The 60,147-nt window shown below is 30.4% G+C and overlaps 4 protein-coding genes across 4 annotated transcripts; 2 read left to right on the top strand and 2 right to left on the bottom strand.

The window, feature by feature from the left end:
• Positions 1-30,409: 30,409 nt before the first annotated feature.
• Positions 30,410-31,505, top strand: LOC113399156 (uncharacterized). Its single transcript, XM_026638230.2, has 3 exons — positions 30,410-30,716; positions 30,847-31,039; positions 31,137-31,505. The coding sequence occupies exons 1-3, from the start codon at positions 30,459-30,461 to the stop codon at positions 31,442-31,444; spliced, it is 759 nt and encodes a 252-aa protein (XP_026494015.2). The 5' UTR covers positions 30,410-30,458; the 3' UTR covers positions 31,445-31,505.
• A 4,417-nt stretch (positions 31,506-35,922) lies between these two features.
• On the top strand, positions 35,923-37,142 carry LOC113398895 (uncharacterized). Its single transcript, XM_026637836.2, has 3 exons — positions 35,923-36,225; positions 36,364-36,556; positions 36,654-37,142. Exons 1-3 carry the CDS (start codon positions 35,968-35,970, stop codon positions 36,959-36,961), a joined length of 759 nt encoding a protein of 252 aa, XP_026493621.2. The 5' UTR covers positions 35,923-35,967; the 3' UTR covers positions 36,962-37,142.
• A 1,423-nt stretch (positions 37,143-38,565) lies between these two features.
• On the bottom strand, positions 38,566-44,336 carry LOC113399157 (uncharacterized). The gene is made up of 3 exons (XM_026638231.2): positions 44,017-44,336; positions 40,028-40,220; positions 38,566-38,882 (listed from the first exon to the last, which is right to left on the bottom strand). The coding sequence occupies exons 1-3, from the start codon at positions 44,251-44,253 to the stop codon at positions 38,566-38,568; spliced, it is 747 nt and encodes a 248-aa protein (XP_026494016.1). The 5' UTR covers positions 44,254-44,336.
• Positions 44,337-49,820: 5,484 nt separating this feature from the next.
• Positions 49,821-50,650, bottom strand: LOC113399158 (uncharacterized). Its single transcript, XM_064217201.1, has 3 exons — positions 50,399-50,650; positions 50,018-50,155; positions 49,821-49,859 (listed from the first exon to the last, which is right to left on the bottom strand). The coding sequence occupies exons 1-3, from the start codon at positions 50,648-50,650 to the stop codon at positions 49,821-49,823; spliced, it is 429 nt and encodes a 142-aa protein (XP_064073271.1).
• Between the last annotated feature and the right edge of the window lie 9,497 nt (positions 50,651-60,147).

Genomic DNA, 60,147 nt, shown 5'->3' with positions numbered 1-60,147 from the left:
AGTCAGATCAAAGAGCATTGAGCGTGGCCGTCAGAAACCCTCATTGTTAACTCCCCTTGAAGATCATAGATATACCAAATAGTTGTATTTCGGACCTTAATTTCTCCTCTCAAATATGAAGTCATTTCCCCATTGTATATAACTATGAGATTAATTTTCAGTACAATAACAATAATCAAAAGGGCACGTACAAGTCAGGCGATACACTTAATCGTATTTATTATTGTTAACGGTATTTTGACATGAGAAATTTATTTGCTATTTAATCTAGTTATATTGGTAATCAAAAAGTATTTATTAAAATATACATAATATTTAAAAAGTGAGAAATATCTTCTTTTTTTTTAAACACAGGTTTAAATAGCAAAATGGCTTCTCTAAAATCATGACCGTGGGGTGTCAATGTTTCACCATTTCATTGCAAACCGATTATCTGGGCAAAAAATACATCTTCGCACTAGTGGAGGCAATAAAGTTTTCTGCGCTAAGTCTTAAAATTATTTGTAATTTTTGTTAAATAATGATTTAAATTAAAAAAATATAACAAATCTTTACAACTGTCTGGGCAGATCGCTGTAATATTTTAGCTGACTCATGCTCAATTCAAACCTTTTATCAATTAGATTAACAAACTTAAAAGGAAATAATGAAATATCGATTCATTTTATTTATACAAATTTAATTTTACAAAATAAATAACTACACTCGGTACATATGAATAAACATCAAGAATACAAATTAATATTCGATGAACGCGTAATTTGTGAAACATGGAATAATTTCCAACTGAGATAATTTCGAGGCTTTTGTTTACAAGCGTTGTTTCGTACCAAGGATGCCAGGTGGCGACAATTCCGAAGTTGTCTATGAAGGCCATTTCCTAATTAATTCCTGCTTGTAATTCACGGGTACTCCTCGTTTTGAGTATTTCTGGCTGACTTTGGTTGAGCTAATTAAAAAATTTGCAAATACGAATTTTCCGCTCCCGAACGGGCTTATTGCCTTTCCTAGCTTACTTTAAGAGCGAAATGAGAGGAAAAACAAAAGGGTGTGTTATATATATGTATGTATGTATGTATGTATGGTAACGTTACTTAATACTACTGGTGGCTTTCCACTTGTATATATTGATTTATATGTGTAGTTATTTGATTTTATTATTGAAAACTATAGACATAGTCTTTATCAAATGACATCATAATAATATTTAAAAAGATACATTTCATTTGTAGTATACATTAATTCATTATCAACACGTGTGAAAACTACTAATCCGATTGATATGAAACTGACTTATTTTGATAGTTTATAGTTTCAATTAAACTAGCATGTAAATGAATTCAATAAAGGCAATTCAATGATATACGACTCGCAATTTTGTGAGAGCTAAAAGCCAATTCGAATCATCTAATTTTACTGAATGTAACAGCTAAGCCTGTCAATACACACTTTGTATTCGAGTTACATTTCCGCAATAGCTTGCACGGGGGTCAGCCAATCAAACACAAGCGCCTGCAGGTGATGTAATAACACCTATTACTGCCCACCCGCAGCTGGGAACTATGAGTAATCGCGCCTCTCTAACATCTGTAGTGATAACCAAAAATGTATACTTTATCTCTTTCAGTAACTATTATCTAAATTTAATATGTAATATAAATCATATGGAAGAAAACAATATTTAATTTTTTAACCAATCAAATACAGTATTTATATACGATGTACTATATAACAAACCTTTTTGACTTTGCATTCATAACAAGGCATGTATTTATTATAAAGGACTCTCTTTTTAACGAAACGCCGCATCGAAGCGACAAGTAAGGTTGTCTGGAATAATGCTATTATAATTTGTGTGCGAGGTGTGTCAATGATTTTAATTAACGTTGACTTAACCGTTATTAAAATACTATGATTATAAATACACACATTATGTTATATTCAAATATACTCAATACTTACCTTCACTTAAGAGTCTTACAGCACCAATAACTGATTTTCCTATTTATTACGTTTCGTTTAATCATCATCAGTCATTGTGGAATGATATCAAATTAAGGCAGAACCCACTCATTGGTACATCGCAAACCTTCAATATTTTTCTACTATGGTATTCCAGATTAAAGAATGATAGATAATGCCAAATTTTAGTTCTAATTGAAACCACTTATTTCGAGCCTATTTTTAATGTTTTCTCTTATTTTATAATTGGTCTTCCTAAAAACTATAAGCATTAAATAATAATTCAAAGAATAGTTTAAAATAAGAATAATTTTATACAGTTCCAAAAAAATAATCGAAAATAAACGAATCTTATACCTTTATAATAGTCTTGTACGTCACAACAATAATAAATATACCCTCAACCCATTTAATACAATTTTACGTATAATAATTGCGAAAGGTATTTGACCTATTCCCCTGGGATCTTGTTATGATTTGTTTGTTGGTTCATGTCCAATTTAACTGTTTGTCATCCACAAGATTATGTCAATAACTTGATTTAATACATTTGAAAAATTGTGCGTCCTTCGACCTGAGTAAAGTTCAGTCCAATTAAAATTCAGACGTTAAAATTATTTTATTTACTATTAAATTAAATTGAATCATTTAGAAAAATAAAAATTACACTGCTGATATATTTACACAACAAAATTTAAAATGATATTTACATTTTGTTTTTAATCCTACAATATGATGATATTTTAAGGTTTAATTTAACTGTAAGCAAAAATTGTTTTTTTTTAAGTATCAATTTTGACTTTATAAGGCTAAGTTGTTTGAGTTTATTTTTGTTTTATAAAAAAAAAAACAATATATAATAATAATAATACTATAAATTCAATGCCATCTTCTTTTAATTTGAGATATTTAAAAGTTGAAATACTTTAAGAAAAAAAGTCATATGTCTCATGAAAATAATATACAATCAGAACATTATAATACCGAAATATTAAAACTGGTTTTCTCGACTCCATAAGGCTATCCATTGAATCCGTTCATTAAAGTCGGGATCTTTATCAAGTGACGATTAGCCTATCATCAATCTTTGGACAACAATGATCCCCTAACTAAGAGCCGACGACATAGAATCAGTCAGTCAGACAGCCAGCATATATCAAGGGTCAAGCCTTTTTGGGATGCTGTGATTATCCCAACAGCGGGTTTGAATTACGAGAAATATGTAATGATCTTGTATTTATTTACATCAGACAAAATCTTTTATAAATAACAAAAAAATTTTTTTTTTGTATTGCACTAATCTTAACGTGCAATGGTGCTGTATTTTGATTCCAAAATGATATTCCAATTTTTAACAAAAAAAAAACTAGGTATCTTACGTAGCTCTTTACTCGTGATTGTAAATATTTATATCTAACAGTTATTTATGTACTACTCTGTTGTGTTATAATGAGTGTATGTTGTTACATATTTCATACTTACTCATCATTACTTTATCCCACACAAAGAAAGACTTTTCCTACCTCTACTTTCATTGGCTGTCGAGTCATCAAGTGTGACATGACCTTTAATCGTAAATTAAGTCTTTGCACAAAAACTCAATACGGACCGCCGGTTTGTGTGAAAGCCGTAGGATCGATCCTAATCTTGCCTCTATTGCCGGCCCTACTACTAACAAGCCTGAAGCTTAATTATACTGGAAAATAGAGACTTTACAAATTCCTTGAAATCAAGAATTGTTATTATATTAAGAACTGCACAAATCAATTTAATCAAACTTAGAGCAATGTTCTTAATTTAAATTGAAAAGTTTTTAATACGTATGTATGGGATATACATCGATTCGAACAATATTTATTAAACATTTTTTCACGATTATTTAAATAATTTATTTGCCTAAAAACTATTTAGAAAAAGGCCTTAGTTATATAAAAGTATAAATTAAAAGTAGTTATTTATGGATAATATTAATTAAAAAATAATTGGAATTTATAGAAATATAGAAACCTACGATCTAAGTTTATTGTATCTAAATTATTTATTCTGTACTAATAACTGAAGCTACTATACTTTAGGCAAAATTAATTTTATTTTATTATTATTTTTTGTTATACTTATTTAAGTTTATTTGACTTTAATTAAATGCAAATGAAATTTATCAAAGCAATATTTACTCGTTATGAACTCAAATAACTCCCCAATAACGGACAATCATCAATGAATTGATAAACTAATGATATCCGGACACACTCAATGAATTTCATATTATATAACATGTATTAACAGTATCGTGAAAATTCAATACGTCACGATTACAGTTTTATTATTCTATAGGTTTTTATTAAAATATTCCAAAGAGGAATAAATACTTCGCTCAAGTTATTTATATTTTTATATTCTACTAGCCACCCCGACCCGGCATCGCACGGACGCATTAAATGTCTACATTAAATATTTATATTTAATGATAAACATACAAAGACAAATATATTTTGATTTTTTGGGCGAGCAACTTTCGCGGATACACTCAAAAAAATTTACCAAATTTGATTGCAGAAAGGATCAACATACAATCTAATTTTTAATTTAAAATAACGTCGTATTGTGTAACTTCTATTATTACGCACAAAACAAAAGGCCCAGTACGTAGAACACGTGTATCATGACTGAAAATCGTAAGTTCAAATCTGGCTAAACACTGACATACATCTAGCTATTCATCGCTTAATTTATGATGATATTCTTTCAATTACCTATATGGCGATGATAATAATGATAATGCTGTCGTTCTGACCGATTTTGGCCACGGCAATCTCAAAGGAGACCAGCCAGCAACGCAGGACATATTTGCGTACATAAGTATGCACTCAAATTTATTTGATGATATGGCTTTGTGCAAGCCCGCCTGAGTAGGTACCACCCACTCATCAGATATTCTACCGCTAAACAGCAGTACTTAGTATTGTTGTGTTCCGGTTTGAAGGGTGTGTGAGCCAGTGTAACTACAGGCATAGGGGACGTAATATCTTAGTTCCCAAGGTTGGTGGCGCATTGGTGATGTAAGGAATGGTTAATATTTCTTACAACGCCATTGTCAATGGGCGGTGGTGACCACTTACCATCAGGTGGCACATTTGCTCGTCCGCCTACCGATATCATATAAAAAAAAATCTGCCCAAACACAGGTGCACTGTCTATTCCCTTACACTTATAATCTGATGGAACGGCAAATCCGACACGACGGGAAGATTGAAGAGTTCGGACGCAGGACCAACGGCTTAACGTGCCTCGAAAAGCACGGAACACCACTTCCAACTTTCAAACTCCGGGCTGTTACGGAGAATTTTTCGACAGGAAAACCGAACACACTTAAGTAAGTGTGTTAGGTTTTCCTGTAGGAACATACGTTTTTTCATCTTTATATACAAAATGGATGTTGTTATACCTATCTGTTTAAGCGTACTTTGAAATAGGTTGACCGAATACCACTAAAGTATCGACTATGTTGTTACTCACCGGTAAATATCAACTTCTATACAATTTCCGATCGACATGTTAAATAATAGACGCACACATGATAACGTCTGTTGAATTTTTATAATAGATTCGATACATATATGTCGAAATAATTATTACAATATTTTCTTCTAATTCACTTACTAAGTTTGATTATCATATACAGATAATTCAGCTATCTATATTTAAAATGGGTTAACCTTTGCGTATCAACGAAAGAAAAATAATAGATAATTTCAGTATATTGATAATATCTCAAATATTATCATACGAGAAATCTATATAACATTTCGATCGTGAATGTAATCGTTCACTGCATGAATATTTATTGTTAATTTGTGAACTCGATTGGCCCATAGTCCCAAGGCGTGCTGAAAACCATATTTTATACGATGTTATTATATCAGTGGCCGGAGCTCTAGAGACCAAGCTCATTTGATAGGAAAATCATGACATTCGTTAACATAGAATAAAATATTTCCTTATCACACATTTTTAAACAGACATTTCACTATAGTTTGGTATAGACCAAATTATTCTCTAAAAATGTTTGAATAGTAAGTATTATTACTATGTTCATTTATGCATTAATTAAATTATATATGTAAAAAAAAATTTAATACTCATCGTTAATATACAGATTAGACACTGATATAGCTCCGTGGCAACTTATTTTGGAAAACACATAATTATAAACAAAAACAAACTACTTGAATGGACTTGGTGATTGTTGAGTTCTTCTAGCAACTGTGCCAAATAGCTGGATCCGTTCACCCTAAAAAATATAAACCATGTTATATTTTTTAGGGTGTATGAATATAAACAATGATATCTAATGAATCTAATATTTTATATTCCTTCGAACTGAAAAAGTATTCATGAATTACGATAGAATATTTATTGTTGCGATATGAATGTTATATATATCCAGACATACTTAATACCCAACCATCAATATGATAATGAACACATCATAACAAAATCTTGGAACACGAATAAGATGTATTTACAATGCCGAACCAACGACTTATTTTACCGCGATCAAAATCAATACTAAATTAATAATATTATATTTGATGTGGGATTCAATAATACTAAAATTATTATATATTATAATAACAAAGGAGAGCGAGCGAATAATTTATTCATATTTAAATCAATTGCATCAAATATACAAAAAGTTAAATTGTGAGCGATTCAAAAGAGAACCTTAAAAGCATATGTTAATAGAATATCGCACTAAATGCGTAGGCAGAATCGTTTTCGAATCGAGTCGATGAATCGATGGTTGAACATCGATACATCGATACCAATTGATTAAGGCCGAGATCAAAGATGTGCTTCCGCATGACAGCGGGCAATCGTATCCCTACTGATAGATTAACGAGATGCTACCTACACGAATGTGAGGATACAACAAACCAAGTTCTTTAAACTAGTTAAAGCGCGCATCCGAAAATGTGCCTTATCTTCGTGGAATAAACGTCAAGTTAGTGTTCAGCTTTTCCATTTTATTTTATTTGTAATCTTTATGATAGATCTGTGCTAGTGTTTTCTCGCATCAATAAGTATTTATAAAAAGGAAATTCTATCCAATCGCTTTTGTACAATGTAATGTTTTTATCGGCTCTTTATTTGGATTTTTTTTTAAATGTTGTCCAGTTAGTATGCATTATGAGCAACAATATACGAATAGATTGGTTGCTTCGCAAAATTCAAATCGCATTTCAATCGCAATCCAATTCGTTCTTTCCATAAATAAAAATCTTACATATTTTATAATCACTTAACTTCAACTTCAATCACATAAATTATACTTTGCATCAACTACATCAAAATCAATTTACATTATAAAGATTATTACAAATTAATATAATATTATAATTCTCAGTAGTTAGTGCTTATAAAACCGCATGTATTTATTTTAATTATTAAAAAATAATTTGTCCGTTACATCATAATATTGGTACAATTTGTTAGAATTGCGTAAACTTGACCAGTAACAAAATGTAATCCCAGTAGTAAATCAGCATAGCTAATTACTTTGGATTACAAAGTCACCATTACAGGGGCACTACGATATATCAGGAGTCCAATGAATCGTTCTGTATTCACCGTCCTGTAATTTACGATTCGAAAATTAGAGATCTAGGCGCGGATATACTGCAATGACTGCATTGAAATTTTTAATTAGTTAATTTTACTAGAGTGGCTGTTGTTTATATATTTTAGTGAATCGACCAAGTAGAGTGCTCAGTGTGGCGAAAAATCCAACTAAACCTAGATACCGGTTACAAATTGTAATTTGTACTTATGTATCGAGATACAGTTAATAACCAAGACCGAGGCTTACTATTATTTTCCACGAAGCGAAATTTTCAACTGCGTTACTCATTACGAGTTTGAAATGCAAGTACACATTTAATATTTATCACGGCAAACTTATCATGATTGTAATACACTATATTAATTATATTTGAGAATAATTATGAAAATACGTCACGATTCAAATTGGTTTGAAGATTTCTATATGAATTAAAAGATTGCAATTACTGAGAAAAATCCTTAAAGTCTAGTTAGTAAATTAAAGTTCTTAAAGTATACTGCCCGATTGGTCCTGTTTAAATTTGAAGAACCAATTGAGTCGTATTTTTTCGTAAAATTTTATATTATATATTACATTTTATTTATATCTTAATACATTCCAATTGACAAAACATAGACACATGATATCATTAAATAATAAATTATTTTAAATAGTAAGTACTTTTTCGATACACATACTCGGCACGTATCTTTTTTTTATCCAAATACTAGTATGACAAACTGACGATTAAAGGTCAGTTCCAATATTAAACGAATCGTTATGATATACCAGTAGCCGATCGCTTTTGATTTACGAGTAACAGAATATTTTTTATAGAGATGTCTCGTAGATCATTCTACCAACTGTAAGCAAAACTAATTGTTCCCTGAATATAGTAACCGATCATAAGTGCGAGTATCGGGTAGCGAATTAGTTCTCACCCTCGTATTTTACAAACGATGAATTCTCCACTGAAGTATTCATGGTTCTGTTGATAGAGGATATTTAGGTATTTGTAAAAGCTACGCTGTCAAATCATTCAAAGCGGTTTACATGAAATGTTTACCGACAATTTAACAATAATACCTAACAGTGATTGTGCTACAGTATAAAAAAATATAGTATTTCCATTGCAAAACGTTCAAACATAAAACAGAAAAAATTAAAAAAAAATGGACTCCACCTGACATCTCACCTTGGTAATAATATTATATCCTGTCAGAAAATGGGCTTGACATCTGACGGGCAACACTGGCACCAACTAACTTACACCACCCGTACCCGTTATAAGAAAGCGAAAATAAAGGTGTCACACATCAAATATATTCTATGCCAAACGATTCTGATACTTTTTACATCATTATGATATCACCAAAATATTTCCAAGGAAGTGTTGCTGTAAGGTGGGCTTCAAATAAAATGAGCATTAGTAGGCAGGTGACAGAGCTTAGAAGATTGCTAAATCATTCACGACAAGAACAAATTAAAAAAAAAACAAATTAACGCAATATATAAAGATTATATTTAAATTAACGATGTCAAAAGTTGCAGGATCGATCCTGACCCCTCTGGCTATTGTCGTCTCCACTTCTAGCACAAGCTTTAAGCTTAAATAGAGGGGTATATAGGAAGCTTAGTAACTAGTAGTATTCTAGTCAACATAGGTATGAAAACAAGAAAATGTATGATATGATATTGTTTTACGTAGGTGGTTTTTTTATTAAATCTGATATAAAACGTCGGCAATAGAATGTACAATATAAAATACAAACTTTGTATCTGGAGCAACGTGATAAATAAAAAAGTTTTTATACAATGAAAACAACTGCCGTAACTTTTAAGTTAAGTAATTCCAAAAGTTATTTACAAACTTTTGTTCAATCGGAAATATGCGCGAATTTTCCATAATATTTCGCTACAAAATAATGATAAAATAACCCAAACATATTTACTTTGAGATATTTATATTTATTCCTCCCTCTCGATGCTTATATTACAGATTACATAATGAAGACAAATTAAAAAGAATAAAAATAATCAAATAGTATAAGCAAAATTATTGTTAAAGCTAATGTTTTACTGAACTACTACTATTTTACAAACATAATGTTTCGCATGAGTAATGATATCGATTTAAAATAACCAATGAAATATAGGAGAAAGTACAATATGATATTATGCGTGTAAAGAGATATGTTATAGGTAGTTTAATCCACGATGATGCGTCCCACTCTTTTCCAATTCCTACAGTGCATGTGTGCAATGTAAGCTGTAGTGTACGTTTCAACGAATTCATAGTCAACTGGAAATATGCTCTACCATGAGATAGAGCATTCCTGATTTGAAATAACGGTGACTTCTGTTCAATATGCAATATTATTTATTATTCTTTTGTAATAATATTTATTTTTCGATAAAAATATGATAATGCCAATTCTGATATGCTAGATTTGGAAGTCGAATTAAAGTGTTTTTCCGAACTAGGGTTATGGTGAGCTGTCTCATCCAAGACTGCTACTGCATCTTTTGAAATTTGGCTATTAATAAATAACTAGCCTAACTTTCCCTATGACTCAATATCCACGTAAATTGAACTAGCCGTGAACACCGAACCGTGGGCGACTCGAACCTAACCCTTGTGTTAAGCTTCTCAAACCTCTCGATTTTCCCTCGTGGACAAAATTAAAATATTCTTAATTCAAGTTGGCTCATAAAAGCACTTTTGAATCTTCAGGTTGACGACGTGTATACGCGCCGCTTTCTTTCTTTCTGTCATCAATAACTTGTCAAACGAAATAACAAGACTTAGTCAATCCCTATTACATATATATAATAATTATATATTAATAAATAAATGAGCGCATATCTTTACTCATTTAAAACTACTGGAATATAGCGTATAGTTCAAAAGTCTTCGACCAGCGATCTTTTATCAAACATTATATCTATGTAATATGAACAAAACAATTTAGTACATTTAAAAAAATATATCACGACCTTCATCTATGACCCAATAGTTATAATGAAAGTCATCCCGTTCCCACTGAATCGATTTAATTCTCGATATGATCAAGTCGTTAGTTATCGCAGTGTTTAGTTACCGGTAGTCGGATACGAAACTTGTTTGGATCGATTGTAAAAAATCGACGATTGAATCCATACATCAATGACATGGCTGAATTGAAACCGTTAAGTGGGTATTGTTTGCTGACCTTATATTTAACTTAATATATTTCTCTGTAATATATTTGTAAGAACAAAGGTAATAAAAAGTTTTAGTGTGCTATACATATTTATCTATAGATTAACTATTCAATTTGAATTTCATATAATAATAATTAAATAAATTGTTCGATTTTGTTTTATGATAGTAGTAAATGGCATTACTGGTCAATTAGTCGAGACAATGCTTGCGTAAATCCAAATCTACGTAGTAACACTGACAGACACATAACTAATAGCAAAAGCGGTTCTAGAATCATACAACTGTAAGAAGTTCCTTGTTTTATAAGGAGTACTAACAAAGAACTTTTGTACGTAAAAGTGTATTGAGTACCCTTACTCAGATGGATGTGCACAAAACGTCACCACAATTTATTTATTACCATCAACCTATAAATAAATAAAGTGATATCAGTGCCAAGCAAGTATAAGTTTAGTTACATATTTTATTAACTGATTATTAAAAGGTAAATAATAATAATAATACTAATTCGTCGAAATATTAAATATATGTTGCAACATTGATTGTTATTAAAATGGACTGAGGAAAATTTCGGTGAAATTTTCATTTAGGTATGTTTCCATAGTCGGAAATCACCATCTGCGCTTACAATAACTGTTCAAAATTTTATTGTCACATTTGAGAGTGAGATTAAAATACAGTTTTTTTATGATTGGAATACAAAAAATCATGGACTATTAGTAAATAGAGAATAGTAAAAATCATATGGTAGAAATAATCAATTTCTTCAAAACAAAAAACATAAACTTTTGAAAAAAAAAAATTCAAAACGAGAAATTTGATCGTTCCAAAATTGTTAAAAAACTATTTAATAGAAGGACTGGTAACAATTGTCTACTCATAATGCTTATTTAATAATAATTATTCATTCAATTAATAAATGTTGACTGAAGGTCACAAAGCAGGATATGTTATAAATTGTATTCAACTGACATAACTTTATCTTTCAAATATTAGCAAAAAGTTTCTTGCCGGTTCTTCTCCGTCCTTTCGGTAGAATCTGTATTCCGATCTGGTTGTAGTTTTACGTTTATTCAATTTCGTAAAATGACGATTCAAAAGTGCTTTGAAAAATCAAATCAATGAATAAAGTATATTTTGATTTGATTTGTAATTAAAATTGTTAATATAAATCTATAAGAAGGGTATAGCAAAAGTAACAGATGGGATACAATGAAGTCCCCCCTCCCGCGGGATACAGCACTAACTCAGTTTGACGACAGTGGAAAACATTTTTCGATCAAACTTCGAAATTAATTTTGAAGTTGCCGTCTGGACAACGCGCAGTTGAAGCTAGCGGTAACCTGTCTCAAAGTTAAAATTTCATAACGAAGTTCAAATTAATTCAAAAATACATTTGTAGTTATACTTACCACATGTGAAAGTTTGAACACAATATTGATGAATTGACGAAATCGTTGCAAAAAAGACTCGGTCTGTATAAGCAGTGATATATTTTCAAATCGTAGATGCGTTTAGGAATTAAAACCTCATTGCGTGTGCTACTCAATATCGTAAGCAAACGATATCTGATTAAATAAATGCAGTGCTTTCCCAATTACTTCAATACTAACCTTTCAAATATTTTTACTACCCATATTATTTATTTATACGACTCTGTTCATGAGAGCGAACAAACAAACGATCATATTTATAACAAACTAGCCACGCTAACTTTGCAAAGGTAAAGTGTAACTTCTTACCCGTTATATTTTTTTAAATCATAAATATTAAAGGCATTGTCACACACCTAGTTTATATCATGCGTTTATTCAAATATCTTGTAATATCAAACTAACATCGTTATCTAGTAAAAGAATAAGATAATCATTTAAGAATTAAATGTAAAATATGTATTAACTAGCGGACCTCCCCGGCTTCGTGCAATGCTGATACAAAATATACTCAGAATATCTTTATATACAACGTTCACAGCTTTTTTGTCATTAGACAATACAAACCGCTATGCCCCTGCATTTAAAATCTGTTATATCTTCGAAAATATTCATTTAAATTACATGTTGTAAAGTGCCATGTTGATCTATATTAAATGCACAATATATGTATTTCTCGTAAAAAGTAAAGGATAAACAATGGCTATTGTAGATTATCCTTAAGAGATAGACATATACCGTTGTGGACTTTTTTGTAGACGTTTTCAAGTTGTACAATACTCTAGTACATTCTTTTGATCTATCTCGTATGGTTCAGCCAGCGTTTACAATGTAAGCGCAAAAAAATATTATATTTATAAATATTTACGACATCACAATCCTCTAAAATTATTAGTGTTTTTCTACTACATTACACATATAAACCTTTCTCTTCATTACTCTATCTAATTAAAAAAAACCGCATCAAAATCTGTTGCATAGTTTTAAAGATCTAAGCGTAGATAGGGACAGACAGACAGCGGGAATTTAATTTGTTTTATACTATGTAGTGATATTAATAAAATTCCTAGCTTTATTTCTATGGTATTAACTAGTTATCATGACGTAAATGTGTTATAAATATTACATATCAATATAACACGTAAAATTGATTAAGATAACAGATAAAATATGTCTTTGGACATTTTCAAATACATATTTAAATTTAATTGATAGTAAAAAAAGATATTTGATAAAAGTATAACTTGTCATCAAACTGGGTTTAAAAAATTCTTATTTGCTATTAAATTTTTAGCCTCACTATTGATCCTACGTTTGCATGTATTAAAATATACTAATTTTCTGTCCCTACTTCGTACGGGTAAAAGTCATTCAAATTTCCAAAAATACTTTAACTGTGAGCATCAACGTCAGTAAATAGTAGAATTTTGCATCTTTATTGCTAAATTCTACTATAATTATGCTAAATTTCCAGTCAATCGGATCTATCGTTTCGGAGATCTCGTGATGAGTCAGTCAGTAATATTTCTCATATATATATATATATATATATGTAAAAAATATTTAATATTACTATTAGATTCTCATATGTGAACATTATTTAATATTACTATTAGAGTAAGTGAGTATGAAATTATCAATGAACGTGACATCACGCTAAAAATGAAACCAATTCGTTTTAATCGAGGCCAAGATGTATGACAAAATAATATTTCTAAAGTATAAAAAGATAGAGGTCTCCTCGAATATCGAATTTAATCTAGAGAAAATTTATAAAGCGTATTTCAACAAAATGTATAAATGTTGGCACGTATTTCTGTCTGCAATGGACGGACCGGAAATATTTTTCGGACGTCCGACGGTATTGCGCATCTCGCTTTTAGTATTGATAGCATTCTTTCATATTTATCATTTTGGATATAAAATTATAATCTAACTATCGATGTACTAAATATAATCTACTGACAAAGGTGTGACTAACTCCTTATTCATAACTAAAATATGTTTGAATCAGTTCAATTGTTATATATAATATGATATAGTCATGATCTACAAAATTAGTCAAAATATATTATGACCGAGAAATAATTCTGATTAATACACATTACAAAAGGTAAAAAGTAAAAGAACAATTTAAAAGAAGTCGTTTATTACGGTCTAGACTTGTAACGAGGATTCGCGTAAACTCGGTATGGATATTAGCAAATGAAGAACATACTGGAGCTAATACTAATATAATAAAAACTCAGTAACTCTGTCTGTCCGTCTGTTTTTTTTCTGTCCGTCTGTTGCTCTTTCACGGCCAAACTACTGATCTGAATTCAATGAAATTTGGTATAAAGCAAGTTTGAACTCCAAGAAGAACATATGTCTTTTATGCCTAACACATAACGACTAATTCAAAAAACGAGACCGATACTGCATCGACCCAAAGAAAACTGGGAAAAGATTAAGAAACATATTACCAGGGGAGATTACTTAGAACAAGGTGGTAAATGTAAATAGTATAGAGCACGGCCCCAGCAAACATGGGGCATACATTACACTCAAGTATAATTACTGATTTATATGATTGTAAGCAATTTAACAAAACAATTTTTGTTTTGTTAACAATAAAAAAATATTTTCTTTTTACGTCACGACATAAATATCAAATAAGTGATACTAAATATCATATTTATTTATCATTAATTAGATTAATTAAATAATGATGATCGATCAAAAAGTCAGACTTCTAAATCGTAAGTCGCAAATTGGATTCCTTCTAGAATCTTTATCATACTTACATAGGAGAAAATATTTATGAAATATTATATTTAAATTAAAATCTACATAAATAGAAATAGCAAAATTTCTTCATTTGTATAGACACTACAACATTTAATTGACTTTAGATATTTCTGCTTTTATTACATTTACAAAAAACGAGATGAGCCGAGATAGTCCTGTGGTTAGTACGCGTGCATTGATTTCGCATTCAAACCCAGACAAGCATCACTCAGTTCTCATGTGCTTTATCCGTGTTTATAATTCATCTTTGCCTCGGCGGTGTAAAAAAGCATCACGTGGAAAATTTCAATGAAATTCTACATATGTATCAACCAACCATCAATCAACATCACCAAACATCATGGTGGAATAAGTCCAATCATTCTCTTCAAAGGTAGAGTAAAGCTTAGACCAACAATCGCTTATTTACAGACTGTTAATTTTTTAGTTCTACTACAATATTACGAACATTTGCATGCGTAAAAATGATAACTTGATTTTATTTTTCGTATTCAATCCGTTCACGTCACTGAGTTGAAATTTTGTATTTTTGTGGTTGGCACTTGGGTGAAAATTTCTAGTAAAGTAAGACAATCAGCGGCGTCACGGTCGTATAAGATAATTGTATCAAAAAGATTAAAGTGGCTGCGAATGGAACCGTTTTATTAAATACTAGTTCATTAAAAATGATCTAAGTAAATTATACTACATAATTGGCTCATTTTAAAAAAAAAAAAATTTTTTTTTGTTATTATAGTGGCTGCCAGACATAAAGACCACCTAACGCTAAGTGGTCACTACCGCCCATAAACTTTGACGCTCAAAGAAATATTAAACAGTCCTCACATCGCTAATGCGTAACCAACCTTGAGAACTAAGATGTTATGTCCCCTGTACCTGTAGTTACACTGGCACCCTTCAAACCTTTGCTGTTTTCCAGCAATACTACATATTACTGTTTGTGCGGAAGCATATCTGATGAGTTGGTGACTGTGGGACTCCGTCTGGGTACTGTAAGCTACATAGATGGAGTTGCACAAAGCCTAATCACCAAATAGGAGGTATATCAAATAATAAGAGCTATTTTCATCAACATAATGAAAACTGATGAAACATCATAATAATCAGCTGGAAGATGTCCACCGCTGAACAAAGGCCTGCCCCAAAGATCTCCACAACAGCAGGTCATGCGCTATCCACATCCAGTGGCTTCCCGCGACCCTCACCAGATCGTCGGTCCACCTTGTACCCGCCTACGCTGCGTTTTTCGTTTCGTGAATGTATTACCCATCTGATTTGAATTATTACTACACCTAATACAAATGTGGCAAAGAGATACAGAAGGCATGAAAAATTAAAAAAAAACATTGAATACAAAATTCAATATACAGCTAGAGAAAACAGTGTCATGTCAGTATCTTATGTTATAAAATAAATTTATAAGTATACTTGCAAGAATACATTTGTCATCTCCTTTCATACAATACTAGAGCTCACAACAAAGGAAAGTTCTTAAGTGCTCCAATCTCAGATCCAACTGCAGTCTAGGGCATGTATAAGTGAAATAAATGCCTTGCTTTAGCTGAAAAGCTACAAAGTAGTAGTAAACACCCGTTTTATTTCCACTGGTAATAAATTACCTTCATACAGCCACACTCGAGTAGTTTCTGTAAAGGATTCGCGGCCGCTTTTCGACCCGTTCACACTGCATTACTTATAAGAATATGGTGTATCAATCAAACGAAAATAATCATTTAAAGCCTTAATATGATCACAAGATTTTGAATAATTGAGATGGACAGAGAAAATTGCATAATATGTATATAAAATAAATTCAGTTCGGACGACGAATTGCTGTTCCGATCCTTGCTCAAAAATTGTATAAATCAAAGTTGTGTGGTGTTTACTTGGTTTCTCTGTGTGTTTCCGGATTCATGACATAGGTTTTCCTAGTAGAATTGTTAAAGATAAAGCGTTTAAAAAAATTATAATCGTAGTTTAAAAAATAATAACAATCAATGTATTACTATTTTCAGAATGTAAAAGTACTATTATCGTGATATCTATAAATAACATTATAACGGCAAAATGTAAACGGCCTGTTACATATTTCACTTCATAATTAACTGCTTAATCATAAACGTACATCAGACGAAAGTAGACGCACTATTAAACCTCTTGTACGAGGAAAATTAAACAGGGATTCGATTACACAACGAATACGCGCACAGTTAATTGGTAAATAATTCCTTGGCTTCACAAATTACTCAACCGTTATTTCGTTAAATATTAATTAAAAATAATTGATTTAAAAGTAAAACTTCAATAACGGTCCATAAATGTTCCACTACTGCACAAATGGCACATCAAAGCTTGGAACCTATTTCACCAAACTGATTCAGGCCGAATTGTATGCGAAACATGCACGCCAAAATCGAATTCAGCACATGAAAACTTTATATTACACATGGCCGGATTTAAACACGTAAGTTTTAACTAATAATTTGTCAAGTAAAATAATAATGTAGTTCTTCGAATTATTGTGATAAAATTTCTTCCACGTCGGATTTTTCCATGAACCTAATAAATAATAATTTTAATTCACAATAATTTATTATAACGATATTATACAAAAACCGCTAAAATTTAAGAATAAATCATTGGAATATCTTTGATAAAGAGTATGTAGTAGATATCTTCTTAAATTTATGGGAACAGTATTTCAGTCCAAATTCATAATGCGGTTTGGTGATTTACACCGAGATTCCTATCTAATAAGTGTCGCTGTCATAATGTATTTGATGGTATCATATTTTACACACACGAATAATTATTCTAAATAATAATTCTTACGTACAATGAACGTAAAATGACTTCACTTTTACCTAGTTATAGAGCTTTGTGCAATCTTTGTGCAATTTTGTTTAGGTATAATCACTTGAGCCTGAGAAGATATATTCGCACAGACATACAACAATATTGTTTTTCAACCAAACTCATTTGAACCAAAAATGTACGAATCCCGATGTCCTTTGTCTAACTATTAAAACATTGGACCAGTTAAACAGTTTTGAGTAATATGTAAATAGATATAGAATGATGAATTTTTCCATCAGCTCGCTCAAATAGGTATTGCCATTTAATATGCGTATGACAAATATTGATTTAAAATTTAATTTAAAATAATAGTTCGAATACGATTTAGCGTCGAACCTACAATATTTAATTTCCATTCGACGCCAAATATTGATCAACTTCTATGGAGATAAATTAAAATGATTACAAAAAAACTACAGAATTTTATGTTTATTTATGAAAAACATACAAAGAGTCGAAGCTATTGTCGCTAGCCCAGCGTTTGGTTACAATAATAGAGTTGAATCAATGGTTCTCATTCCAGTTGAAGCGCACAACTAACAGGCGGCCTAATGTAAGCAAAGCGCTCCTCCTACCTTATACCCACAGAAGATGAGTGCCATCATATGTAAAGTTTGGAATTCTCTGGAATAATATTTCCCTAAAAAGTAGTCACATGTAGTATGTTGCACTTTGCGGTAATTGGTAAATTAATCGTAATTTATAGGTAGGTAAAGGATATATCGATATCTTAATCTAGTAATCCTACCTAAGTTAGGTAAATATTTTGTTATTGAAGTGCATTCCAAAATAAGTTTATGAATGATATTACTTCATATTATAAATAATATAATTCATATAATGCTCTCAAATATTTGACTTTTCGTTTTTTCTTTACTATATTTTTTGTCCTTTTTATTTTTAGATATATGAAATGCTATTTTATCAGCATTCGGTTCACATTTTATCAATGTCGCAATTTATAATTTATAAAATCATAAGTCAATTTAAAAAATATGACCTGACATGACATGTTCGTATTTTAGTCATATCTATTTTTCTAATAACTTTTCGTACTTTCACTTATTATGATACATTACAAAGCACTCAACGAAGGACAACACCAAATATTTGTGTGATAACTTTTTGTGACAAGTTGTGTGATTTGTGTAATAATTGAGAAATTCTCCACAATAATATCGATAGTGTAATTAATAAGTTAATAAAATTTAGTTGTATAAAATCTGATCTGAGTATTTGTAAAGAATTTAAATATAGATCTAACATGGAACTAGGTTTTGAATACCCAAAAGGAACCATGTGGTCTATCAACTAGACTACAACGATTCACAGCACGGTATGAAATTGTATTTTATTTTAGCACCGTCGTAAATCTCCACGCGCAGGCCATAAAACGAAAAGAAGCCTTCATTCACGAGTAGGTGTGCGAAGATAAATATGACACATAAATTTCACATTTTCAACAATATCAGGTTATACACATCTATTACACCTTTATGTACGTTCGATGATAGTAAAAATTGTCAATAAAATGATACAGTATATTTAAAATATAATTTAAAATATTGTTATAAATTTTATTTTTTATAAGTAATTTTTTATAAGTATTGTGACGGTGGAAATAATAATTTTTATGTTCCATAAACGTGTCAAACATGATATATGTTATATACAATTTATTATATAGGATATATTTGCTTAATTATATACAAACGCCCGAGGTAATATAATAACGATATTACACAATTTTAGTGTACAAATTTACGATTAATTTTTCAAGTTAAAAAAATATCCAGATTATCCTACAAAATTTGTATAATACAGTTATTATACGGAAATTGCTGGGAATATGGTAGGCGTAACAAAATGTTACTGCGGTTTACGAGTTTTTTATTATATCTCGAACGAAATGTAGCAGTGAAATGTAACATATTACCGGCTTACTTTCAACAGTGTATATAATACATCTTTTTTATATGGTTAGTTATTTAATGTCATTTCGTAAAAGTATTTTGGTTTTACTTCTTTTTGTTTATATTATCAGTGCTTAGTGCTAATTGGTTTGCCCAAGCAAAACACTTCCTAATTAATATTTTATATGGTTTTTTAAATTAAATTACTGTTGCATCGAATAATATTAAACTAACTATTAAAATATGGATGAAATTGTATTAGAGTTGATGTAATTATTCATTATAAAATTATGCGAGGCATTACTAACATTAGCAACGAAAATACGTACATAAATATGCAAATACACCGACATCCTTAAATACAACAGAATCGACTTTGGCCACAGAACAACGTCAAAAACAAATCCATTATATTATTATTAAAAATATACCATTGCAAAGATTGTTATGATTTTATCAATTACATATTTTTATAAGAATGATTAATAAAGGATGTTCAATAGGGTTCAATTCAAAGGTAAGAAATAATATACACGAAGCTTATGTCGTTTCTAGTCGAAATTACCAAGCGAGTAAATGCTCCCTTTAAATTAAAGACATATCCAAAGCTCACGCACTAAGGTGGATTGAAAATAATCCAAGTAGAAAATTAATCCTTGATTACGTCCCACTCCCACTGTGATTTGGGAATGACGTAGATGTCGAAATTACGACTATATGGAAAGGCCTTTACAAGGATTAAGTTTAGGTCACATTATCTTTGTGATGTATTAAAGCGTCGAGTGTGTTTTGTGTAATGTTTATTTTATATAATAATCTTTGGCGATTTTATATTACTTTTTAGTATTAACTTATTTTTTTTATTTAGAAACGTTAATTATAACTTCACTTGTGATTACAGACATCTAATCATAATATTTAATAATAAAATATTAATGTTATTGATAAATATAATTGCATTTTAGATGTGATTTCAGATATAAAATTGAAAGTTAAACAATAAACGCACCGTACAGCCTGGTATACTATTCGATTAGTGTATCATGGCTTCTTCCTCATTTAGAGCAACACAGAGATAATATTATATATTCCTAAGAAAGAGCAGCTTGTAGTACTTATAGTAAATCACTTATGTACCGAGTAGAAGCGAAATGTTGAAAATAAATACAAAAATGTCAACCATATAGTTGTAAAAAAATAATAATAATAATGAGAAATTAAATAAATGACGTAGATGTAATTTATACTTTATAACATTGCGTTTTATTTCCTAAATGTCTCTTCCGTGTACTTTATTTCACCATAATATCTGCGCGTATGAAAACGAAACATTTTACTCCCTGCGAAACATCCCCTTCTGTTAGTCAAGTTTGATACCATCGGATAAACAAATTCCTTAACGGAGGTAAAGTTTCTTCAAAAATAAAGTCGAGTAACAGTTTAAAAGCAATGCTTTAACGAGATAATGTAATTAATTTAGATATTGCGTAAAAGGCCATCTTCGGTTCAGCTAATTTAAAACAAATATTCCAGTTCAATCTCTGTTTTGCAATTCAATCTATACTTAACGAAAAATAATTATTCTCTGGACTTTGAATTGTTTTTATTTTTTTATTACTTATTATATATTTCCACAATGTATGAATTTTATTATAAGAAATCAATGCATCCTATGAAATAATAATTTTATGTGTGGAAATGCTAAAAAAAAATCTTTTACGTGACATCATATACTTAATCAATTTTATTTTCTTAATCAAATCTTAAAATACAATGATACGTTATTTATATCCGTAAAATAAAATTCGGTAAATATAATTTGGACTCTTGAAAAAATACACATTTTTAAAAAATCTTATTTTTTTAAAAGCTATAACACGCCTGGTTTGATATTTTCAAATATAAAACCTACGCAGTTTGAAATAACTTTGTATGGGTTGCCCGAACGAGACACTTCAATTTATGATATACCGTTTAACACGCCTTCAGTGAAGACAAATATAGTAGGCGCTAACGGAATTCTTTAATAAAATTCCACTAACATTGAAATATATTCCATTTAAATAAGAAAATACTAACACATTGGTTTCAAATAACTTTCAATGTTATCGATTGGTTACAAATCTATCAAAAAATACACGCAGAATGGGTATTCGTAGTGCTCGTATAAGTCTACTTGATTTAAACATTTTCTTTTTTCAATTTAAACAACAATAGATGCAATGAAATTGATATCAATAAATTTCTTAGCAGTGTAACTGGACAAGTATGTCGAGAAATCTATTGTATCACGTGGCAATTTATATTTTCATTGAGGGTCCCTCTCTAAAAGATCAATTTCGCGCTTGGACAAGTTTAATGTAAACTTAAGTGCCTAGGGGAGACACCAAATGAAAGCCGGCCCCGATGCCTTAACAAATGTCTCTCTTATTCAATTTTTCGTGGTTGTTCTTAGAAATTTGTAAAACAGTCATACTAAACAAAGTCTTTGTTAGAAAAAACTTTTGTTTATTAAATTAAAAGTATTGTTGTAGTCATTGTTACGTTTCTTGTTGCTTTTTAAAACATTGAAATTGTGAATATAATAGAAAAAATCTGTTGCCATGCAATATTTGTTTTGAAATAAGACCATTCACATAAATTGATTGCTTCTGTACAATTAAAAATATATTATCAAATTGAATCTGTTAGGAATTATAGTATCTTGGAGAATATTTTCAGACAAAAATTTCATAATATTGGTATCAGAATTCGTATCATTTCCAAATGCTTGCTTCGAAAGTGTTAAAAAAAATTATAGATAAAATATTAGTACACCTCAAGTACTAATTTTTTACGTATAGAGTTTCGTTGATATAGTTTCATACGTGGAACGCTAAAAGTGAAAATGACGTAAAGACTGCACAGATAACAGGGAACACGCTTGTGTGCAAAAACACAGTTATACTCTTTGTTCACTCACTGTCTTAGCCTCACGGGTTGATAATCCGGAGACAATAATTTCACGCTGACGTAGTACACTGCCAATTACCTAAGTATTATTTTGTTTGTTGACAGCATAAAATTTATTTGTATTCCCTGGAAAATTAACTATATAATCATCGAGATCTGCAATCGTCGGATAGCGACTCACCCGAAGAGGCAGCAGCAATAGTAATTTACAATATGAATAAAAATAATTCAGTAATAAATGAAATTATTTTATTAACTTTTGTATTATACTTTTATATTAACTAATTAATTCGTTTTTATATAGAAATTATTAGAAAAATAGTTTTTATTGTCAATTTATTTGTATAATATCACATGAAAATCAAAACATCATACTAAAACTTTCGAAACTTTTATTTTGAGGAAAACATCTGAAAAGTCGTGAAATAAATACGTTATATGTAACGAACATATACCAAGCCGGAGTCATAGAACTGCGTAATAGATACGGTTACAAATTTTTCCTTTGGAGATACTATTTTTTTTTTTATGTTGAAACCGTTTGTGAGAAAAGGGTTAAACAATTTTAAGCAAAAATTGTTATTATTACGACACCAAAATTTAAACTTCGAAGTTTCAAACAATCTTTTACGGTATAAATATACAAGCCTTGTGTACAACGTATGAAATTTTAACATGCCTATATGATATCAAATTTCTATACCTCGTTGAACATCGGAAGAGAAAACTTTGATGGAAAACCACATGTAGGAAGAAACGCTGTTACTTGAGAAAATTTTCACGAAGGGAAGTTTCATGAATTTTATCGCATATGCTGCAACAAGCACACTCGGAGCCAAACAAGTTCGGAATACTTCGTATGTTTGAATTGAGATCCTAGCGGGATCCAGTCTGATTGATTTTATCTGGCAGACTGTTTGCGTTTGCAAAAAGTTACAAATGCAAAAGAAACTATATTTCATACTAATAAAAAGCTGATATTATGTTAATAATTTTACTTCAAATGAGATTTTTAGTTATAAAGTTAACAATTAAAAAAAAAGGAAAAGTAATTCTTAAAGACTTTTCATCTTAAAAAGTACAATAGGTGAATATTATTGGAAAAAATGCAGATTCACAATTTTGATATTTACATAAAACTCAGCAGTACTGACCCGGATTCGAACCCATTATCTAAGTCAACCATAGATGATGGGATCAGTGGATATAACACGTCAGGCTTGATAGTTCAATGACTATCTTGTTTTGGGGTCCACCCAAATATATTATGTTTTATAATATATATTAATAAAATAAAATAAAAACAAGAAACAATCTCTTTTTTCCAAATATTACAATTATGTAATATTCGTAATAGGAAGATTTATCTGCTAATAAATTTCCATTTTATATAACTGTGGGGACAAATATTTTATCTCCAAAGGCAGTTACAAATTTATTTTCGACCAAATAATCTAAACAGGTGCAAGCCATTCCAGAACGCCATTTGTTTGCCGTCAGTAAACTTCACCTCGTAACCCTAAAATCTAATTGGATTTAATTCCATTAGCAGAGGTCCAAATGGGACCCTTTAATTGTGCTGACCAACACCGGTTCATTATACGGTTCCCGGAGGTTCGATGTTTGCGCGGCGTATGATAGTGCAAAATATTCATAACTGACGGTAAAACTGTTTCAAATGTAAGCAATACCCTCATAACTTTGAGTAACTTTAGACCCGAAACCCACCTTGTTGTTTGTTGCTTTTATATATTGAATATAATATAATTTAGAATATACTATATGTACTATAAATCTTAATAAAAATCAAAATTCGAATAAACAGACTGTTGTTATAGACACTGTTTTGACCGGATATTTACCGTACCTTACAATATTTCACATATAATAAACAGACATACCTTACAATATTTCACATATAATTATATAACTGTACAAGCGTGTGTATAGAATATATTTTATAGAAACGGGATTAAAATTAAAGAGAGAGTTAGTTTATTTCGTTACAATAAAACTCTAATTGGACGGTAATTTCAACATCGCCTGCTCTTACAACTTGTACCTAACACGACCCTAAATCATTCATTACATTCTTAATTATATTAGTAAAAACCAAAATGGTTCCCATAAACATGTAAATTTCACTCGACCTTCATTTCAATCCGTTCTGCTAGTACTGACCTAAATACAAATTAATTGAAATCAACTTAAATATCCACCTTCAAGTTTACAATACGAGCGAATTGATCTGATTGATCCAAATACTAAAATATATTTGCTAAAACCAGAAAAAAATTACTGAAATATTTTTTTATTCAAAATAAGTATCAACTATCGGCGGAGTCAGTTGAGGTCACGTGGGGCAGGACTAGGTCGAGCACATACATTTCTACCTTCTCGATGCTTGGTGCTAATTTCGCCTATCATAACTCTCCACTAGACGCATTTGTAAGAATAAACACGAAACTCTTCTAATTGAACACGATTGAATGTAACATAAAGAGGTTACACGACATAATTAAGAGTGATGAAACATAGTATATATCTGAGTGCTAATAATAAACTACTGAACGGGTTTTCATACGATTTTTACCAACTGACAAAATGTTTCACGAGGAAGATTTTAATTATGATTCATAAGTGTTTTGGGCAATTTTTCTGAAATGTGACATTTGTTGAAGATGCCGGAAAAAACATATCAACTAGAAGCTTTACTGGTGTGCGTCACTTAAACCTTGTGATTCTTGATATGTATTACGATATAAATGTTTATGTTGATCCATAATTTACATGTGAATTACGTTTTCTACAGCCGTAGGTCTTAAAAATAGAGATATTTGTTAATTACTTTAATTAAACTAAACTTACACTAATTTGAGACAATACTGAACAATGTTAAGTTCAGATATTGAATGATTAATATTAATTTATAATAATTTACGAAAACTATATTCTGCTGATGAGGACTCTTTGATCTGTGTCGCACGTGGATCTGGTGGCTCGTCATCAGCGATTCGTCTGTGAAGCTGGAACGGGTATCAAAATAAATAATACCGCACCACACCGTTAGTTGATTTTCAATATTACTTTAGTGAGATATAAAATAAATCCCTGTAAAAAAGGTATTATTTTGATTTTCTTCTAATTAAACAATTATTTAGTTATAAAACCAAAACTAACAATTTAATAATAACGAAATCGTATCAAATTTTTAACAAAATATACATGAAACTAGAAATTTTAATTGGTTAGATAGTAATATAATATAATGACTAGCACAAAATAAAGATAAACTTATATATTTCAATTCTTTGAATGTACTATGACGTGTATATACATTTTTAAATAATAAATTCCAATCTACGATAAGCTTATCAATATAACGCAAAACTTAATTTTGAAAATTAAATTTCAATGATAATTTATTTCTATATATTGCTAATCTTATACTTAAAATATTTTGATATACTATCGTAGCGAGTAAAATTATCATTAAAATAATGATTAGTAAATAATAATCTTGCTTATAAATATGAATGTCTGTTGTATTTATAATCGTTGTGTTCGTGTATCATTCTTCTTTCATCTTTTTTTATACACAGGAATTAATTTTACGATTAAATATCTCTTAGTTGCAATATAAAAAAAAATACACAAATTGTTTTTGTATTTTTTTTTTATAGTCAGTGGAATGTAAGCGATTATCTTAAGCATAATAGCAAACTTTAAATGCCGTTGCTGAGCTTTACTATAAGGAAGAATGTTAGTTAGTTACCTTGTTTGCGCTCCACTGCCTGGTTGGTTCAAGGTGAAGAATTTAAGCCGAAATAAGCTGTTTTCCTTCAGAGCTATCCTCAATGGGAAAGAGACTCATATTGCCCTGTACTTCTCACTGTTAGGTTCGCTGGAACTGCGGTTCTCCTCAGAGCAGTCTAATTCGTCTATACGCGTTAGACTCCATTTCAAAACACTGTTCTCGGACGTTATTTGAAGTTACCTTTCAACAATAATTCAGTTTAGTTTTAGTAGTTGTTGTGGGTTCAAACCCCAGGTCGAGTCGATAATAATTGATTGGGTTTTTCTGTTAAAAAAGGTCTCAGTAACAGCACGGAGTCTGGAAGTTGGAAGTGTGTAGTGTACTTCCAGAATTCGAGATTTTTTTTAAAAAGAAAAGAGTAATACCTCACATCGCGTAAAGAACGAAAAGCCTTTAGTCCTGCACCAAAACTGTTTCCGATCAGAGTGAGAGAATAAGAGTGCACCCGTGTTTGCGCACATACTTGTGCCCTATAAAATATTCTGCGTAGTTTGTTGATCTCCGTCAAGTTAGGCCGCCGTTACTGAAATTGGGTAGGACTACATCATCACGATCATATCTGCTTAAATAATGAATTTAAATGAAAGCAGCAATTGTTGATACTTTGCGGCCCACAAGCATTTCCACGACAACGTGAGCGACTCGTTGAAAGATAACCAGTCTCAAACTGTATATATAGCTATCATATATCTCTACTGTGTTAATAGTAAGACCTTCTTCATTTTTCATCTTCTTCAAAAGTTCTTGGCGAGTGGAACATTTACAGTTACATAAATAAGAGAACTCTTTTAAAACGTTTCAATTTAAAAACTTTTTTTTTTTTATTTCAAAGCGTTATAGAATTATTTTAAATAAAATATTTTTATAGACCATGGATTCAAAAAACGAATGTGAGTTTGCTAAAAAACTAACATTATAATGGATTTTTCAAACCCTGACTCTAAATACACATTTTCGCCGATCGCGAGCGTTAAACGCCATCTAAAATGGCGTTATTGCAAATGTCTCATGAACGGTTCCATGTACGATAAAAATAATCAGAATATTCTACAAAAAAGAATTTGTATTTTCTACCCATATTGAAAGTGTGTGAATAGTTAACGAGATCGCGAGAATCGCGCGATGAAAGAAAAAATAATGCGCTCTGAATTCTAAGCCAGTAAAGACTTGAAAATCGAGTATGTATATACTCGTATATACATACTCGATTTATATATGTTGCATTAGCATTAGCATTAGCAGCCTGTAAATTTCCCACTGCTGGGCTAAAGGCCTCCTCTCCCTTTGAGGAGAAGGTTTGGAGCATATTCCACCACGTTGCTCCAATGCGGGTTGGCGGAATACACATGTGGCTGAATTTCGTTGAAATTAGACACATGCAGGTTTCCTCACGATGTTTTCCTTCACCGCCGAGCACGAGATGAATTATAAACACAAATTAAGCACATGAAAATTCAGTGGTGCCTGCCTGGGTTTGAACTCGAAATCATCGGTTAAGATGCACGCGTTCTAACCACTGGGCCATCTCGGCTTATATGTTGAGTATGTATATACTTTATTATTCAAACATGTCTTCTAATAATACAATAAGCGTATTATTTTTTTGTAATATGATCATGGATAAAGATTGAGAGAGATGGATAAAGACTTAAAATTATAAATTTCTAAAAAAAAAATCCGCCTCTACGCCTACACTGTTCGTTGGCACTTGGTGGTAGGGCTTTCTGCAAGCCCGTCTGGTCAGGTACCACTCATCATATATTCCATCACGAAGCAGTAATGCTTAGTATTGTTGAGCTCCGATGCGAAAAGTGAGTAAGCCAGTGTAACTACAGACACAAGGGACAGAACATCACAGTTCCGAAGGTCACCAACCTTGGGAACTAAGATGTTTTGGTGTACTAGTTATGGGAAAAATAAATTAAATTTCGTTCGGCGCAAATGTCTATGAGTAATCGTAATCTCATACCATCAGTTGGTTCTATTGCGCGTCAGCCTACCGATACTAAAAACTACATATATATATATATATATATATATATATGTATATATATATATATATAGCATTTATATATCTCCAAAATGTCAACAGACACAACACTCCGCGTCAGAGTATTAATAACCGTGTATTACAAGTTTTAGAGATGATACAGGATATTTGAATAAACGTACAAAAAATTGCCTGAAGCGTGAAGTAAGATGTAATCATCGCAAAATGAGCAAATGATCCCTTGGCTCGAAACTAATTGTGGAAATATACATTTCATTAATTCATAACATATTATTGTTAAAATCCTAAACCTAACCGTGCAGAGTTGCGCCGGGTAAGTATCTAATTATCATTTATTTATTATATTTTGATGTAATAAATCTTAATCGATTTAGTACTTTTATAATATACAATATGATACACTTATTATGGTCATAAATTTTAGAAAAATATATTTTTAGAATATATTTACTGATATTCCAAAAATACCACCACGTCACAGAAATAACAATTATCATTTATGACGATGATGAGTAAGACTCGACGACGAATATTATCTTAAACGGCCATTTCGACGTTTATTAAACATCGGCGCTATCGTAGATGGTATTTTTGATAAATTATTATTACTCAGTAAAGTATAAATTATGTCCGATTCGATACCTTAAATGCATTACGTGGAAAACTATCAAAATTAAAATTCTGACTTTTCAGTATACTAAGAACTCAATTTTACTAGACACAAATAAGTGGCTGCTTTATTCTCATAACAATTTATATAATCATTATTTACAATTAAATATATGTATATTTTACCTATACCGCCTCTAGACTATTTCCTTTGCCACCCGTTTAGCTGGAAGAGATCGCTTTAAAGCGATAAGAGCGCCTTTTGTAACATCTATATTTTCTTTTATTTTTTTTTTTACTAAAACTGTTTAGTCTTGGTACGCAATAAAATTTTATTATTAATTTTATTGTACTCTATATGAAAATTAATTCAAGAACAATCAGAGCTGCATACCAGCCTTTATGTATTTTGCATGATATTCAACATTTACACATACAAAGTTTTAGATTCATATTTTATAACATTTTCAATGGTTTTCATATGGAAGTCGAATCTGGTAATGTATATTATTATGAATAGCCGATATGAAGAAAAAATATGCGTCCACATTAGTTTGAGTGATGTTAATTTTTTCTGAAGTTTATATTTTAAAGATCAATAAATAACATTTTGGAGGTTTACATAATCCGTTGCTAAAAAAAATCATTTAATATTTCTCATGAACAAAACCGAAATGGAATATAATATTGACTTAAATAACATAAAACGAAAAAACCGACTTCAAATTGGAACGGGAACAAACGGGAAGTATCCTATCGAACACAAAAAGATTTTTCCAAATCAGTTCAGTGAAGTCAATAAATAAATGTTCAAAACGGTTCATAAATAACGGAGTTCCTGTAAAATACATAAAATAATATTACAACCGAATTGATGACCTTCTTATATTGAAGGGTAACCCCCTTATTAAACATACATATTATCTATAAAGAGTTCGAACACGCACTAGATTCGCGCTTGCAATGCATGGTTGCAAACGCGAATTTAGTGCGTGCCAAGTAATCTTGAACAAAATAATGTAAGTATTATATAAATTTATTTAAATTTAGCACATATTTATAGATTTAAATGAAGCTCAAATTAAATAATATACTGAATATTTCCATTAAAAAATTCGGTTACGCTTGAAAAGTTACATATAATTTGGGTTTTACAGACAAATAAATATCTGTAACGTCTACAATCTTCGGTCGATAATGATAAGCTTGCCAGTGATTATCTACTCTTACATATACTATAAATAAACTGAAACAATATCTAATACACAATTCTCACCGAGCAGGAGATACGTTAACACGAACTTAAAAATGCCTCCGAACGCAACGGATTCAACCTTTAACTCGGATCCCGAGGGCAATGTAAATAATTTAAAAAGTGTTGATGAAGTTCCACAGGCAGCAGTGGCTAATACAGAAAGTTATTCGTTGAAGATATTTCAATCTTCACTAAATCTACTGGCTCACATATTAATTGGAGCTACAGTGTGGATATCAATTCTTTATTCGTTTAGAAATGGATTGCCGTTGGGAGCGACTCCGCTACATATTGTTTTGTGTGTGATTGGTGTGAGTATATCCAGATTTTTTACTCGCTTTAGACTTAACCACTTTTATAGATATTTTAATATTACCTCGTATGTTTATTTCTTATTACTATGACTTGGAAACATTTTCATAAATTTTATATTCATTTTAGTATCAGCTACTAATGGGCGAAGCGATTCTTAGTTTATGCCCTCATAATGGATGGTCTGCTAGTCTTCGGTTAGTGGACAAGCGTAGGGCACACACTGTCTTGCAAATTTTAGGCTCAGGACTTGCTATCGCTGGAAGTATAATCAAAGCATTAGACAAATCAGTGAACTGGAACACGTTACATGGTCAATTTGGTGAGTCCACAATTTGATCCACTAAAATTGAAAGAAATAGTAACAGTTATTATTTCGTATAATGTTTTTACATAAATTTGAAAATATTTTATTACAGGTCTGGTTGCTATGGTGTTTACTTCCGTGTGTCTCGTTAACGGATTGTCGTCGCTCTACGCCTTCGAATTACGCAAATGCCTTCCTGGAAATTTGTCTAAAATCACTCACATCTGCTTCGGTATCGTAGCCTTTGGTGCATCGTGTATCTGCCTCTGTTACGGTTTTGATAAGAATGGTTTCAAAAATTGGTCAACACCTGCCCTTGCATACACCTCTATGGGTTTCACTGCCTGTTTCACGGCTATTATTATCATCAACCCAACGATTACATTCTTCAACAAAACTTTACGTGTCTTCAAAAAATAAGGTGACAGTATTATTTAAATGTATCGGTATAATATAAAAACTTTTTGTATTCGAATCTCAGAATCCTTGTAATAAATAGGTTCATAACAGTTCTTTAATAAGATTTACTCCAAATAATTTATGAATGAAAGTTTGCTGTACATTGATGAATATTGAAATTTATTTTAACAATATTTGTAAAAAGTAAATACAATAACAAAATTGCTTACACATATGTACCTATAATAAATCTTATTAAATTATATTTATGTTTTTTATTGTTACTTATTTATTATTTGTGTATAAACGGTTGTATATGTCGTAAAGTATTCTTCTTTTAATATAAAAATTTAAATATAGTTTTACTATTATTTATGACATCACTACATATTTTATATTGTCTACAAAATATGTGTATATTGTTTTTATGTACATATATATTTATAAAATGTTTTAACGTATCATTAATAATAATATAACATTATACAACAAAGTATATCACTATCAAAATTATAGATGCAAATATGGAAATATTTATCCTAAACTACCGATTATAAATATATGAATATATCATATATTTATAATACAAACAATAACGTAAGTCTACTAGAGTGTTATTACTATCATGGATAAAGATTGAGAGAGGGTGCCCTCGAAATGATAAATTCATATAATCATTTCTTATTCCACATCAATAAGTACACTGTTTATTGTCACTTGGTGTTAGGGCTTTCTGCGAGCCCGTCTAGGTAGATACCGCTTATTATATATTCTACCGCCAAGCAGTAATACTTAGTATTATTGAGTTCCTATGTGAAAAGTGAGTAAGCCAGTGTAAATACATGCACACGGGACATAAAATCTCCAAAATGTCTACAGAAAACTCCGCGACAGCGTGTCTTTTATTAATAAGTCACAGTAACCAAGCCACATGGATGACAAATTTTATAAACGTGACAAGATATTTGAATAAACATACAAAAAATGGATGAGACGTGCAGTGAGATGTAACGATCGCAAAATGGGCGAATGATCGTGACACTCGAAGTTAGGAAAGCAAATTATTTTATTCGTAGATGCACCATCAACAAAAATTTGGCTGTGATCAACTTGGGCATAGTAAATATTATTTTCATCAAATTCCACTGAATTCAGCTGACTCAGCCAAAACAGCCTTTAACATTCCTCAAGGATACTACCAGTTTAACCGTATGCCATTTGGACTAAAGCACGCACCAGCCACATTTCAGCTTCTAATGAATACCGCTCTTTCTGGACTTCAAGGAATTAGTTATTTTATAGTATATTTATATGAAAGTGTTACTTATTCCTGTGATTTACAATTTCAAATAGAAAAATTTAGAATATTATTTCTACAATTTAACTTCAAACTCCAACCGGATAAATGTGAATTTTTAAGAAAGGAAGTAGGATATCTAGGTCACGGACATGATAAGTGAAGAAGGAGTTAAACCTAACCCAGAGAAAATTAAGGTGGTGACTCATTTCCCAATACCAAAATTTCCTAAAGATTTTACATAATTATTTTTAAGTCTCGTCTCATATCATAGCTGATTCATTTCTAACTTTTCCAAAATTGCTAAGCCATTAAATTTGAAAAGCCTTCTATTTCAACCAAGAAAAACATACCGAATCTTGCTTCTTCACTTGACAATTTAGAAATCCTACAATTCCCATTAACGATTATACAAATTTTATTAAAGAATTTACTTAGAAAACAAATCAGTAGAATACAAAAATAATAAAACACAATCAAAGCTTATTGAATACTTATTGTAAAATAATTATTTTACCGACGTCGATAGATTTAGAGTATTAAAGCTTTATATTTATGTTCAAGATATTGTAGGTAATCGAAAGGACATCATATATAGTGAAACACAAATTCGAAGAAATAAAATTAAAATAAAAGTATATTTACCTTATTTAAAAGAAGGTCCATTATTTTGACGATTGCATTTATCCAAAGATATTTCAAACAAAATCGAATATTTATAAAATAGCAATTTCAGATTTTAAAAAACATTTATTCAATTACATGAGAGTAATATATCGAAATAATTTACTATACCCGACCCCTAGCGAAATAAAAATAAATATTATGAAAATCATGACTTACCTGTCGCCGGCCATCTAGGTTCTATTAGAATACTGGTAAGGGTTATTATTATTACTTAATTATATTATGTCTACTTTATTCTATTACAATTACATCATTGAAAACAGTTTCGAAGTCTCCGCAACTCAAAATTCCAGCCTAGTTCAATCAATCTCGTCAAGCTCTCGAATCTATTTTGATTTAATGGGCTAATTAAAAATTATTAACGGGCATTTTAACGTTCTAATGCCAAAAATATTGCTTATGAAATCCCATATCAAAAATATTAATTCAGCTTTAGGTACCGTCAGATACTTTTGTAAGCAAACAGATGACAGATTTCACAATATCAAGATCTTGACGAACAATATTCATCTATTTATTTGCTTGATAATCGAAATAGGCGAGGAGTATGGATTGGCGGTGTTGGCACGCTAATCAAGCAAATTTTTGGTACTGTAGATGAGGATGATGCAATTAAATATGAAAATGCTTTTGATACTGTACTAAATAATTATAAAAAATAAGCTTGATTAATTAAAGAAAACATATTATTTACAACATCAACCATTTCTTATTATAATAATACCCTTCATAAATTATAATTTAAAGAAGTTTAGTTGAAGCTTTCGAGAAGCGTTATCTATAAATGAGAAATGTCTATGTTACTTCCAATACATTAGTATTAATTTCTCAAATAAATTAAATCTTAAATATTTTAGAAATTTCATTGCTCAATTAATCTTTTCTAATGGAAGAAATTAGTAATTCTATTCTCTTTAGCAATACAAATATACTTCATCCTTCTATAATAACACTAAAATAATTTTATTAAAAGCTTATTGATTGCTACAGATACTTGCCGAATGGGCATACAGTTCAATCTAGACATAAGTTCTGCACTATTTTAAATATATCTCAGTTAGTTAGTTATTATTTAAACCATAAAATATTTTTTGTTCTACAAACAACACTCGTTTTGTTCTCAAGAATTTTATTTGTATCATAATATATCTTTACCGATACCTCATAATTTGAAAAAGCCAGATTCATTCGGCATGATAATACCGGTTAACAAGTACACCGCGGTTATTAAGAACAAATTATATTAAAGCAGTTTCTACTCTCCGGAAATTTGTAAAACTGTCAGTGTTCAGAATTATAGATGCAGCAATATGAACGTTTTTTCATAAAGTGCCATAAATCCTGTAAAAGTAAACTATTAGCCAAAGTGTTAACGCAACTTAATAAAGAGTGTAAAACGCAATTTCTATATGGCAATCTCAACATTTGGAAAACTCTAAATAACAATAGATGGATTTTTGTACAATCTGTATCAACTAAATTATCAATGGACTGCGCTTAATCTGAATTATTGGAAATAAAAATAATTCGTACTGGAATAGTGAATCTTCCTAGTCATTGTGAAGCCAATAGACTTTTTTTTTAATAAAAAACATACAAATCTTTATACCAATAATAAGGTATTTCATATAATTTACCTTTATCTAGATTTTCTGATTTTATTCTTATTGATGATTTAAGAGGTTTTATAATAAAACTTATAAATCTAGCGGCAGTCCAATTCGCTCTGATACTGCTTCTATAGAAATTCAATGTTCTGAAGAATGTCAACAGACATACACAGAAATTGATGAAATTCCTCCTGCTGAATAGTGTCGTAACGTCTAACATCTGTCACTAATTTCAAACTTAAATCTTTATTACAATTCTCTTTTTCTACATCTTAGTTTCCCTTAAACTTCGATAGACAACCTCAATCTTTAAGAGGGGAGATATTACACCCCTACTTAAAAATCAATTACACTGAGTGACTGGCTTACAGTTGCAATTTTAGAAGAAATAGGGAATAAGTGGGTCTTGGCAGGATTCAGTTCTCTTCCAAACTACATTTGTGACTGCTGCCTAAAGATTATCCTATATCTTATTTTAATTCAATATCTTATTATAAATCTATATTCACTGAATTTTAAATGAATGTTTAATTCCATTTAATTTATTTATTTTTTTAAAACTTATTTGAAGGGACGTTATAACAGGGCGTTCGCAGACGTTTTGCACTAAGATCCCGCTTCTAATCCACCATCCTTATTCTTTAATAAAAAAATGTAAGTATTATATAAATATATTTAAAACTAGCATATATTTAGAAATATAAATAAATCTTAAACTCATTAACCAAATAATATATTGAATAATTCCATTCAAAAAAGTTTGGTTACGGTTGGAAAGTTACACATAAGTAGGGTTTTACAGACAATTGAATATCTGTAGCATCTATAATCTTCGGTAAGATAAGCTTGCCAATTATTATCTACTCTTACATATCCTATAAATAAACTGAAACAATTTTTTTATAACCAATTCTCACTAAGCAGGAGATACGAAAAACACAAATTTAAAAATGCCTCCGAACGCAACCGATTCAACCTTTAATGCGGATCCCGAGAGCAATGTAAATAATTTAAAAAGTGTTGATGAAGTTCCAAAGGTAGCAGTGGCAAATACAGAAAGTTATTCGTTGAAGATATTTCAATCTTCACTAAATCTACTGGCTCACATATTAATTGGAGCTACAGTGTGGATATCAATTCTTTATTCGTTTAGAAATGGATTGCCGTTGGGATCGACTGCACTACATATTGTTTTGTGTGTGATTGGTGTGAGTATATCTAGCTTCATTTTTTACCGACTTTGTTAAATCTTTTAATATATCCTTTAATATTTATTTTCTATTAATATTCCTATGACAAAAAACTCTAATTCAGAAAAATGTTTATAAATTTTATATTCATTTTAGTATCAGCTACTAATGGGCGAAGCGATTCTAAGTTTATGCCCTCATAATGGATGGTCTGCTAGTCTTCGGTTAGTGGACAAGCGTAGGGCACACACTGTCTTGCAAATTGTAGGCTCAGGACTTGCTATCGCTGGAAGCATAGTCAAAGCATTAAATAAATCCGTGAACTGGAACACGTTACATGGTCAATATGGTGAGTCCATAATTTGCTCCACTAAAATTGAAAAAATAGTGTCATTTTTTATATTGTATTATTTTTTTTGACATAATTTTGAAAATATATATTACAGGTCTGGTTGCTATGGTGTTTACTTCTGTGTGTCTCGTTAACGGATTGTCGTCGCTCTACGCCTTCGAATTACGGAAATACCTTCCTGGAAATTTGTCTAAAATCACTCACATCTGCTTCGGTATCGTGGCTTTTGTTACATCAGGTATCAGCCTCTGTTACGGTTTTGATAAGAATGGTTTCAAAAATTGGTCAACACCTGCCCTTGCATACACCTCTATGGGTTTCACTGCCTGTTTCACGGCTATTATTATCATCAACCCAACGATTACATTCTTCAACAAAACTGTACGTGTCTTCAAAAAATAAGGTGACAGTTTTATTTTAACGTATCTGTATTGTATAAAAACTTTTAGTATTCGAATCTCAGAATCCTTGAAATAAATAAGTTCATAATAGTTCTTTATCAACATTTACTCCAAATAATTTATGAACTTAGTCCTACTCGATTACTTGTCAAAAAGTTTACCGTACATTGATGAATATTGGAATTTATTTACAAAATTGCTTACATGTATAATAAAGCTTATTAAATTAAATTTTCGTTTTTATTATTTGTGTATAAACGGTTGTAGATGTCGTTAAGTATTCTTTATAAAAAATTACTTATAGTGGTACTATAATTTATGAAAGCGTCACATCATTTAAAAAATGTTTATAATAATACAACATTATATAACATAAAGTAAACCACCATTAAAATTATAAATGAATATATGGAAAATTTATAAGTTTAGATAACAAACATAAACCTTTACAGTATTACAACTATTGCGTTATATCATAAAACGTTTATTGACTATACACTCATAAAGTTAAATAAAGTAAATACATAATAAAGTCTAGACCACTCTTAGATATAACGAATATTTAAAAAAAAAAAAAAACTACATTCGCAAACATATCAAGGGAACTCGCTCGAAAACGGGCAAGCGATCACAATAGATAACTGCTTCGTGTAGGAGCAGCTTATCTTTATGGCATCTGAAGCTAAAGGAAACTGCAGAGAAGAGTAATAGCCCTCGATACGCACATTCTGAAATAGAGTATTGTTGCCTTTGCTAATGTACTTTTTGATAAATGCGACACTATACAAGCTTGCCAACCTTTGGCTGCGATTTTACAATTTATAACGGTATAATCCAGTGAAACGATTAGTAAGATAAAATATTTCCTGCTCTAAGGTATGGGATTGTTGTTTTCACATTTTAAACAAAATATTTTTGAGTAGAAAGTGAATTATTTGAAAAATATTTATATGCAATGTGAAACGTGATTCACGCTCGTATTTGAAATCACGAAATATAAATTAAAATTAAAATTCAATGTGGTTCTAAAGATAAAATAGAAATTATTAACTTACAACTGTTTTGAGAAATATGTATCAACTTTCTGGACAAAGAGATAAGATTAAATAATAACATAATCGTTATAATATTATCACTGTCAATTTAAGATAGTTGAAAATATCAATTCACCAATTTTATTTTGACACTAGTTCTGCGCGCGGCTTTACCTGAGTTAAACGTTACTGCACCGCATCCGTGGGTCGTAGCGTGTTGACCTTTCTCAATAAATGGGTTGTTAAACGCTAAATTATTTTTAATAATCGGTCTGGTAGATGAGATTAGCGCGAACAAATAAACAAGCTCTTCCGTAGAATAGTTTTAGAAAACAACAAGATTTATAGTAAAAAAATAGATTTTAGTATTTACATTGACATTTTAAAATGTTCAAATTATTAAAATCTAATGACATTAAAAAAAAAAACAATTATTTGTTGACGTAACGTACTTTATTATCTCAGATTATATCGATTTTTTTGGTTAAATTACATAATTTAATTTCTATAAATAATACTTTCGGTAGAACCGAGATTCGAAAATTCGAAACACGTAAAGTTAACTATGCTATTAACATATTTTTGACTTGACTTTATTTGTAAGTTTACTTATAATGGTAAACCAAGGCTTTAAAACTATAATAATTGTATATGAGGATGTTATGGCAATCATAATATAAGCGAATTCATTTGACGACCAATTCCTGAACGATTCTTTGATAAAACCAAATGATAGGCACACGGACGAAACAGCGAAAGCCGATGATCCAATCATTAAATGGCTTATCTTAAAAGTTTGTGAAGATACAGCATTTCCGACACCTACTTTGTACAACGTCATAACCCCGTTTAAAAGGCTCACACACGTGAACGTGAGAGCTGCTAATGCTGAAAACGAAAATTATTAATCATATGAATATCCGTAATCCATAATTACATCATGAATATAGATCATTCATCATCATTCATTCATCTTTGTTATATAACTGTTAATACCGAATACATACGTTGATTAATTGTATTAATATTTTATACACTTACAGCTTAAGCCAGAAAATATACGGTTATTAGTATATATTATTAATCCTACGAATATTATTAAAAGTGAGTCTATTTACGAGCTCAAGTGTAAACAAAAACCCCCTTTGAGATTAGCATAGTAAGATATATTAACGATATCTTACATCAGTTTGGCACAAACCTTGGATATTTAATGATCCTCTTACTTTTAGTTATACTGATTCTCTCACCATTCAAACCGGAACACATACTAAGTACTACCGTTTTGTACCAATATGTCTGATGAGTGGGTGGTACCTCTTCTGATGAACTTACATAAATCCCTGCTATAAAATCAATTATGACGTTCGACTACGGTCAGAATTATTAAACCCTGTACATTACTATTTAAAATATATATTTTTTTACTCGAATAAAACTTAAAAAAAAAAGGAAATGTTTCAGAACAGCAGTTTATTTTTTTAGTATCACAAAAGCTGTAAACTAAACAGGCAGCTACATTATTGAAGGACCATCCAACATTTACAAATCAAAAATTACCTAACATTAAAAAAATTGTAAATAATTAATAAATTTGCAAAAACTACTTTTAATTTATCTACTGTGATTGTAATTATCATATTTATTATCAATTATTATCATTTGTTAGATCAGACTGTGACGAATGTTTGCGAAAATGTTTTAGATAATAAATATACTTGAACGATTATGAAACATTACGAAATATTTAAAACGTTATTGCAATTATTTCGTTTATACTTCTAAGGCGGGTTAGGTATTTTAATTGCAAAAACTCGCTTTATTATTTTGATTATTTGATTCCTATTTACTTTAAACTCAACATGGTGGCTAACACGGTAAAAATCTTAACTCCATTTTATACAAAAAAAAATGCAATTAAAAAACTATTATTTAACTAAACCAATCGAGCAACGTGCCGTAAACGTATTAGCTATACGCAGAACAGATACTTTTTTTGGTATAAATTATTAATAAATACAACACACACTCACCTAACTTCCCATGAACCGTGTTAAAATTAACAGTTTTGTGCCTTATCATAATCACGGAACCTGCAATTGCTAATATCGAACCGGCGAGCTGCAAGATCCAATGACTCCTCCTTCGGTGAGAGTGTTTCATAGAAGAAGACCAACCATTATAGCACGCTATACTAAGTATCCCGTGTGACATCAACAGCTGGTACTGAAAATGAAACAAGAGGATATCAAACCAATAAACTAAATACTGCAGTGCTATTCTGTAAGAATTCACCTCGTATCTCACTCGTAAAATGTTTACAACCCTTGTTATGCCGTTTGATACGTGTATCTTATAAATTTTATAATTATACTCGTGTTCTACGGTGAGGTTCGAGTTTCGTCTTACACAATAACCTCTATCTGATACCGGTATAATACAATGCGTCTAAATTAAAATCAGCTAATTATTCTAATTGCTAATGAGACTTTAATATTGTACCTACTTATTGTATAAATATTTAAAATATATATAAGTATATTAAATATACTGCTGTGTAATTTACCTTTATTTCAAGTAAACACTTTATAAGAAAGATTTTAAATATAATCTAAATATATGTCCGTTGTATGATTTTTTTCCAGTTATTTTTTTATGTCAGTTCTATTATTTTTTGTACAAAGTATAATGTTTTTATGAGTCTTATAACTTGCACGTAAAGGACTTCCCTAGTTGTATTGAGATGAAATGCCACATCAATAAGTTTACTTAAAACGTAAAAAAAATCTTTAATCATTATTTAACAGTTAATGCATTATACAAGTTTAGATTTAGTGTAAAATATATAAATTTTATATTTAATAAACTACATAACTGAAAGGTCGGGAAGAGCAACTATCGAGTCACCAGTTCTATTCAGTCATAACTAAGAATTCCATTTTCGCTCAATCCGTAAGGTTTTGTGTAAACTATCTATATTCTACCCGCAAAAACGATTCAGTCTATTTTAAAACAGGAAAAAAAATTACCAACAGTGTCCAAACAGACATTCGAATCTCATAAATATAGCAAAATATTACGTGTAAATATTTGCCAGTGGATAGAAACGTTAAAGGCACTATTAGCTAGTTTATGTTAGATACAAAAACCCATAGCTAAATTAAACTATAACATACATGATACTATACATATGTGCTATATATCTGGTACATTGATTCCTACTGATTCAGATTAACTGATCTCTTGTATCACATACAGATATATTGAAAAAGCTTGGTTTTACTAAAAATGACTTTTTTAATTGTTGATATGTTAGTTGTTAATTACCACCCAAAGGTCATTATATATTTCAGGAAAAAGTAACGAGATATGCATAGACTTACAAATAATAATTATTGCCATATAAAATGACAATCGACAATGAGGTATTTTTTTATTTATTTGAGTCAACAAAGATTCTAGATTCTAGTCTAAAATTAAGTATTTATTGCAACACCACCACCGTTAACCACATATTATTGTAACTATATTTGAGTTGTGTTGGGTGGGGTACAGAATAAAGAAATCAGAAACTTATTAAAATTTTAGAAACATCTTAACACTATCGATAAACAAGCCTATTGTATAAATTCCAAAATTAATACTAACATTTTTTTAAATTTTATTTATTACCAATTTTTCGATCTAGTATATTAAGATTAAGTAAACATAACCGCTGCAGATTAGTAATGCTTGATCAATTTTAAATTCAATAAAATATAATCGTACAAGATTATTCTTCTTATCTATCTTAATCTTTATATCTTAAGACTAATTTACGGAGCCTATAATTGTATTATCTTATTGAAATTTTAATCAAATATTTCATAAATAATCGTAAAATAGACAAAGTTGCATGTTTGTCGCAAAGGATGTAATTATTCGTAAACGTTTGATCAGTCAATCAATAGAGTCTTTAAATAATGGAAGAAATTATAAAATAATTTGGAAACAGGGGCGACAAAATTGTTTCTTTAACGGTCAATTTTACATTTGTTCGACCAAAGTGAATTGTTCGAGATAGAAGAACTTCCAATGGAATGAACAAAGAAGTCGCTTAATTTTATTTTGAAAGATTGAAAGGTTTTTATTTAACTTGAGTTTACGAGATGAATCTCTATTATAAAAAAAATATATACTTATGTCATAATAAAAATTTTGACGCTTACTATAGAAACTTAATAAAGCTAATTTTTTGTTTTTTTTTTTATCTTTGTATAATTGGTTTATGGTTTCATCTAGCCACTAGGTTACTTGGAATTGAAAATAGTCTTCAATGAAAAATAAATTACGTGTTAATTAGTGTATGTATATACTCGTGATTATAATCAAATTTTAGTGGACATTGTATTTGTAACTTAAGATTTTCGAGGCAAAATAAGCAAAACTAAAGAGCAATTCAATTTTCAATTCGTTACTTAAACATGATTACTGAATACAATCTAACTATAATATTACATAACTGTATTAAAAATATATGTTTGTTTTCTACAGGAATTTCATAAAAACTTTTATTCTGATTGATGTTGAACTTTTATATTATGATAGTTTATTGTTTCAGCTTAGTAGGTATCGAGCGCATCTTAAGGAAACGCTGCCAAAACTATAGCAGCTACAAAACTTTAAATGAGAAGTTTGTAGATCTCCAAAATTTCTATAGGAAGTCAACTACAAAAAATATATATTTTTTTTATAAATCATAATAACTTTGTCATTGTCATAATTGTCATTTATTTCTCACAAAGTTATTGTCGTATTAAAATCTTAATTCAGTATAACAATAAACAAACAAACTCATTGGTCTTGAAGGCTTGGCTTTAAATTTCAAGACAAATCGACATTCCAAGTAATTCAAAAATTGAAATTTAGTTTTAAAAAAAATACATACTAACGCAGAAATAGGTTTTAAGGCAGCACTAACTGAATTAGTTTCTGACTCTTCATTCAATTCATTCATATCACGAAAAAAATTGTAAATATTTTTTTTTATTCATTCAAATAAAGTCGGCAAATAGGACTGAGCCGAATTCAAAAACACTTTCTTAATTAAATCGTCTAGAAATGAATGTTACACAATAATTAATTTTACCATTCATTCGATTATATTCAATATATCATAAGGACATTTTATGATAAATTGTTAAGGTATTAAACTAAGCTAATTTCGCTCGAGGCTGTTACAGATGAAGACAGAGAGATTCGAAATGTCACCTATTTAAATACAATATACCCAACTAATTTTAGATGAAGTCACGTAGCACTTGGAAAGGATTATTGTTATAATTGGATGAGATACGACGTACTATATACAAATTTAGCTAGTAGCTTATAAAAATATACTACTTGCGAGGAAAAGTAATAATCATTTTGCAATAAATCAAGAATAACATTAAAGTTCCAGAAAATATATTTTTAAATTCAGCAATTAACGGTACTATACAACTAACAAATATTTACTGCAACTACAGCCACAAGAGACAACATCTCAGTTCCCAATATTAGTGACGCATTAGCGATGTAAGGAATCGCTATGCTAAAAAATTCACCTATGCAATAACAAGGTAATATTAATAATTTCCGACTACTATTTATAAATTTAATACTGAACTTAAGACACAAAATAGCATGTTTTTGTTTTTATTAAAATTAATAATAACAACATAATTAATGAACTATTTACAATTTATTTAAACGACATATTATATCTAAACCAAAATTAATAAAGATTAGTAAAGTAACAAAATAAAAAATAGATTTTATTATTATTAATTTATTGGGCAATTAAATGTATACACAGTGATAACGAATTGGTCATCGTTGTTTTATTTTATATTATTAATCTCAAACATTGTAAAACTTTCAATTGCTTTCATGACTAAAAATAAATCGGGGATCTTAAAAGTGATATAACATCACTGATATTCTCGAGAGCTTTAACTATTATAAAGATAAAATCCGATAAAATAGTATAACGGACACTTACCCCAGCAACCGAGAGGCAGATATGTAGTTGAAAGGCACTTAATGGAATTGACTGGAACGCGAAACACAGCGTCACAAACACACTCAAAGCTATTAAGGAGTGCACAAACGTATTCATACAATCTCTGAACACCATCCATTGATAATTCCCGTTGTTAGAACTATCAGTCACAGCATCACTTGGAATGAATTCTCTAGATTCATTCAGCAATGTAACTCGTTCTGAATTTTCGGACATAGTTCACGTTTAAAACAAATTAGTGTCACACATTCAGTAAATGATTTAAACATACTAGTCATACGAGACATTTGTATGACATGTCCTTGGAGCCACTTGGTCACGCATCTTTTATCATTGATAATATTTCTCACGTATTCCTGATAACCGATAATAATAAAGTATTACGATAAGTGTTAACTGCAATTACTGTGAGTATTGTATATAGTTATTACGTACTTGATTGTGAAGTGGTTGAATTTGTAAAACGAATTCATTAGTTTTAAAGAATTTGTTACATTGAATATCTATTCTTAGTCTATGGTAAACTCTAAAAATATGTCAGTTCACTAAGCTTATTATTATTTTTTAAACCATTTAATTTCACATTAATAATTTTAAAAAAATACTGCCATAGAGTACTGTCAGCACAGGTTCTGCTATAAGTAATTTTATAGCCTATAAGGAATAGTTTTTTTGTTTCAGCCTAAGGACGACTGGGGTCTGTTTAGAAGCACAAAATACATAACATATTCATTGATAAGAAGGTAAGGAATGATATTTCTGATCATAAAATTTTGCCCGATAACTTGCTTAAAAAAACCAAATCATTTTACATATTTACAATAGAAAATAATAAAAAAATTCAAACTAAATTCCTATTGCCTTCATGTTATAAAACACTAACAAGTTTAAAAACGAAATATTTTATCCATATACTAAATCCAACGAAAATAATTTTAATACCAAAAGTAATTACAAAATGTTACCAAATGATTAGGTTAAATTAATTCACATTTGAATTTTAATACATAGGTGAGTTTATTAAAAAAAAAAGCTTGTAAAAATAAAAACAACTAAGACATGTTTATCTGATTATATTTTCATAATACATTTTAAAAAAATGGTAACAATTATAAAAGACGCGTAAAAAACAATAAAACCTATTAAAATAAACGAAGTAGTTACATGTGCCCAAGCAGTAAATTCAGACGTAACTAATCCACTGCAAAGACATACGGTAGACGATATGAAAGTTGGCAATCCAAAACTCGTATGCAGCAGCCTCACGTTCCGTCCGCGGATCATAGCAAACGGACCCAACAAGAACGTTATACTAGCGAATATTATTGTTATTATTCCTAAAAGAAAAAACAAACCAATAACTAGTAATCTAACTCTATACCTCTATACAATGACCGCATGTGTATTTTATAGATACTGAATGATGATTTGTTATTCGCATTGCAAACTTTCCTTGTATATGTGCTTGTAAGCTATATAGAAAAATTTACGTTTAAAAGTTAACGAGAAATATGTCCATTCTATTTGACGAAAACTTTAAGGGTCTATGTATTGTCTTTGGATTTATCTAAAATCTGAATGCCGAATGGATAATATATTGAACGTAGTTTTGTCGCGTTCAGGTTTGTTTGGTAAGTGAGCCAGTGTAACTACACTACAGACATAAGAGACTTATACATAGACATCTTAGTTCCGATTAGTGGCACTTTGAAGATGTATAGAGTGGATATTATTCCATTTATCATCAGGAGATTGATTCATCAGTCCGTTAATCTATTAAAAAAAATCGAATGATTAAACATGTGCTTAATTTTGGATTCACAATTAAACTCATGCTCGGTTAAGGAGGACATAATGAGAAAACCTACATGTGCCGTATGAAAATTGGCCACATGTAGGACGGTGAAGAGGCACATTTATGGACTGGGTGCCGGCTTACCGTATTCAACAAACTCGAATTAAGTACAATGAGGCTAAGGGCCTTTTCAATTATAACTTGAGAGATTAAGTCGTTTGTGAAGAAAATGACAATGGTACGGCGACCAATTGGTCAACCAGGTCATATTTTAAGAGTGAGGTATTTGTCATTTACAGGTTAAAAATTAAAAAAATCATGAATTAATTGATACATCATATACTGAAAATATAAAAGAGTGTCCAATAAGGTAAGTAGTTTATGTAATAATATTTGTAAGTTAAAGAAGGCACTTTGGAGACAACATTCGTATCAGATCTTATATAAATTGACTGCATTGCAGAGAAGATTTGAAAGTTTTTCAAGTATTTTTAGTTATTTTTATGGTAAACTATATATTTATAGATAGGTGGACGGTTAATATGTCATCTGATGGTCACCACGGCTCATAGACGTTGGTAGTTTAAGAAATATTAATATTTTCTGAAATCACCAATGAGACACCAACGTCCCCTAGGCTAAGATGTTATACCCTTATGTCTGTAGCTACTCTGGCTTGCTCACCCTTCAATCAGGAACACAAGAATACTATGCATTGCTGCTTGGCGGTAGAGTTTATGATTAGTGTGTGGCACTTACCCAAGTGCGTATTTAACATAGTAGGCTTCATTATAATGTAGATGACATTATTCTATACTAATATTATAATGCGAAAGTAACTCTATCTGTATGTCTGTCTGTTGCTCTTTCACCAAAACTACTAAATCGAATTTGATAATATTAGGTATGAAGGAAGCTTGAATTCCAAGGAAGGATATCTGACGACCAACCCCTTAAACGCGAGCAAAGCCGCGGGCTACAACTTGTAGTATTATAAATTAGAGAAATATTTTAGTAATTAGGCATTTGATTAATAGGTGTCAGATATTTTTGTATGTCATTAATGGAGAATTTTAGACAAAGATAAAGTTGACTAAATAGCTGTGCTGAAACCACAACATATAATAAGTTAAGCTTTAACTTAGTCGTTACACGTTTCCATTGTTCCGTTTAAATTAAATTTGAATTTAATAATGATGTCTCATAGCGTCAGCTTCATAGGTGCAAATATTTAGTGTACAGGTCTAAAATTAAATAATAACTTTTTTTATGTAATAGTAAAGCGGACGAACATATGGGCATGACATATGATGGTAAGTGGTCACCACCACCCATAGACATTGATGCTGTAAGAAATAATAACCAATCCTTACATTAAGCCAATGCGCCACCAACCTTGGGAGATAAGATGATATATCCCTTGTGCCTGTAGTTGCACTGGCTCATTCACCTTTCAAATCGGAACACAATAATACGCAATATTGCTGTTTGGCGGTAGAAAATCTGATGAGTGGATCGTAACTACCCAGACAGGCTTGCACAAAGCCCTACCACCAAGAAAATTAATGAAAGAATATCAATAACATAAATTCAAAAGAATATCAATTGAAACGTTTATTAATCAAACGTAATAGAACACGGACGCAATCGAAAAAGATAAAAGTAAGCTACACTCATCACTTTGAGAGAAAAGGGACCTTTGTCCAGCAATGGGGCATTTACGGAACATTGCTTTATTTTTCGTCCTGTTATTAGCAGCTAGTAACAAATAACAAATTAGTCTGCAAAATTATTATCAATTTTACTAATACTATCTATCAGTGGAATCCGATCTCCACTAAATTTCCGCATTACGTTACATCACGAGCTGACAATATTAGAATTCCTGATTCGATCTCTCTACTAGCCATGGTTGCCAAGTATTTCATAATTACGGACGAGTACACGTAATCAATATTATTTGATATTCAATCTGTTAATAAGAAATCTATAATATATATGAATACTGACACAATGAATGAATAACCATATTTCATTATAATATACCGAGTATAATTGTTGTTGAATTCCAAAATAAATAATAAAATCTATACCTAAAACAAATCACTCATTTAATTTTAAGGAATTTCTTATCGATATTAGTAGTACTGGTTTCTTTTAATACATTAATTCACTTTAAAATTAAAGGAAATTACAAATAAAAACAATAATAGCATAACATCGACTCGATAAAATAAATGATTGGATATTCTTAATATTTATATATATTTTTAAGTGATTCGTTTAAATGGATACAGGTACATTTTTGGAGTCTTTTTTTTCCCTATCCGTGTCTCGGTCTAGTTGGGATCGGCACAGTCTTTTTCTTCCATTCTCGTCTATTATTCGTCACCTAATCTATCTCTTTCACATCCCTCCTCACACACTTCATCCATTTCTTCTTATGTCGTCTTCTTCTCATTCCCTCTACGCTCATGCTCATAACTCTTTTAGTTCTGGAGTCGCTTTTTATGAATCTTTTTCTTACTATTACTGTTATTGCAATTTTATTTCTATGACAAATAAGTGTAATGGTCCTATTTTAAATATGTGTCGACCATCAACTATAAGCATAAAAAATGTGATAAAAATGATACACACCAGTAACTCCGTGTACATTTCCTGATAAGCCTTTAGATAAAAGTATCATTACAGTTCCGGAAATAGCGCAAATCATTGCACATATTTGCAAATACATATGTGAAAATCTTCTATGTCTTAACCTCATTGGCGCGGACCATCCATTTGCATAGTTTAGACTTAATATAGCTTCAGCTGAAAAGAAATGGTACTGCGAACAGAGTAAATGGAAAAAATTACGAATACATACTTAAACCTATTCCTTTTACGTTATTTAGACGAGCTTGGAAGCTAGAACATTTAGATGTGTTTCATTTAATGGGGGTATTGTAGGGTAAATGTAACTCTTGAATCTATTAATATCTTTATACTTTTCTTTTATATCGTATTTTAGAACTCATAAATATTTTTTTTCATATAAATTTACTTAATTTGACACTAAAGGAAGTTTATTTAAACATAATATATAAAATATTTATTAATTACGTACCGTTCTCGTTCTATCTACACATACATATATTATATATTCTTTAAGTTAGTTGAAGCTGACATAGGACAACTTCAATACTAACCTCCGTTATAATAACTATTGTATAATTATAACGTATATCATAAAACTGTTTTTTATTAATATATACAATAAAACTTACCGCAGATGAACACAGAATTGCATGATAGTCTTTCCCAAGAAAAGAATATATTAGAATGACCATGATTGTTGCTCCTATCAAGATATGCACGATTCCAACACCAATGGCACACCATACCGTACGACAGTATCGGCCTCTTGGTTCAACAATAAGAATGCGTAGTGTTCGCAAGTTTGAACCCCGGGCTTTTGGACCGCTATTATTGTCCCCTTTAATTGGCATTACGAATATTTACTGCATTTTAAATATTACCTAACGAATAAACCTATAAATTCAATGCAAATAACTATATCATAATATTGAATAGTTTTTAAAATTGTTATTTACGATTTGGCTGAATGTACATGCCTTACAATCGTTAATACTTGACTTGAGGTTGACATGTAAACATATTTTTTTTAAAGATTATATTATTAAAACTGTCAATGATCGCTTACGGTTATCAAAATGAAAATAATATTAAAATAATTCTTTTAATGGTTTGTAAACAATTACAAGCGTATAGAAAACACAAAATATGAGCGTGAAATAAAACATTTCGTCTATCGGAAGCCATTTTAAGAAAGGAGTTTTTATTATTCCACTAATAAAACATGCGGAAGATAATAAAACTACCGAAATGCCAAATAATTTATGCATGTTGTATATATATCTACGAAACTTTCCGTATTCTTTAGGGGTTTTTGATTTTCTACCGCAGCCACTTAAAAATAATCCGATCATGGCGCATAAAATTGTAGGAACTGTTGCAGCCAAACCTTCAATTAAAAAATTAAATTTAATAAACAAATCACAAAAATAAATTATGTATATACATAATAATAAAAATTAAGTCTATAATACCTAAATAAGAATGTAACGTAAAAATAAAAATTGGCTCATCTTGCAATGGATCCATTGTGTAATATGATGCTGCCGTCCCAGAAACTGCACATAACACTCCAATGCACTGCATGAAAATATGTTCAAATTTGCGATCTGATAGTTTCATTGGTGCTGAAGAACCATTTAAATTATTTAGACTTAAAATGCCTGATGGTATAATAGCTTGAAGCTGTAAATAACACAAACATACTCAAATATATTATCTAATACTTAATTATCATTGCAAGATAATTTTAACGAAATAAACCTATTGAATATAAAACTGTTACTCGTTTTTTTTTTTTAAGTTACACTACATCCACAGGCTCACAGTTGCGCGTGACTTTCTTCACTTTTTGTTTTAAATTAGGTGTTGCCGTTACAATATATCTTATTAACTATCAACTGTTACTCTTATTATATCGAGACTTACCCCAACAGTGCATAGAAATATATGCAAGGCCATGAAGCACTTGCTTTTCTTGTAAGACAAGGAGAATAACATCACTATAATTGTCGTGGTGGCCAATAGCATTTGAGCCATGAGTATCATAGCAGCGTAACATGTTTTACAAGCGTACGCACATTTCGATTGATCAACCAAAACAATTTTAACAGGACCAACAAATTCTAATACATCCGGCCCTATCTCTTCGTGGGCGCAATCGAAATCACATTTAACCATTTTATGCAAAAATTATGTTCTAACATATGCAATTTGGTAATTTCAAATAAATATTACAACAAAACTCTTGATGTTGTTCTGTCAATTTCCTAATTTTGGACATTTTACATATGTCAGCAGTATATATGTATGTCAATCAATCCATATATGATAATATTACAAAGAGGTTACTCTTTAACATTCTCTTCTTTACAGTATATTACTATTTGCTTATCGATAATGAAGAAAGAGATTTTAATGCCATATAACAATACATATTCGTTCGATATTATTGTTTATTGTATAAAGAAAGTGCAAACACCTAAGATCTTAAGAATATAAGTAATCGAAAATTGGTTGATGGGGTAAATTTAAAATGCAACATCGGTTCCGATTTGCCTTTTATAGTATATACTAAGTCTAAACTGTGAAGCATATTTAGCGGGTAATTTAATGAAAAAAATAATTGGAACTAAAACTTAAAAACAATTTCGGATCATAAGTTCAATACTAGGAAATGCACACTGTTCTATCTGTCAACTAAAATTGACATCTATACGCATGACATGGCACGGTGAGAATACATCTCAAAATCAAAATCAAATTATTCAAGTATACTTTTATAAGCACTTTTGACCATTTTCCAGAGTTGTATTAAACGTAAAACTACCATCAGTTCGGAATGTTCATTCTGCCGAGAAGAAACGCCAAGACACTCAGTAGTTACTCTTCCAACATTTTAATATAAAAAGTTATTTCATTTAAATACAATTAAATTTAAGTGATATATCCTACCTGAAAGTCAACAGTAGCAACTTTTTTATCATCTATATAATATTATGTTGAATAATATAATGCTTTTTAATAATCCTTTGAATTTAGAAACCGGCAAAGTTAAAAATATCTGCGGAATTTTTATATAGAAACTATTCGTTTCTATAAAAACCTTGAAAATCAATAACGTTAGCTTAACTAAATTCGTTTTTATCTTGATTCTTTCATTATTTTATTTACTAGCCGTGTACGGACGGGATATCGCAATGGCACCCTTGTTTAGAAACCCACCGAATTTTCTTAAGTGTCTATAAGTATACATCTTTGTAACCGTCATACCCCCATACTGTCTATACCCTCGTTTTACCTCACTTACTCCATCTCTTAAGGGATTGATTTTCAAAATCTCTATAAATACTCTATTTTACTCACAAATGCAAGCTTTAATGTCAATTTCCATATTGCCAACATAAAATAACGAAGTTCTATACAAATTAACATCCCAAATTTCACGTTATGTGTTAATGCGATATTGTTAAAACTCAAGCAATGAATGGTTTATGAATGGTTAACTTTTCTTACATCACCAATGCCTATGTGGTGGTGTCCAGTTACTATCAGGTGGTTCATAAGCTCTGCCACTAACTCTATTATAAAATAATATTTTCAAAAACATTGTAACAACTGAACAGAAGCCAGAATACCGAATCTCATTTATCCTAAGTGTATTTATAATTACAATGTTTTATTTATTCATTTGTATTTAGTTTACATAATTATATCATAAATAATAAATACGCTATTATGTTGTGAAACATACATCAAAATGACATGTCCACACCCTATTTAGTATATAGTTTGTATAATTGTAACTTATTGTTGCAGCCAGTTCCTCTACCACCCGTTTAGCAGCGAACAAATTTTTGAGAGTGATTTAAAAGAAGAATATGACAATGATACTACAATGCACTGGTTTATTTTGTTTTATTTGCGAATAAAATTGTACTAAAAGCTTATCTAGGTCTCAAGCATTTATCAGTTATTTCTACAACCAAAAATAATAACTCTCCATTGCTTTGTTCCGATTTAAAAGATGAGCCAGCCTGTGTTGTGTGTTTGTAACAAGTACGTGAGACATAATGTCTCAATTTCCTGATTAGCAGCACATTCATAATAAAATAAATGATATTCACTTCTTAAAATATCTATCACAGATTTGATTGCTTAGTACCGTGTGGCAGTGAGCACACCGATTTAGCAGTGAGAGCAAAACAGGACTGCCGTAATACCGATCTTCAAGGAAAAGGTACTTGCTGAAATATATAGGAACCAGATGCCCTAGTGAGTAAATGGCGTTACAGGTAGAGATTTAATGGGATTATATAGGGTCAGAGTAGTGGAGAAAAAACTCTCGTACAAAGCTCCTTATCTTAAGGTGGATAGAGGAATGGGAATTCTTTTTGCTGGCCTGGTGACGGTGGAAGTGGACCGTCCTCATTTTGTATCTATTACTAGGGTAATACCATGAGCCGTTTCGATACCGTGAAGTCTCATTGTGACAGAGAAGATATGGCGGTCTTTTAGTTCATAGTATTGCAATCACCTATTCAAAATCAGAAACAAAAGGTTTTTATTTTCTCGTCTATCCTACTTTTATAAGAAATATAAAAAATAGCTGCCATACACATATTATTACACAAGGATTACTTTTAAGGGTACGATAGTTTACTGATACAGCGTAAGCTCCTAATTCGCTTACAAAGGCGTAAAAAAGAGGATTTAATGCTCAACCGTCGTCATCCCCTGTCGATCAACATACTGAACTATATGTATATTAATGTTATAATTTTTATAACTTTTTTATCATGAATAGAAATCCCAGTAAAAATTGTGATTTGTATTTATCATAATAGGTTTTACATTATAGTTAAGTAAATAAAAAAAATCTATCTCAGTATGAAAACATAGATTTTGGAAAAATGAGAGTATATTCAAGTATTGAATTTCTTAATAAATTAATGGGATGACACAGTAGAAAAGACTTATGAATTGAGCGCTGGCAATGTTATACTACGACTACGTTTGCCACGTAAGTTGCCTTTATGATTAAATAATATAATACAAATTAATTGGAATCATAAAATTGGCTCAATTTGCCACAGTCCATGTCAAAAAAATTGTGACAGAGATACATTCAAAGACAGACAGACACGCGAATGATCCTATAAAAGTTTAGTTTTTTCAACGTGAACAGGAGGGCACGCTAAGATGTTAGGCGCTGGTAACTTTTATTTAAAATTTAACTAAGATTACACCTAAAGCAAAGAGGTTATATATACAAAGAAAATATCACCTAAGCAGCTTTAATATAAAATTAAGCAAGCTCCGAAACAAAAATGAAATCTGTACAATGACCGCAAGCCTGTTTTTATTGTTCATTCTGGAATGAAACCGTAATCCCTGAGAAAATTACGTTTCTTTAGGGAATCCGCCTCCCTCTAAAATACCCTACAATCATTACCTTTTATTACAAAGAAGCTACAAGCTTTTGCTTCTTTCATACAAATATAATAAATTGACGAAGTAATGGCCGATGTTGCCAAAGTAAAAATGTAATCCTGACATTTACTTACAATAAACATTCTTATTTACTAGATAGGCCCGTCATCATGGTTGTCAAGTCTATTTTAAACCAGGAAAGTAATTTTGCAGTTTAAATCTTTTCAACGTATATTTCTTTCGAATATACTCATCCCCTTCCCTCGGGCCACAATCAGACGTCACTTCCCTATTATTTCTGTTCTCTGTGACTTTTTATATTATTATACGTTAATAGAGTGCAAAGTTTTGTCGTATATTAATTTGTAAGCATAATATTATCTCTTTTTATTGGAGTGAACCGAATTTATCATACTTGTATCTGGAATGTTATTCGATAAATACTTAAATATGAGCAATGTTACATATGAGACTGTGCATTATTATTTAACCTTATTAGTAGGGAGGATGTATATTAGAATTGAAGACTCAGTTTCAAGTATTCAGGGCATTAAATGATTAACAATATTTATTTTAGTATAATATTTATATTTTCCAGTTTTTAGTACAATATTTCATTATCCTCCGTCTTTGTCAAAATCCAGATTAACAATTCCCATGTTAAATTCAAAAATATTCTTCCTCTACTTTTATTATAAAAATGTCAAACCAAAAAGTATTCATCACATTTATATAATTCTGTGATTGAATATAACTCAATAGCTAAAAGCTATACAACCTTAAATTATTGTTTATAAATATTTTATATAAAATAATTTATAGGCTTACAGGATGTTATACTTATTTAATTTAATAAGCTTAGTATGAGCTGTACTACAATAGTATAGTAAATAGTTTATTTGTTCCAGTTATTAATCTGCGGCTTTATCCGCGCCTAAGTAATAAAACCTATAGCACACAAACCGTCACCCCGATTTTACAAGCTCGATTGGTGAATTAAAAAAATTAGCCTATGTCCTTCCCCGGAAATCAAACTAAACTACCTGCATACCAAATTTTATATAAATCGGTTCAGCGTTATAAGCTTGAAGAGGAACAGACACAGTTACTTTCGCATTTATAATATTGGTACATATACCACCACCCACCCGCAACGCGTTTACACCTTAACGGACACCCCATGTATTTTTATGCCTTTATTCAAATATATTGTAATATATGTCAAATATATTTGACGAGTATCACTGCATCAAATTTCGAAGTGTAAATGACTAGGCTATTATTTATTTTTATGAAGATCATTCAATCAGTTGTGTAACAAATAAATTTAACTTATATTTTTATTTAGTTCTAAACATGAAAATAATTAGTTTGACTTTTTTTTAAAGTAAGTACCTATACTTATTACGTATACTTTTTGGATAAAGAACCCTGAATTTAGACTTATTAAGAACAATAATTGTGAATACATCAACTAACATCACTGTACATCTGGTTATTTAAAAGAGCAACTAAGGGAATGCCTTGCCGTTTCATCTCGCTGGAGGCTATTTTCCGAAATAGTGGTAAAGTTGAAATATTGACAATACAAAAATGCTTTATTTTAAAGTTTACTTATTACAATTTATATTATTAATACATTTTATTTAATTTGACTTGAAAGATATATATTTGAAGACCAGTAAACTTCTCACACAAATCTTTCGTGTATCTTTACAGTTTACAGTTTTAGCAGCGTTAACTAAGTTTACATTGTATCTCAAAAATATATACACGATTTTAGCATTAGCAGCCTGTAAATTTTCCACTGCCGGGCTAAAGGCCTCCTCCCCTTGAGGAGAAGGTTTGGAGCATATTTCACCACGCTGCTCCAATGCGGGTTGGTGGAATACACATGTGGCAGAATTTCGTTGAAATTAGACACATGCAGGTTTCCTCACGATGTTTTCCTTCACCGCCGAGCACGAGATGAATTATAAACACAAATTAACAATATGAAAATTCAGTGGTGCTTGCCTGGGTTTGAACCCGAAATCATAGGTTAAGATGCACGCGTTGTAACCACTGGGCCATCTCGACTTAACGATTTTAACATACTATATATTCTATAATATCTGTTCTGAACTTATAAACTATAATAATATAATATTAAAGTTTCATAATAAAATAACTGATTAACTGACACAACTTATAAGTAAATGATGATTCAAAGTAGTAAGTACTTCGATTCAATACAGTAATTATGTTTTATCTATGATTGGGTTTTTCTTTCATGTATAATCAGTTTGTAAATGTGGTGTACCTGGTATTAGTAACAACTCTTATAACAGGAAATAATTGTAGCGTCTATTGGTAATTGTTCTTTAAGTACATAAGCCTTAGGCCGTCGAATAACTTTCCTTTTATTTTAAAAGAGCAATGAAAACTTTATCATAAAATTTTAAGTATCTGAACCTTTGGGTACATGTTTGTTGTACAGTTTTACGGCTGTGCTGTAATACTTTATATTGCTGTATTCCAGATGAAGGGGTAAGTGTTTTAAGTGAAAAAAGTGTAAAAAACCGAGTAATCTATTTTTTCTCAATGAGCTGGATAAAATAATACTTTATGCGGATCGATCAAGTGAATTTGTCGATTGAGAGCTGTGACAATTCAATTAAAATAAACAATCATTCTCACTTTAAAAGGTGTTACAGGTTTCTTTGTACATAGTCCACGCTGGTTGTAAAAGTTCTCGCTTGTCATTTTGCTTTCAATGTGCAGATCGTCCATAAAATGCTCAGAGTATTAAGTTTGCTCAATCTTAACCACGTATATTCTGTTGCTTCTGTCTGCTTATTTTGTTAATATAGTGGCAAGTTTATAAGATCCAGATCAGCAGATCCCAAGGTAATGAGTTCAAAGTCCAAGTCGGGTCAGTAGTAGCTTATTGAATTTTTATCTCCAGAAATTCTAAGGAACGTGACCGTGCGTCGGAAAACATTTTTTCTCCTTTCTCCCGTCGTGTCGGATTGCTGTCTCACCGATCAATGAAAGTCAGGGAATAGAGAGTAAAATATGATATCTTCTGCGCAGTTAGTTAATAACCATAATACATATGCTATTCGATCTCTGGTAATACAAATCTGTCAGTAGAACATCATCACCATCATCACATCATGATTGTATTTATGTTGATAGAATAGACTGAAAATATTTAACAAAACGTATTTGATGATTTACAAACTTTATGATGTATTTATGTTTTTTTAGCATATAGCGTTTGCTTATTCTTTAAAAAGGTAACCATATTAACCAAACGTCTTTAACTATTTTTATATATGTTTTTTTTTTTTATCATAGTATAACATCACGATAAATTAAACTTAAACAGCGCTACATAATATAAAGCGTCTATAAACTTTCAAAAATATTACGCATATAAAAGCGCTTTAAAATTATTGATATCTCGCAGGAATCAATTTCGAAAACAGTACCATAAAGTACTAACCGAAGAAATTAATTCGATTGGCAAAGCAATTACGAGCAGTCACGACGCCTAGTGATTCATGACGTTTATTACTATATAAATCATCAAGAAAGACGTGTAAATTTACATAGCAAGCTAAATCGATAATCTTGTAAATTGAAATATTAAAAAAATATACAATATATTTTTTATCTTGTATAAGGTACTTTTATAAAAAACGCTCATATTAACAAAAAATAAGCTACGCAACATTTGCCTGCGTAGCTTGCTTAATCAAATAAATTCAAAATTTAAGAATGTATGGAGTTATATCTTCAAAATCACTTTATATATATTTTTTTATCTTTACATAACAGATAGATCAAAAAAAGTTAAAACATGATACATTCAAAGAAAACAAAGGATCCAATAAGTACGTGACAGATCACAAAACCAGACAAAATACTGACAAGTCTCATCTAAAGGGGTGCATATTTATGAAATTTCGCCGAAACGAAAGTTTGGAAAAAAATTCACATGTAGCACGTAATGTAAAATATGAGCTCTGGTCCCTCCTACAATAGGCGAATCGCTTAAAAGCATTGTCTTGTATTTCTGCCGAAATGAGATGTTCGGAGCAGCTCTTTGAACATTTCTTGTTAGACGCTACTGTTTAGTACCTCTTGAAGAATCCTATGCGAAGTCGTGCACTCATATGTACAGACTTTTCACTTTAAAATGTTCGCTATATAAATAATAGACACGGTTGAAATCTTCGCTATCGAGAACTACTTCCGTATGTATTGAACGAGAAACTTTTGCACAGAATTAAACTCTATGTGGGAAACAAAGATATACAAAAGTTAATGTTTTGGATAGATTTCAATAAGACTATCCTCAAAGAATGTCCTTTAATGACACTTTTGTTAAGCACTTAAAGAAAACTTTTATTAAATTTCATTTCATAACTAATTTACACTTTCACGTATTTTATAGAGAAACCGTTTGGATCATCTCATAAATATACAATATACATACATATATTATTCTTTTATTATTTCATTTATTATTCTTGGTGTGCTTAAAAGAATGACACTTTAAACTGGTCAATTGGATTAAGCCGGGACTTCAATAGTGCGCCATTAAATTTTCAAAAATATTTCTCAAAATTTTGAGATTTTTACATTGTAATCAGTTAGTAAGGACTATTATATATGTATATATGTAGATATTGAGAAATATATTTGCTTCAAATACTCCAAATTTTAAATTGAAGCTTGAAGATTAATATTGGATTGTAAGTTTAAGATATTTGTCGTGTTCACCATCGTCTAGAATAATTCTATTGGAGTGAGTGAAAACTGCACAGTAACAAAATGTACATAACATTTTTTTTTACGAATAAACTTTACAATAGAGATCTCTGCGCTCTATTTCGATACTCGTTAAATACAGGTCAACCATGATCGATCAACCAGAACGATGTAACACTACCCTAACTTCACGATTGCTGCCATAAATCGCCTGCAGTGTTTCAACAATAATTGCAACTATAAACTTCACGGTTGACATGCAAAAAGTAATAAAAATCTTTCGTAGCAGCTTTAGCACCAGCGTGTACCGATCTGGATAAAATCTACATTACGGCCTACCGTCATTACATTGTTGGCTCCTGACGTGATTACACTCATATTTTGTGTGCAATTTCGTACATTAAAAGAAATTATTATGTACAGTAACAATGGAAAAAAAGCAACTTGTATTTAAGCCGATAATAATATTTTTAAGTTCACGCCAATAATTTACATTTTATTACATCAATTTTGTATCTCTAACATTTTTCAAAATAAGAATGAAGATATTTCTTTGGGATATATGTACACAACAGTATCGTATACAATTATACTTCAATGTATCCAAGTGAAATTGAATCTGAATTGTATACATCGTGCTGCAGAAACGGTAGATTGAAATTCTTTAAAATATTTATGGTTCGCCAACATGCTACCAAACGTTCTCCTCAATTTATGCCTTACTCTGCACCATTCTATATTGCACGATACACGCAGCCTAAATTACTGGCAGCAACACCAGGAAGGAACATAACTCACACTCCATCGTTATTAAAGCCCCTATTCGCTTTCAATTTACAAACATTTTTGTCTCATTTTCCAAAGGGGTTTTGTTTCATTTAGTCTATATGGAATGTAGGTCCTGGCCCATTGTTGTCGCGTGGCATTGTGATATTCAGTAACAGTCGACGAGCTATTTTCATTCACTATTATGCGCTTTTATTATTCTCATTGTGGGTGACACTTACATATAGTCTTATTAACGCTCTAATGCATCAGAATGGGGACGGGATGGTGAACATGTTGCCGTTACGCGACGAATTGTATATGGAAGGCTTTACGCAGAAAACTATAGGGTGCTCGTTTTATTATTAAGATTGTTATATGAATTCACATATTTTTTGTATGCAAAGCCAAATATTGAGTAGTTATTGTATTTTGTTAAACGGACATTTGGCGTTAGGTGGGTTTATATTTTTATTTTATATTATATGTTAACCTTTACAAAAGTTAAAAATAAAAATAAAAACATATGGGCTAATTATCATATAAAAAGTTATATGAATGTGCATCTCTGAGAAGCACAAGAATTTGGCCATTGGCTGATCTGCGTTCGTATAAGAAATACTCGTAAATAATAATATTAATAAATTGATAATCTGATTTGCTCTATTAACTTTTTTGACGATTTAAGATACCATTAATAATAATTATCGTGCTTCGTA

This window comes from Vanessa tameamea, chromosome 15 (genome assembly GCF_037043105.1).
Source record: "Vanessa tameamea isolate UH-Manoa-2023 chromosome 15, ilVanTame1 primary haplotype, whole genome shotgun sequence".
NCBI lineage: Eukaryota > Metazoa > Arthropoda > Insecta > Lepidoptera > Nymphalidae > Vanessa > Vanessa tameamea.
The sequence above is the reverse complement of the archived record's forward strand: the minus strand, read 5'-3'. Positions and strand labels throughout refer to the sequence as shown.

Excerpts from the sequence above, each read along its gene's own strand:
- LOC113399156 (XM_026638230.2), top strand. The coding sequence starts at position 30,459 with ATGCCTCCGAACGCAACGGATTCAACCTTTAACTCGGATCCCGAGGGC. Across the intron at positions 30,717-30,846 it reads TTGTTTTGTGTGTGATTGGT|TATCAGCTACTAATGGGCGA; the intron begins GTGAGTATATCC and ends TATTCATTTTAG. Across the intron at positions 31,040-31,136 it reads CACGTTACATGGTCAATTTG|GTCTGGTTGCTATGGTGTTT; the intron begins GTGAGTCCACAA and ends ATTTTATTACAG.
- LOC113398895 (XM_026637836.2), top strand. The coding sequence starts at position 35,968 with ATGCCTCCGAACGCAACCGATTCAACCTTTAATGCGGATCCCGAGAGC. Across the intron at positions 36,226-36,363 it reads TTGTTTTGTGTGTGATTGGT|TATCAGCTACTAATGGGCGA; the intron begins GTGAGTATATCT and ends TATTCATTTTAG. Across the intron at positions 36,557-36,653 it reads CACGTTACATGGTCAATATG|GTCTGGTTGCTATGGTGTTT; the intron begins GTGAGTCCATAA and ends TATATATTACAG.
- LOC113399157 (XM_026638231.2), bottom strand. The coding sequence starts at position 44,253 with ATGTCCGAAAATTCAGAACGAGTTACATTGCTGAATGAATCTAGAGAA. Across the intron at positions 40,221-44,016 it reads TCTGCCTCTCGGTTGCTGGG|TACCAGCTGTTGATGTCACA; the intron begins GTAAGTGTCCGT and ends TTTCATTTTCAG. Across the intron at positions 38,883-40,027 it reads CACGGTTCATGGGAAGTTAG|CATTAGCAGCTCTCACGTTC; the intron begins GTGAGTGTGTGT and ends TTTCGTTTTCAG.
- LOC113399158 (XM_064217201.1), bottom strand. The coding sequence starts at position 50,650 with ATGGTTAAATGTGATTTCGATTGCGCCCACGAAGAGATAGGGCCGGAT. Across the intron at positions 50,156-50,398 it reads TATTTCTATGCACTGTTGGG|CTTCAAGCTATTATACCATC; the intron begins GTAAGTCTCGAT and ends TGTTATTTACAG. Across the intron at positions 49,860-50,017 it reads TATGTGCAGTTTCTGGGACG|GTTTGGCTGCAACAGTTCCT; the intron begins GCAGCATCATAT and ends TTTTAATTGAAG.